Raw genomic sequence first — 70,029 nt, forward strand, 5'->3', positions numbered from 1 at the left:
CACATTAGTCGGTGGTTTTTAACGTCTCTATGGTTTTGTGTTTAAGTGTCTTATAATTAATAACACGTTACGTAGATACGTATTGTCTATCATGAGAAGTTATGATTCCTATATCTTTGGATAAAACATCAGGACATACATTGCAATAATATACCTTTTTCTGTTGAATTGTAAAACGGTTTCTAAACAGCTCGTTATACATACTGTACGCGATAGAAAAGTCAAACATATACTTTGTATACACAACAAAATAAAAATATCTGTTATTAATAAATATATCAGAAAGTAATACTTTTTCAATTGTGTGTATGTGTATGTGTGTGATGTAATTTTTATAGATTATAAAATGTGATGGACAAATACATAAAATAAAAAATCATATTGTATGCAAATAAAATTTAAAAAACATGAATATTTATCTATATTAAAATAATCGTGTATATCCAAACTTTTCTCTTCATCAGTATGTTAAATAAGTTTAAAATAAAATTTACAATTATAAAAAAAAATACTTTCAATTTTAACATATACGATATAAACATGACGAAATGTTTGTGTTGATCGCTTAAGTAATACATTATTAATATAAATCGACTAATATCAATAAAAGCCACTATTGTTAAATCAAAATAGAAAAATGAAATCACAGATTAGATACATTTACAATATATGTAAATACTTAATTCTCTCGTAAATAATATTAATAATAGTAATTCGAGAAATATAAAATATTATATAATACAATAATTAGAAATACTACAAATGATTATATTATTTTTATCTTAATACGCTATTGTTCAAGAATAGAACATTAGTATACATAAGAAATTTAAATTAAGAGAATTTGGAAAGTACGCTCTATGTTCCCCTTAATGTAAGCTTTATGGGTAATATGTAGCTTCAAATTTTAACACATGGCCTGATGTAAAATATAAAGAAAATATAAAAACGTAACATGTATCTTAAATAAGATTGCCGTTAATTAAAAAAATCAAGAAGTCATATATATATATCAATAATTTAATATATTAAAATCTCGTCTCACACTACTTAAAAAATTCATGACTTAAAACAATTGACAAGTATATACAATCAAAGATAAATATATGTATACACTTTGTTCTCATTTCTTCAATAAAATTAATTAATAATGGAAATATAGAAATAAAAATGCAAGAGTCATTTCTTGTCAGACAGAAGCGCGACTGAATCAAACTCATTTAGTGAAAGAAATGCAACAGATTGCGCGTCAGAGTTAGTCAGCACATGAAGGAGGGCAGTACGCACTCCCTAATTGTTATTCATGTACAGAAATTCAACTAAACGATATATATTAATAGATATATCGTTTACACACATATATAAATATTTACAATCCATTAAGTTCTCCGTATAATTCAACGACGCACATAAGATGAAATCTCATGATGTCGTGTGCATTAAGTGTTACTCTCAGCGGAATGCTGAGACCGTAATGATGAGTAACAACCTTGGCAGACTCTAACCGGCTTTAAGATACCGAGTCTGGATATCTTGGATTCGAATCGGCTGCATCTGTGTGTAAACGTAATTAGCACGGCTGAATAAGTGCGTAAAATGCTCAGAAGTACCAAACGCTATAAAAATTACGATTCCTGAAGATTTACCTCGAGCAAAATACCTCTCCGCAATTGCGACAATGATGTTTTCTCTCGTAAAGATTGAATCTGACGTTGCAACCGGCGCACCAGTCCGCACCCTCGTCTCTCACCCAATGATCGGCGACCATACGTCCGGGTTGCTGGCACACGCTCCACGAGAACACTCTGCCGCGGGTGTCACCCACATATACTGTTCTATGATCCCTACGAGTCAAGGCATAGCTCAGTATACTTAACAATTCATACGATGTAATTGAATATACACGCAGTGTACGTTAATACTTGTTGAAGAAAGAAACAGCAGTCAATCACGTGAAGCGTAATTTCTGCTAACGTCATCTCATAAATTCCTTGTGTTAGACGAAATACCTTGATACTGCTAAAGCTGTAATAGACGCTGGTTCTGCATTGTCCTTACGATCGTAGGCAGTATGCATCGTCAGTTTACTGCGGAAAACTAATTGCCTCTGCCACTTAAAGCCGTCCCGTAATATATTCTGCGGATTGATTTTTCGCGGCTTCGTGTCGGCCTCCGTGACCATGACGAAACTGTCGGTCAAACTGGTATCGCTCTTACTGGCCCTCAGTGCTCCCTCGGAGTCGCCCGGATTGCTGGCAGACTCGCTGTGAGACAGAGCCAAATTATACTTTACATAATCACGATCTTCATCGTTTATGTTCATTTGGATTAAGTTTCAGAAGATTACCTGGTTTGCGTGCCTTCGCTGTCAGCGCGTCCGCCCCCCTCGCTTTTCCTAAACATCGGATTCCCGCGACTTTTCCTGCGCAATACAACGGTAGATGCGTGATTACTCTGAGGCGACGGCTTATTGTTCGAACCGTTGCTCGACTCATTATCGGAGCACTCTTCCTTCTCCTCGTGGAGTCTGGAAGCTTCTTTGGCATTCTCCGCCTCAGAGAGACTGCTCTCGGAACCGCTCTTCATGAGTATACCTTAAAACGAAGATAAAATTTCCTATTATAGTCGGATTTATAGATAGATAAATAAAAGACAAATGTCTAACATTGATAAAGAGAAGTCACGCTACATTTACCTGATCCTTCAGCGGATATGCTCATTTGCTTGACTAATTCGTGGACTCTCTTCTTTGTCGTTTCGGTTTGATTCTCTTCGTTATTTTGCCCTTCGTTCTTCTCTTTAGCGACCACCATCTCCTCAGGCTTCTCTTCCTCCGCAGGCACTTGCACGTAATCCATCGACCACATCTATAAACAGTCTCGTCGCAGTCCGAATGTCGCAGATATTTTCTTCTCAAGGTTTTAACAAGGTTTTAACAAATATGAAAGAGAGAGAAGTAAAAAGGAATAGGAAAATCGTATCTTACACGAGCGACACCATCAGTAGAGCCAGTCATGATAACGTTTTGAGAATCCCATTCGTGAGTTTGACTAAAAGCGACGCATAATATCTGCTGCATTCTATCTGCACGACCGACACATGTATTGACACTCGCTAACTCTTCTCCGTTAATGCTCCACACGTGTAACCACGTAGCCGCGCACGTGGCTATGTCTCCCTGCAATGTACGTATCCTTTGTTAAAATATTTCGCTACGTATGTGTATGTTTGTATAACAATTTCGTATATTATACCTATTTATATTATATTTATTATTCTTTTTACTTCAGTTTAATTTCATTCGTATATTTAATATACAGGGTGTCTGGGATCTTTTGGAGACGAAAAATTGTAAAAATTAATCAGATCAAACTGAGGAGAAAAGTCAAGTACCATTGTACAAAAATCGCAGTAGTAATTAAGTTATTAATGGTTGAAAATGACCACATCTAGAAGCTTTTAATTGACAATTTGAAAAATTGCGTATTTATTTGCAAAATGATAAAGGACTTTTTTGTTCAGAACGATCTAATCTACAATTATATGACAGCTATTGTACCTAACGATAGATTCAAGATTCAAGATTCAAAGTTCAATATACTCATATCTATCGCTAGACACAATAGCCATCATATAATTGTAGATTAAGTCATTCTGAACAAAAAAATCTATTTTGCAACAAAGTATTCAAATTTTCAAGTTACCAATTAAAAAAGCTTCTAGATGTGGTCATTTTCAAGCATTAATAAGTTAATAACTATTACGATTTTTGCAAAATGATATATGACTTTTCTTCTCAGTTTGATCTGATTAATCTTCACAATTTTCCATTTCCAAGGAATCCCGGATACCCTGTATACAGGGTGGGGCATCTAAAACAGGCCACCTGAATAACTCCCACAGTTTTTGAGATAGGAAAAAATGCTTGAAATAAAAGTTGTATGGTATCGAAGGGGACATCTTGTGGAAGTAAACATTTTTCCTAGGTGGAGGTGCTTAGAAGATTTGATTGAAGGTCATCTCCATTTTTTTAAATGAGACCATGCATTTTCGGATACCTACGATTAAAGCTTACTTCGAGACGAATACAATGACTATACATGCTCAAGGTCACGGACGTAAAAAAAGTTGAAAATAACGTATTTTGAAAGTATGATTCTATTGATAAGGTGATTGTGACGACACGCAATTATTATTCATTTTTTTTATTTATTTACATACTTATTATGTACCACTGCTAACACAAATGTTCAAAATGGTGACCTTGAGCATCGATGTATATTCTAAAGCGTCTCGATATGGATAACATGTCAAATTTCATTTGGATCAATCGTGAATCAAGCTCTTTTTATACGATCTTGCATGTCTTCTCTGGTTGTTGGTATCTCGCAGTACACTTTTTGTTTTAACTTTCCCCACAAATAGAAGTCCAGAGGTGTCAAGTCTGGGGAACATGTGGGCCATTTGTGATTTCCACACCGACCAATCCAACGATCTCCAAACTTTCTGTTAAGAATTTCTGTAGTAGTCCGTGCAGAATGAGCAGGATATCCATCTTGCTAGTACTACATGGATTGTCGTATGTACAGTGGAATATCTTCTAACAATTGCGACAAAACTTCTGTTAAAATCTGTTCATATTTGCAGCTATTTAACATCCCATCAATAAAATAGGAACCAATTATTTTATTATTTACAAGTCCGCACCAGACGTTTACAGACCAAAGTCTTTGTATGTTCACTTCTCTCAGCCACCGTGAATTTTCTATTGACCAATAATGCATGTTGTGAAGATTAACTTGCCCATGGTTTGTAAATGTAGCTTCGTCCGTAAATAAAATTTTGGTCAAGAACATATCATCGTTTTGCAGTTTTCGTAGGCTCCATTCGCAGAATTCTAAATGATTTTGAAAATCATTCCCATGTAATTGTTGATGAAATGAAATATGGTACGGATGAAATTTGTTCAAATGGAGTATTCGCAAAACACTTCGTCGACTGATGCCACTCTCATATTCAAGCTGTCTTGTACTGACATGTGGATTTCCTCCTACAACTGCTAAAATATTTATCGCGTTTCTATCATCATCATATCAATTTCGTTCTTGGATCGTAGGCGTTTTTTGTTATGCTTCCGGTTTTTTGAAAAATTTTTATTATGTTTGAGAAAACAGAGTGAGGATCTGGCGCGATCGGGAAATCTTTTAGCTTACAAACGCATTGCTTCTCTCATAATTTGATGACATTCACCATAGATGAAAATCATATCAACTTTCTCCACTTTCGTATAACGTATTTTCGAAGTATAAGCCGCACTTTCGGAAGTACATACGCGACGGAGTATAAGTCGGTAACTAATCATAAACTAAACTAGCACTTATGGATACAGATAAATTGAAGCGTACAAGGTGATTGAATGTTACCAAAAGTCTTTTTGTTCGCTTCCGTGACGGTTGGATGTGGTTCCTGTAACTACGTATATTTTTGATCTTGGCGACTGCGTACGCGTTGTCCCTGTTTCTCTTTAATTTGCAAAATCGTTGTGATTGGCGTAGGAGAAGGAGTGTAATAACTCTGCTCAGAGCCATATATTGAATGAATGAATGAATGAATGTGATTGAATGTTTGTTTACATTTTACGTAACATGTGGATTTCCTGCTACTGCGAGATACCAACAACCAACAACCAGAGAAGATATGCAAGAGCGTATAAGAAGCCTTTGCGGTTGATCCAAATGAAATTCGACACGCCATGTTATCCGTATCGAGACGCTTTAGAGCATGCATCGATGCTTAAGGTCACCATTTTGAGCATTTGTATTAGCAGTGGTACGTAATAAGTATGTAAATAAATAAAAAAAATGAATAATAATTGCATGTCGTCACAATCATCCTCAATAGAATCATATAAATAGAATCATACTTTCAAAATATGTTATTTTCAACTTTTTTTATGTTCGTGACTTTGAGCATGTATAGTCATTGTATTCGTCTTGAAGTAAACTTCAATCGTAGGTATCCGAAAATGCATGGTCTCATTTAAAAAAATGGAGATGACCTTCAAATCTCCTAAGCACCTCCACCTAGGAAAAAATGTTTACCTCCACAAGATGTCCCCTTCGATACCATACAACTTTTATTTCAAGCATTTTTTCTTATCTCGAAAACTGTGAAAATTATTCAGGTGGCCTGTTTTAGATGCCCCACTCTGTATTTATAATATATATCTTTATGCTATCTATATATGCCTGATATCGTGTAATTTTGCTTATGCATTTGAAATAAATACCGTCAATTCATTTATGGCCACTGCTGCCACCGGCCCTGCATGTCCCCTAAGCTGTCTTACGAACAAGCACCGGGACAAGTCCCATATAATCGCTGTACCGTCGCGTGATCCAGATACGATGACGTTGTACGCGGGACTGGATGACAGGCATGTGACTGCGTCGGTATGTCCATATAAACATTGTTTTATGGAGAGTTGTCGTTTGGCATACTCCCAAACAGTCACGACCTACGAGATAAGTGCATTAAAAATATAATACATAATAGTTATAATATATAATAAAGATATAATATTGTTATGCGCCACGATATATGGTGTCGCCCATCTTTTGATTGCCGGTCAGCTGGGACGATTTGATCAGCTTTAGAAAATCAATACCGGTCCTTCGAATTGAAGAGCGATCTCTCGCTGGACAACGAATCAATAATAAAAGACGGAGAGTCGCACACGAGCCATCGTAGTAGGCTGACGTGTGGCGATTGTGTTTTCAAGTATTGTCCATACTATAGAGAGAAACTGGTAAATAAGCTTGTACATATTAGTAGTAAAGTGAAGTTCTTTTATAAAGTTTGATGTAAAATTTCTTCGTAAACTCGGATATGCACGAATCGGTACCTAGTAACATTTTAGGGGCTCGTCCAGGATTTGAATTCGGGATTTCTCGCATATAGTCAATACTATCTTGCTTCGTGATGTGTGATTTCAAAAAATTTAGGATCCTCTGTTAACTTCATCACCCTGGCATTCGATTCTATTTCATCGAGAAGAGGATTCCTATAAAGACTGCTTCTCTCACGGTTTTTGAACCATGGTTTCCCGTGAAGCTGTAATACCAGGACGAATGTCAAAGCAAGGACTCGGGATGTCCTCATGAAGGACGTTTGGGTCCACGGGAGTCACTCCCCCCTTTGTCCGAAGACCTAATGTCAGGGAAGAAGAGAACGTCGTGGGATGTCTGTTTCGACTAGGGATTACTCTGGAAACGTCTTGGAAGCTGATCACCTCCTGGAGGACGTAAATAGAGTTGATACTCTGGAATCGAAAATAAAGTCATCAAGAGTCTTCAATTGGAATCATAGATTTATGAAGTCTGGTAACCTGTAGCAGTAGATCAGGGTAGGACAAAAGCCATAAAGACTCCTGAAATTGAAGAAGAAACGTTTTTCCTAAATAAATTGTCAGGATGACAATTCTTGAAGAGGAGGGGTAATGTTATGCGCTACAGTATGTGGTGTTGCCCGTCTTTTGATTGGCAGTCAACTGGGATGATCTGGCCAGCTGTGCTTTAGAAAATCAATACCAGTCCTCCGAATTGAAGAGCGATCTCCCTGCACAATGAATCAATAATAAAAGACGGAGAGTCACACACACGAGCCATCGTCGTAAGCTGATATATGGTGAACGTGTTTTCAGTATTGTCCATACGAGAAAAATTTGTAAATAACCTTGTACATATTAGTAGTAAAGTTTTTTTATAAAGCCAGGTGTAAGATTTCTTTGCGAACCTGGATACGTACGGATTGATATTCAGTGTGTAACAATATATAATAATTAGGATATAAGATATAAAGTTATAGATATATCACACTGTGATAACAACGGAAGAATTGAAAACAGAAAGAGAGATACTTACAGAGCTGGTGCCAGCAGTAACTATCAACTTGGAAGACGGACAAACGCATGCTACTATCTCGCCGCTGCTCTGCATCATCGCCTCGCCGACGAAGATAGCCTTGTCACTGTCGTAGTTGCCTATTCTGAGAGAATGATCGGCAAATCCCCATGCCACGTATTTATTATAAGACGGCGGGATAAGCGTCTTGTTTTGCTCCACTGCCAGCACAGCCTTGTCCACGTGCAATATCTGTCCGACCGGACCCTTCAGTTCTGTTTAAGATACGCAAATCGGATGTTTAGAAATACACAAATCTCCATTCAAGTTGATCGTAAAAGAAGATTATGTACCTTTGATGGGCTGTAACGAAGGTTTCAAATTATCGAGATTATGGAAGAACAACTTGTCGGATGTGGTGATGCTGAGACCAGGGGTGATCGGCCCGGGGTCTATAACACTGGTCCTCTGCGACATCTTCTTCGCTGGGTGCGGCTTTTTGAACAGTTGCTTGGGTATTTGGCCAAAGTTATTGATGAAACCGATAGTCGCGTTCTTCTTCAACGGATCATCGATACTGCAATCGAGACGTCACAGAGAAATTTAATTTTAAGCGGTTGAGGCAATGAGTGAAATTATTTCAAGTTGTATACATGAACTGACTTGTAAATGTCGACGTTGCCTTCGTAAAACAGATGATGGAATACATTGACAGCTTCGACAGCTGCTGGTCCGTTTTGCTTACAACCGAATATCAGGTCAATCCATTGATGGAGATGCTGCGACACGTAATCGCATTCCAGCGCGAGTCTGTGCACGCGAATAAATTCACGAGGATCCTGCTTCGCCCAAGGTGGAAGAACAATATCACCGAGTTGAACACCGCTCTGCTTAGAACCTGTGCAAAACAACATGTTACATCGATCACAAGGCACATGAGGGAAAGAAAGATCAATTTAAAATATACTATACTGAAAGCTACGACATTCACCTAAATCAAAGTGATTCGAATTGACAAGAAATTCTGGTAAATAAAAGAACTCCGGGATAAGTTCTTTCACGTCTGCCATGTTGTGCTTTGAGGCTGACAGCCACGCTTCCTTTACGCTATTGAACATCCTGTCGGCCAAATCAAAGTGGCCGCCCTGCAAAAAATTTCAATCTTATTGCGCGTCTAAAGACGAAGAAAAAAAAACAACTTGTATCGTAATTTACATATTTGTTATCTAAATTATATTTTATTATATTCTATTACTTATTTGAATTTTATTTAAATCATCATTATTTGTTTCACAACATGTACGAACCTGCAGTCGGAGAAAATGTTGCGTAAACGGTTCCATCCTCACTAGATACGAGCATACTATCATCGCGGAGGAATAGTGAGTACCGTAATGATAAGGTGGAGTCTCTCCGTGCGGATCATCCCATTCTTTGTATCTATGAATCGACATTAATCGAGATTACAATTGCTGAAACGTATCTATCTCCTCGCGAATAACCATCGTGGGCACAGAACTCGCGTACCTCTTCTTAAATTGCAGCAATCGCTCAGGGCTCTGAGCGCCCATAGGCTTGCTGAAATCCCGGAACGTCGACGGGTCCATGAAGTCGAGCTCCTCGGTGTCATAATCAGCCAAGATCCATGGGAAGATTGGGTATTGCATGAGATCGTTGTAACTGCGACCCGCCAGAGTGTTCAGATGCATCAGGTATTGGAAATTCGATATTTCTCCTCTCTATAGAAACGTCCATGATTAATCGAGAGTGCAAACTACACGACGGATTATCGCGCAAGCTTGTCAATAGTGGCTTTGCAGTCGTGACAATTTAATACGCTCCTTATCTCACTGTTGTTGGGCCGGTTGTTCCAACGCCTTGGTAAGTTAACTGATAGTTAAATCATAACATGTTTGTCTGTCTAAATTATAGGAAAAATAAAGATAAAAATATGATTTAATCTCATGATTTAATATCAGTTAACTTACCAAGAAGTTGGAACAACCCCAAGTCTTGACCAGAGTTGGGAAATAACTCGTTATTTGTAACGAAGTTACAGTTACAGTTGTTTTTTTTTTTGGTAACTATAACTTAACTTCGTTCCGCTTTTTCCATCTATAACTGTAACTTAACTTACAAGGAACATCCGCGAAGTGTGTGTTTCCGATTTCGACGAAACTTGGCATATTTATAGAGTAACCAAAAATAAGAGATCCATATTTTTTTTATCGATAATGGCTCAGGTTTAAGGGGTGAAACTGCCTCTCAAAGTTTCATCCCTTTTATGCTATCTCGATAATTATTGCAGATAGGAAAATACTTTTTAAACAAAAATTGTGCGGCATAAAAAACTATACAATTTTTGTTTAAAAAGTTTTTTCCTATCTGCGATAATTATCGAGATAGCATAAAGGGAATAAAACTTTGAGAGGCAGTTTCATCCCTTAAACCTGAGCCATTACTGATAAAAAAATGAGTCTCTTATTTTTGGCTACTCTACAAATATGCCAAGTTTCGTCGAAATCGGAGACACAAACTTCACGGATGTTTCTTGTTAATTACATTTATTTGATACCTAGTAACTAATTTAATAGTTACTTTATATATTTCAAACTTAAGTTTCTGGCTGACCAGCATGATAACGCGACGTGCGATACTTGATATCCAATAAGCATTATAAGTTATTCTGGTTGCATTTGGAAAACGCGCTATTGTCATCTATCTTTATCGTTTATTAAATGTAAAGCAAGGATAAAATGACGCAATAGCGCTGATAGTCTCCTTTCCGAACGCAACCTGCATTTCTTTCAAAAAAATTGTACGTCTATTAGACATTTCTGTCGCGCGTCGCCAGTCCTTATTTGTTAACAGAACCTACGTTTAGCGTGAAGTGCGCTGCGTGATTTCAATTATATACAAAAATCAAGCAATAGATAATCTCAATCTTCGAAGAAGGATTGTAAAATGTCATGGTCAGCATATGCAGAAATATTAAAGTTACAGCAGAAACTTGGAAACAAGAACGACTGGGCATTTCTCTGCCCACTTGTTATTAATGGTCTTAAAGAATAAATATGAATTGCTTATTTAAATTAATGAATCTAATTTGTAAAAATTATATACAATATGAGGAATATATAATAATCAACAGACCACTTTTATATAAGATTGAAGGAATTTACATAATTGCGAAATTTAAAATAATAGCACTATTATTGTAAAAAAGTAACTGAAAAGTAACGACTCGTTACTTTCTAAATAACTATAACATGTTATTTTTGAAGGGTCAGTAACTTGTAACTGTTAATAGTTATTTTTTCAGTGAAAAAAACTGCAACTAGACTGCAACTGTAACTAGATACTTTTACAAAGTAACTTTCCCAATCCTGGCCTTGATCAAGCCACCTTGAAGACAAGTGTATATAGCATAGAACTTTGACAAAATCGTCATACTAACCACCCATCTCTGAGTGACCGAGGTTTCTCCGATGAGATTTGAGAGCAGACCAGTGGCTTGTTCGACATTGGCTGTACGTTTTTGACCAGCCACGGATTGCTGGGCACTGTCGGCTATCGCGGTGGCGACGTTCATGAATCTCTGATAGACCTTGTTCCTTACTTTCCGCGGGAATGCGAGTAGGTAGTTCCTACCGTCACCACTGAACACTTCCAACGCCATAGGTTGCAGCAAGTATCGTCTCTTGTGTACTTCCCTGCGAATTCACAACGCCAGTCTACCGTGTCGTATCGAAACTAAGGTCGTAACGAATATTCGCTTTCGCATATGCGAAAGCGAGACTTTCGCATCATTTTAGACTCTCGCTTTCGCTTTTGCTATCGCAACTAATTATGCGAAAGTTTTAGCGAAAGATTTTGTCCAGCCTGAGGGATTCGCAGCTTTGCTGGGGACACACTAAATGGCGGAGGAGTGCAGTTTATGTTTCATTCATTGATTTGCCGGTTTAGAGACACTTTAGACTTTAGAGCTTAAACGTGTTTATTGAAAACAAATAAATGCAAGTAAACTTCTGTGTGATATAGATTATAATAATTAAATAACTAAGTGCAATAAGTGATAATAATAACAATGACATCAAAATCCAGTTTTATTTGATATTTTTATGATGAAATGAGAATGGAATTTAAGATGAATTTAAGATAGTATAAAGACGACTTAAAGACGTCTTATGTCCCGATTTTGGACATTGTGTTGTCTGGGAAGTTACTAATTTATTCATTTGCAGTCATCATTCAGTAGAAAGAAACAAGATTTTTCGCTTTCGCATTTGCATTCGCTTTCACTTTCGCCAAAAATTTTTTTTCTTTCGCTTTCGCATTCGCTTTCGTTATAAGCACTTTCGTTACAACTCTAGTCAAAACGGTTTTGTATCTCGATAAATTTACCTGATATCCTCGTAATTGAACTTGGAGCACTGTCTCATCGCCCTGGATCTCCTCGGAGATCCCGGCGACGGCAAGATTGGCTCATAAGCTTCCGGCAAACTCTCAATGTCTCTGATCTCTCTGGTCTTCAACAATGTGAATCCATCGATCACGTAGAAGTGCTCCTTCCCGAACAGGAGAATACCCTCGGTCGTGTCCAAACCCTGTATTCGCGCGCATCTGAACATGTGACTTATCTAAAATGCGAATAATATGTCGATGAGATCGTCCTGACGGTTGTACCATCAACACGGATGGATGTTGTAATCGCGAACCTTCTCGTGTTCCTCGAGTAGACGTAATAAAGTTTGATTGTCTGGAACAGTCTGATTATTCTCCTCCTCCTGTTCGTTATCTTCGGGCGCCTCATCTGGTTCACTGGCGTGGCGTTCCAACGTGCATGGAACAATCGGCGGCTCGCTCTCGGTTGAAGCCTCGTTGACGTTTAATGGTGTGTCGTCTATAACAGGGTCTCGTTCACGCTCGAACATTCCCGACGAGTTGCCGAGCTGTTTCAGGTAGTACTCCTTGCTGTCCATGCTTGTCGCTACTTTGTACTTTAGCTGTTTCTGTACGAGTGAAAAAGCAACATGTTAATGTGACTGCCAGTGATATTTGGATTCAGAATCTCTGTAAAATTTCAATGCTCTGTACAATTTCAATTTCTGGGTGTGAGCGACTCACGTTATCAGGGTGCTCTAATTCAGGCCGATACGGATAATGTATGTAAAAGAGCTCATTCTTCATCATTTTCTTTCGCATTCTGCACGGTCCCTCCGTCATGTCTAACATCCATTTGTCAAGCTTGGTAGATGTCGGGGATCCCCAAAGGCCGCGTTCTCTCGTCAATTCCGTCTCGGTTTGCAACCATTCCTGAGAAATAAATGTTTCTTAGAGTATAACTTTAACAAAAGATTCACGTGTGAATATCAGATTCTTTTACTTATCAGAGAAATTATTATTATTTTAATTATCAGAGAAATTTAAAAAGGTCAGATTGTCAGAGAAAATTAAAGTAAAGCTTCTTACTTGATACACGTAACGTTGTGTGTGTAGATTGGTCTGCTGGTGCTGCAAACGTCTCACTGCGGCGAGTTCCCTGACCAGCGCGACATGCTGCTCCGTCCACTGAGCAACAGTGTTCTGATGCAATCTGAGTCTCACTCGCACAGACTCCTCTTTCCGTACCTTCGTCCTACTCGCTAATCTCGTCAATCCTCCGGTCACTTTTTGGATTTTCTGCAATTTTACATGTATAATTAGTTTCCAGAAGTCTTCTCAACAGTTAAATATTTTCACATACGGAGGCTTTAACGTACCGACTGGATCTGATTATGAAGCTCCCACGGAACTCTGTACGAAGCTCTTCTTTCTAAAACCACATAATTCAGCCAAAGCTTCGACGCGGCTTCGTGCACCTGCTCCCTCACGAGCGATAATTCCGGAGCCCGTTCGTTACCCACCGGTGTCGACAAAGTCACCTTGAAGACTTCCTCTATAGCCGGTTTCTTACATACGTACAGCTCCTCCCAGACTCTCGTCGCCGCTACGGCCATTAAGTTGTGTCCTTGATGAGATGTTAATCTGTCGTCGCTAGATTCCACTTGCGGATTAACATGCCATGTCGTTTTCATGTTAGTGTCCAACATGATTTTTATGTCGGCCGTCAGTTGTAGCAGGCAATATGTCAGGCAGCCAATGAATTCCAATTCATGATTGCCAGCACCGAACACTAATAATCTGCAAAAAAAAAAATCGTCACAACGAATGTCTAATTGATCCGTTTTCCTTCGCTTCTGATAAGATGTAGAAGTATCGGTACAATACCTATGAGTAGTAAGCTTATGTAACGCCTCTAATACGGCCATTTGATCGGCGATAGAGTCTGTCGCGCGTGACAGTAAGAATAAGATCGTCCTATTCAGGCAGTGATGAAGGCCTTCCATGCTGACAGCACCGGGTCGCCTTTTCGCTTGACCGATCAGTTTCACGATGAAATCAAACACTTCGTGCGGGTCTTTCGTCAGAGCACCTGAAATTTCCGAAATCGACAATACTTGTAACAATATAATTATAACAATACAATATAGTCACACACTTTTCCCACGACACATTTTATATAGTTTCAAGATTGTATAAAATTAATAAATAAATAAGAATAAGAATAAGAAAGACTAGAAACGAATAAAAAATAGAGAAAAAATTAATCAGAAAATATAATAAAAAATAAGTAAAAATACATGAGTCTTTTTATCCAAATACAGACGAAATAAATTCGAAGAATTTTCCCTGGGACAAAACTCGTTTGTGAATTCCATCGTAATTATGCCAACGAAATGTTACTGCAGCGAATAGATCAATGGACGCGTGCAAACATTACCTTGCCACAGTTTGTCGACTATTCTGGCTGCCACGTAGCAAACGTTGTTGGTGATATTATTAACTGATCCACCGGGAACGACCGGCAACGCGGCTTGCTCTCCTATGAGCACATCTGCGGCCAACAGATGTTCCATCAATATAGATAATACCTCCGTCTGATAACGCATCTGCTGGCCTGTCGACGCATGTTCCGGCCACGCTTCCAGTACTAGATCAATCGCCGGCGGCGACTTCGCTGTTACCGGTAACGAGAGGGAGTCGACGACGATGACCCGTAGAAAATCCATCACAAACTTCTTCGCCGGGTGGTTCGTCAGTCCGACATCCTTCGACGGCGATCTCACTAACACCGGCTCTTGCTGCAATAAATGTTTGGTATCAATGTTAATTTTACAATGAAGTCTTGTCAGCACGAAAAGCACGATGAAGGTCAACGATAATACAATTACCTCGTCAGCCGGGGTACTGGCGCCGCTGCTGTCTTGACTAGAACTCGCAGGTTTCGGAAACAAGGTCCCAGCTAAGGCACCCAGAACTTCCGCGGACATAAAGACTTGCATGAAATCGGTGAAATTGTGGTAGAGGAAGAACAGGAATTGTATTATTGTCACAGGATAATCGTTCAGCCAAGCTGGTAGCATTTCGGGGCTGTGGAAAGAGAAAAATCGCAAATGATTACGTTCAGATAAATTAATGAGAACTTTTTCCTCGCACGATGGCACGTCAACTCACTTGTTTGAGTGACTGTTCAACATAGTCCGCACCATTGCCAGTAACGTGACCACCGCCTCGGGACACAGATTAATTCTACTAGCGAACGACGACAACGTGTGATTTGCCGGGACTCCGAACATGAAATTCCACACATTGTCTAAATCGAGCTGGCGTAATAATAATAGGTTAATACCATTTTTTTGCGTTACACACAACATGCTTATTACTTCTCAACTCTCTGTATACGAGACACTTAAAAATAAGCAACTTTGTTGTTGTGCTCACTTTCGAATCAGTAGGCAGCAATTTTACGGGTTGTCCCATCATGAGAGCGATGAAGAGAAAATAAAGTTCCGGGACGAGATCGATATGTTGCGGAAGCAACCAGCCTAGGTGCTGAAAACCCGGCACGTGGAGCCCGGATGGCTTAATCTCACCAGTGGACATTTGCTGATGACAACCTACACGTGTTATAATTATCACAGATCAATATTACAATTACGTAAGATTCATCAGGTATTTATAGAGACAGAAAATGGAACTATTGAAAGGCATTGTTGTTACGTACCGAGTGCTAGTGCCATTTTGTTGTGGTCGGTATGTCGTAGCCAACCCCCGTTGCTCGTTCCTTCCTTGAATTTCTGCAAGATCGATTGCACCGAGCACACCGCAACGAGTATACGTAATCCCCAGACAACCGTGGTGCTGTGAAGACCAGACTGGAGGAACAACAGCACCCAATCTAGGCCCAAAACCGTGGCTACCTCCTCACACATTCTGTGAATTGTACACTCGTAATGACACAAAACGAATGAATTCGACGCGCGTTCATAAGAGTAACGCGAAAGATATTCATACGATTCCTTACTTTGCGTTAACTTTGGATCCGTTAAACAACAACGAGTGTAAAAGCTGTAAACAACGATTACGTAGAAGTATGTTCTCGCCTTCCCCATCCTTAATTCCCTCTCCTTCTCGAAGGATTAGATGTTTTTCGGGACATAACGGTAAGGTAGCTACGATGAATTGTCCGAACCTTAACAAAAGAATAAGATAAAAATTGTAAAATACTAAGATTATCCCGATATGTATAGTGTCACACAAATAAGTATGAAGAAACTGCTTACCATAGTAAATCAGCTTGTCGTGGTTGGCTCAGTAATATGCTGAGGAGCGCCAAAAGGATCTGCCTCGTGCTACCTAGTTTCACTTCGCCTAAAATGTGCAGTAATTTATGTACCAACTGTAAGTCTCTCATCAATCGCAAATTAGTCCGTTTCTCGCTAGATTCCGCTATCAGTTCGTACAAGTGTTCGAGGAGAGACCTCAGTAATTCTCCGGGTGCTTCGTGCCAAACCTGACAACGATTGATCATGATATTAAGCAAAAGTTATTCGCCCTATGCCCGTTTTTACTAACATCAATTGTCCTTATCTAAAGAAAATTTAAAGAAGTTAAGATTTCATCAACGTTGGTAGAAACGGACATCAATCCCCGTTGCAATTATATATCTATGTGCTTGCAAACTTACTTGCAAGTCACACAAGAGGTCCTGGAACGCTGTAACGTTAGGAATCGCGCTGGTTTCTCTGCCGCTATCGACCGTCCCCACGAGACTGAATGTCAAATGCAATATATGACTGTTCAGCAGAGGACACTTTCTTCTCAATAGCATGGCTAGTGTCTGATATCCTCTCCTGCGATCCATCTCTTGTTGAGCTGCTTGGTTGGATCTCACTACGCAAACTAGCGCCTTCACAGCTGCATACAGAGATTCTACATCTTGGGCCATAGCTATCAAACCTGCATAGGGACAAATTTGAAATGGTTTTTAGTCGCATTTAGTTATCGCGACATTAAGATAATTTGTCTCCCTTTGGCTCTCAGTCTTACCTAATAACACTGAACATCCTCCTACGTTGTCGATCATAGTAGCTACGGGTTTAGGACTAAATACACGAACACCGAGATAACCAACAACTACACCTCCTAACGCTCTCGCCGGACCACTAAGGTGTCCCGCGGAATTATGAAGAACTCTGATAGGAGTGGCATTTTCATGGGATGACATGCCAAGCTATTATGAAAGAATAAAATTTTGATAGAAAATCATCTTCCAGCTTGATTTTGACTCTAAGAGATGATTATAAGGTCGAGATGTCCATACCTGTTTGGCGATTGATTTGTTATCAGCTCGACTGTAGACCTTCCTAATTTTAGCTAAAGTCAATTGCGACATGGCCTTAGCATTCAGACCAAACACAACCTTTTCCTCGCCCACGAGAGCCATTAAAGGCTCAGGACCTACGATCAAATCATATATTAATGAACGTTATTTACGAAACACATCTTGTAGAAGTAGCAGTGCTATTAGTACATACCGCTCAATTGAGGAGCTTGCAAGCTTCCCATATAATGTGGTCCTAATTTGAACAAAGTAGCGATGTTTTGAGAATTGAACACTTCCTCCACCAAATGGCACGGACCTTGTTTCCATGTCAATCTAGAATATCGGCGCCAGCAAGGTGGTGTACCGATGTAACCGTACACCGGGGAGGCCACAGTCAAGTTGGCCGCTCCACCTCCGGCGACTTGCGAGATGTAATGAAGCTGAAAGCAGATGCAAGAAATATAATTATTGTTTCAATGTTATATCATTTAAGCTAAATATCCACTTTCAATAATCGCTTAAATTAGCACTGAAATTAATGGTTACTTTCAATTACCGTTTAAGTTAAAACTTTCGTTGCTCAATTATTCTTCAGCTTACCCTGAGTTTGATGATAGTTACCTTCTGGCTGTGGATATGTTGCCCATCCAAGTACAAAGAGAAACTAGAGTTCTTAAGAACCGCACGATTAAGCACAATCGCTATATGATGCCATTGTCCTTCATGCAGCAAGTCCGGACACCAAACCCTAGCACCGCATTCGCCCGTACCTTCGGGCTCCCATTCGCCTGAATCTGAATGAAACGTTAATGTACGTTGTATCAGTTTTTAAATAATATTCGCAAACTTTGATAACATACAATATCAGAGCACCACTCACTTTGGGAGATAAGTGTTTCCTGAGTGGAAACGATAATAGCTTTATCTCTAGCGCTAAGAACAGCGGTCAGACATATTAAATCTTTCGCAGGTTGTGCAGATTGTGGGGTACGCACTAGTGTGAGTAATCTCACGCAATGAGGATCAGTTCTAGGATCGCTAAATTTGTCAACGCATATCCACGTGCTGTATGTTAAGCCGGTCTGTGGTGGGAATAATCTATCGCCTGAAATAATTCATCATTCATCCATAACAAGAATCGCTAATAATCATCCATAATACGATTCGCAAGAGAATGGATCTTGTAATTTAAAAAATGTATATATATATATATCGCAACAAGTTCCATTTTTGTCTTCGTTATTCCAATCTTTAAGTTTAGAGAAGATAATGGATGTATAAAATTTATATAAATTTATTTATATATGTGTGTGTTTTATGTAATTCTTATCTGTATATATAATTTTTTTAACTGTGTATGTGTATGTAGTTTAAAGAGAGAATGCCACGTACATGAGATAAAAATTTGAACAATGTCAGATCAAGAGATCACACTGTTTTGCCCTTCAACAACATATTACCCTTCAAAACAAAAAAAAATTTTTTTATTCGAAACATTTTCATTGTATTTCTTTCAAGATATTTTAAGTGGACATTAAAATAAATCATCTTGTATGTTTAATTTTTGTTTAATTATCATCATAATAATGGTTAAATAAGTCAAACACGATTATCATTATTCATGTCGGCTTACCTGATCCAATCCCACCCAAAACACTGTTGTCTGCGGCGACTACCGTAGGTGGAGTGGTGCTCTGCGGGGCAACGCTCGGTAGATACAAGCACGCGAATCCCTCCGCACTCATATCCAGTTCCACGAAAGGTGGTAAAGTGCAGGAACCGTGAGCTCTAAAGTCTTTCGGTGTCGTCATCGACACCAACGTCTTAATGCGCGTTAGAGGGACAGGTCCTCCCCTGGGTTTGTTCGGCTCGATATCGTCCAGTGAAATGCAACACAACGGATCGCCTAAACGTAGGAACTCCCTAGAAAAATGAAAGTGTGAGCGACCACTTTTAATATTCCTGTCGCGTTCTTTCTCAATTCTTTGTTTATTCAATTCACCTCAAGTCTCTTGGTTCGAGCGACTGAGCCGCGAGTCTCTCTATGATGTACTGTAGAGGCTGATGGAGCGGATGAGTTTCGTCTTGCAGAGCGGTTCTGCCTACAGACAACAGATCGCCAGCCATACCGGCTTCGCACATCACTTGCTGGTTCCTCTCCGAGCGTACTAAGCTCTTGATGATCTCCGCTACGTACAGTTGCAACGCTAGTGCCATTTGCGGATTAGACGGCTCGGATATAGACGGGAGCAGGTGAAGCATTCCCACGACTATGCCGGGATGAATCACGATCGGCTCGGGCGCGGGTGGACTCAGGTTCAAGGAGTTTATGATGCATCTCTTGCCGCTACCAGGAGAGTCGAACGACTTTTGTTGCTGAAATTGATTACAGCTACAGTCAGCGTTCTCGTTATTAGTGTGGAAATGATGTCGAGAGAATTCAAAACATACCTCCACGTTGTTCTGCTTGTGACTCGGGGATCTTATTCCTACATTAACTAGATTTGGTTTGTCGAAAGAATCTAGTGCCACGTCGTAGAGCAAGCGCAGTAATAAGCACGCGTAGCCTAACGTCTTTGGCATATCGTCCGGAAAGACCGGTTCTAGCACGCTTCCAGTAAACAACGATACCAACATGTTGTGGTAATTCATAGTCGGTATCATATCCATCTCGATCAGTTTCGTTTGCGTGGAGAAACACCCGAGGAGGCGCAAGGTATCACATAAGCTGGATTGGCAGATCTGAAGTGTGTACAGACAAATGTTGTCTTTGCGTGGTGTGAATTGCGTGAATCGACGGCGACATAATAATGATTTACTATATCGTAATGTCTGTCGTACCTCATGATGGAAGAATTTTGCGTTTGCCGGCTCGAATCGCATAGCCGTGCTTATGGTGTGAAACACTACGTATAACAGTATTAGCAATTGGCTCTCATCTTGCATAGTCCTCTGCACGATATCATTGCAAGGCTCGGCGTTCTCCGACCTCTGCGCGCCTAATTGACCCTCCAAAGACACCAATACGGACATCACGTATACGAAACCCCCTACTTTCCGAAAGACTGTTCTGGTCCTGTGCGATTCTCGTAGACAAGCTAATAGAGACTGGAAGAGAAAAGTAAAATGTTAATTTCATATCGTGTCGATAACTCTGTGAACTTGGAGACCTATCCTGTAACTATTAAGAGAATACCAAAGTGAGTGTGAATAACAAACTCCGGGTAATTCTGCAATATAGGAGATGCACCTTCAATGACCTTGACCTTGACATATGTTGTCAAAGTCATCACTCTGAGTAATGGTGCAAAAGGTTTTAGGCTCGTTGTTTGTTAAAAAGTTATCAACAAAAGAAGTTCAACAAAATGAACGTAATTTGTGTTCACCGTTTGTAATAAACAATGACCGCCAATTTAAACTTTTTAAATGGTACTCAGAATCATCAAAACGAATTATCAATATGTTCGTTTTTACTTACATAAGTTTTAGCACTTAAATCTTTCACCTTTCTGGATTGATAAGTTTATCGTATACTAAAATTGTAGATTCCAAAATGATTAGCAAAGCAAAACCCCTATGTAAGGTTTAGCAAGTAAATCTTTCGCCTTTCTAAATTGATAAGTCTACCGTACACTAAAATTATAGATTCCGAAATGATTAGCAAAGGTTTCTACATAAGGTTTGGCAATTAAATCTTTTGCCTTACTAAATTAATGAGTCTACGATGTACTGAAATAATAGATCCTGAAAAAAATTGCAGAGACCCCTAAGCAAGGTTTGCATTTAAGTAATTTATTTGTGCCAAATCTTGCGTAGGGGTCTGCTAATCTTCTTAGAATCTGTTATCTTAGTATATTATAGACTCATTAATTTAGTAAGGCGAAAGATCGTATTTATGAAACTTGTTTTGTATTTTCAGTAATTATGCAGTTAAGCCTCTCCTCTGCTCACATATATGTAAAGTTCACCGTACCTAAATATACACAATGTCGAAAAATAACGCTCGATTAATAAAACTTCTTTTGTTGATAACTTTTTAACAAACAACGAACGCCATCTAGAACCTTTTGCACGTTACTCAGAATGATGACCTTGACAACATATGTCAGGGTTAAAGTCACTGAAGACGCATCCCCTATACTACATAATTACCCAAAGTCCGAAATCGATAACGACATTGTCGTTAAAAGTTAAAGCGGCATAGGTCTGAGAAGAATTTGGCGGAAGACTTACTTTTAGTATGTGTGTCTTTAAGATCAAGGCATTAGGAGGAGCAGAATGCATAACTCCCAACAACGTCGCCATGTCGTCGTCACCGCCCGCACTGAGTATTAATTCTCTCACAATACCGAGCGCTTGGTACCGGCAATCCACATAGGGCACTAGATTATGGGCGCAACGTGCGCCTCCGCACTCCCTAAAGACGTTCGCGTTTTGAACATTACTCGCTAACAGTGTTGTTAAAGCCTCCATTACTAAGGCACCCAAACGTTCATCTTCCGGACATATTATGTACTCTGAAAGCGCATGAGATTCTCAGAATTTGTACTTGCGATACGAACGTATGAGAACACAGAAATGGTAATCCCTTGATAAAACTTTACCTAATCCTTGATCGACTGCGGCTTGCTTGTCCTTGAGTAATGTTGCGTATCGATGAAGACACGTCACGAAGACCTCTAGCATACCAACTTCTCTGTAAACGTCTTTAAATATAGTGTTGTGTCTGAAACGGGAACGCAATTGAGCTTAGAACATAATGTACTCGTACACAAACACAAGTCAGATTTTGATCAGATGAAAAATTTCTCAGATTATCCTCAGAGTGTTACCTGAGTATATTGAGAAGAGTTTCCATACACATGATACTGCAAGAAACTGAATTGTTGGTTTTCAGTAAAATAGACAGCGATATAAGTTCCTTGCACGGTACAAAATTCAGCTGGAAAACAATGAACTCCAACAGCTGAAAAAACTTCTCCTGTATCTCCGGATTTTTCAGATGGATTTTCTCCGCGAACTGAGACAAGGTATTTTGCCCCTCGAGAATAAAGTAATTCGCGTTGTCGCTGTGGTACACGCTGGATATAGCGTCTAGTATAGTGCAACACAACAGCGGCGAATTGGATTTCACGAACACTGACTGCAATACTTGGAATGCTTGAATGTTTCGAACGCTTCCTCCTGGTGGATAGTGCAAAATGATACGTAAAGTATATGTTTCTGATATATCTATATTATACTTCCACGCCGTCCGTGACACACTTTTGCTCTTGCACAATTACCTCTGTTACTGGGCTGTGGTAAGGAGAATCCAAGCATTTGAAACAGAGACCCCATGCTAGCCTGACTTGGTTTTAGTTCCGTGTGACCACACATTGTCAAAGACGCTAACATTAGTACCAAATTTCGAATTGCATCTTGCGCTTCCGCTCTATTGTCTTGCTCTAATCGCGAAGGCGCGTGTCTGTGTGACAGAAATGATGTGTGTTTGATGTGCGTCTCGTTACAAACAACAGCCATTCGTGTCAAACATCCGCTTACTTTAACAGAAACTCAGATAAGAAGATATAGCCTTGACAAGCGCGAAAGTCGTCTAGCAATGTCTGAGAAACCTCACTGGAATCCTTTAGAAAACAGAACACTGTCACGAACATTTCTACAACTTCTAATGGTGCCAGCTCAGGTACACGTTGCATATTATCAATACAGAGTGCTATGCATCCTTTATCTAGAAGATCAATCAAACGTATCGGATAAATGATCATTTGGACCGGAGAGAGTTCGATTTAACGAAAGTGTGATTGAATGTTGAACTCACTATGTATGTAGGCTACTACGTTCTGCGTAAGACCATGACGAGACAAGGTCATTAACACTTCCGCGGCACTCTTACGCCACATAACATTATATTGCGGACACCAACTGGTTATTGCTGAGAACAGTAAGGTGAGATCGTCCTTACGAGCAAGTTCCTCCGCGGGATACGGATGACTACATAATCTCACCAACAGCTGCGAAGGAGAAAGTGAGTCGGTCATGAAGACCCAAATGAGTTTGTGCGTCGATCGAACGGGGAACCATTTCTCTTAAACAAGATCGTTACCTGAACAAATATTTTTTGTAATAGTATCCTACGTTCTCTAGGAGTAAATTCACTATTTGCGTCTGTAATATCAGCGTCCTCTTCGTTCATCTCGGGCAGATCGAAGAAGAGGTACAAACATTTCACCAAAGTCGATGGAACCGAGGCAGCGGTCATGGCCTAGGAAAGATACAGATGATGTGATGTATAAGATTGGAGTAAAGACATCGATTAGAGAGATCCGATGATCCGTACTTGTATCAAAGAAGTATCTCCCGCTGCTAACAGGTTCAATGCAGACAACAGCATCCAGCCATTACTCGACTCCTCGCTGTTCTCAATCTCTAAAAACTTTACAATGGCACAACTCGCCGTCTCGGTGCTCTGATTGCTCGCCCTCCTCCTAATTTCTGATACCATCAATCTTGAAACTTGTTGCGTGAACGCTAAAATGTCCCAAAACTTTTCATTCATATCTCCCGATGGACTAGATCCAAATACCTGGAAGCACAAAGAATGTGACTATGAGGAAGACAAATGTCTTGAGAAAAATTTTTGTGAATCACACAGTTTGTTTTTTTTAGATACTAACAAGCATCTAAATATCTTCCATTTGACCTTAAGATATCTTCATTTATATTTTGGATCTAATTCAGATTCGTTGGTACATGTACAGTTTACCTTGCAAAACAATGGCAACATGTTGTACAATTTGTCATCACGTTCAGCATCAGAGAGTGGGTGAGATGGATGTGTATACTCGGAAAACAACTTCTTCAGGTGCATAAGCCCCAGAGCAGTGTGCTGAGGATTGGCGCCCCCAGCGCAATCATCCAGACCGCCGGTACCGCTCGAGCCCATACCTCCGACGCTGGTACCCCCTCGTAATTTGCGCATTATGTTCATACTTAAGATTTGCTGAAAAAGTTTGGAGTTCATCCTTAACCACGGTGTGTCTCTTATCCCTCTAGTGTTTTCAGAAAACAGTGTTCTCTTAGATTAACTACAAAACGAAAAGGAAAAAAAACATTTTAATTGACATCAACCGAGAAAACTGCAACATAAAATGCGTGAAAAATCAACTGTTTACCAACACTATGAACAACACACATATCACTTGAGTAACACTGAACTACCACCGCTGTTGCCGCCGTTGCTACTACTATCACTAGAAATAGGTGTAAAGAGTGGCGAGAACATTACGATAAGAATAATCCATTGGAATTCCGCTGGTAAAAAGAGAAAAGAACAGAAATGAAGAAGAAACAGAAAATGTGAGAAATTAACTCTCTTTGACAGCTGATTAATACAAAAGCTGATCAATAATGCGAATAAGCAATTTTAACGCATCGACGAGGAGAAGCCGTGATCGTCGCCGACGACGTCGTAGCGCGGAACGATGGTCGTGTGGGCGAGGAACGACGCAAAAGGACGGACCGTGCATATTGCAAGTTGCCGATGAGGAGAGTGAAACATTGAAGAGGCGGGTGCGTGTTACTCGGAGCGCGTTGCTTCGGTCGTGCGATCGGCATGCAGCACGCACGCATGCATGCACGCAGGATACGCGGTAAGCGATGCGGTCGGAGGAACGGCTGATGGTGCGATAATAACGTGCTCCAACGTGATGGGGAAGTACGAGGTTCGGTCACACTTGTCTGGTGCTAACATTGCGAGTGTTAACATGTCAGACAGCATGGAGCGCGACGAAAATGGTTACGACTTCGCGCGGAACGATCGCTCCGACATCGGAGAGCTCCGTTGCTGTCGCCGCTGCCGCTGCTGCTGCTGCTGCGTCGTCGTCGTTAACGTCTGGTCAAGAGCTCTCGGCCGATCTTGACCGGCGGTCAACATGTACGGATCAATGACATCCCGCCATACGTCCATACAGCGAGCATCCGGCTCGATATTTACGTCCGTCCGTCCGCTCTCAAAACGTCAGGCTGACGACGAGGTATCACACACAGCACAGCGCGGATCGACATACACGCGTACACATTCATACGCGCATCACACACACTCGACACATGCACACACGCACACGCGCGCGCGTACCACCCATCACGAAACCGCCCACGAATGTCGATTGCAACGGGGTGCAACGAGTGACAGGTGCGCGTCGCGTCGCCGCTCGCGGCTACGTGCTCGGAAATTACCTGGGACGCGTCTCTGGGCCGGGAAATTCTACATTTTCTTTTGGCAAATCGCTCTCGCGGCGAGAGACTTTAATATTTCAGTGGTAGCGGCCATCTTCGCGTTTGACAGTTCACTTTCGGCGCACGTCCAACGCGATACGTCGATAAGCATCCACGTGACCGTCAAGCTCGCGCTTGCGCGATCGCGCAAGTGCGAGTTTTAAAGGGACGAGCTGTCATTAAAGGGCGGATTCTTCTTCGCTTTCCCTTTCGCTCCGCCGAGCGAGACGCCGCACAGTGGTTCGAAACACAAAATTTGCAAAAAAATATTTATTTGATAAATATTGTAAATTTATTAATATTTTATCATTTATTACTATAAAAGTAAGGAACTTAAATGCATTAACTTGAAAAATTATAATTTCTTTTTTAAATAATACCGCATATTTAATTGAACTACACGTATAAGATATATTACTATTACTATTATCATAATAACTAGATTATTTTTATCTTTTTAGAGCGCTATCTCGTACGAGCGAGATTTTCGCGCTCCTCGCGAAAGAAACGGTGAGATTTCGCGCGAGATGTCGCGGGCGTAAGTGAGACGGCGCGAGGCCTAGAGAAACAACGCGATATTAGCGCGCGTCGGCATCGAAAAATTGTTATTTGAAAAATTGCAAGTAACTGCAGCCAAATTAAAGTTACCTATTTTCTTTGAATATTATATTAAATATTTATAATTTTTTTCGTTCTTAAGCATCCCTTCATTTCGTACAGAAAATTTAATTCGAAAATTGTTCAAGTTTTAAGTACTCTTATTATATATAATGTTGTAATGTATTTAATAATTGATATGTTTCAAACATGTAACTTTATACATTGAGGTATACTTATAAACATTTATAAACCACGTTACTACATTTCAATAATGAAAAAAAATATCAAATTTTAAAAGGTTCGAATTTCAGTAGTAAAATTGAGCACTTAACTTAGTCATAAAATGTTAAATACTTTTATGTCCGATAAAACTTTTTAAATAAGTCCTTGGAAAATGGCGTGTAATTCAGTTGATAGCTTATTAGTGGAAGAACATAACATAAAAATTTCGAAGTTTTAGAACAAACTCGAAAATTTGATTATTTTTCGCGTTTTTCGCCGTTCGAACCATTATGCGCCGTTTCTGTCGGGAAATTCGTTGCTGAGAAGTTTGATTTCGCAGACAAGGATCGATTGAATCGGCTGAAGGATGAAACGGGCAGTCAGCTCAGGCAGAATTTTATTTACATTATATCCTGTAACTTTGTTTCGAAATTGACATGAATTAAAAAAGAAATGTTTATATAATTATAAATAAAAGTCGCACAAAGGACGAAAGGTTGCAGGGTCAAGGTCGCGGCGCTATTTTTCGATATTTACAACGTACGCTGGAAAAATTCCGATATCTTCCTTTGGCCGTTCTTCCTCGAGGGTGATCTCAATGAGCGCAATTCCGGCAAGCAGTCCGCCATGATTTTCAGGGACTCATTGTCCCGTAATTCCGCGGTATCCCTCAGCAGCGATAACTCGGACTTGATCTTTTTCGACGTGTCCTGAGGAGGCTGGATAATTGGTTCTTTCGGATTCGAGGAATTCATGTTGACTTTGAAGGAATCCAATATTTTATCTTTGCCTGCCAACCGTTTCTCGTTCGTCGCGTCGAGAACGTTATCCACCGAATGATTCTCGCACGAGTCTCCGTTTCTCAAATTATTCGCTCGTTCCACGTTGTCTTTGGTCTTCTCGTTATACAGACTTTTTGTCTCCGTCTCAGGTTTCACGGTGTCGTCGTTGTCGCTGTCGCAACTCGCCAACCAATTCAATATTTTTTCCTCCTCCGCCTTTTCTTCTTCCTTAACTCTGGAATAAAGATATCGCTTGTTCTCGGCCGCTTTATTTGACATGGCCGAGTCTTTGTTGCTTTTAAGCAACGTATCCTTCGGATAACCGGTAGAGATTTTCGCCGTGGAATTTTCAATCTTCGTCGGGAAATACTTGCTCAAGGATTTCATCTTGCTACGGTTATATAAGAAACGATAAAAATCCGAACGAGCGCTCAAAGTGGATTCTCGATGATATTCCGACAGCATTGAGTAGATCCGCGCTGCGAACAGATGAAATTGATGCGTGAAGCATACGAAGTTAAACTTCTCCCAATTACAACAGCGTTAGTAACGTTCTTACCTGTGTCAATGTCATGTTGCATCAGATGCGCGTACATCGTCGCCACCTCGTCTCTTAGATTCGTGTCCCCAAAGGTAAAGTACACCATAGAACGACCAGCAACCGCCGCGGCCATCAATTGTATCAGCACCTTCAATTTCGGATTTCCGTGAAACGCTCCGCATCCCCAATTGCCCGTCGCAATGGCGGACAGATTATCCTTATTCACGTCAGAACCGACGAATCCGACGTAAGCCTGCGATGTAGAGCATACATTTCCTCGCTATCCATATCTTTTTTCTGATTATGTAATATTTATATCGCAGCTGAGCAAACAAACCTTGTTAAGTTCACGAGTCACGTTGTTAATGTTGAACTGCAGCGAGGATTGTTTAAAATAAAGGGCGTCAATGGCGACGATTGACGTCATACGCCTGCCACTGCTGTCTTTCGGGGTCTCGTCGACGAAATCCCCTTTCCACTTGAAAGTGCTGCTATAACCTTCGTACTTGCTGTATCGCTCTATACCACTGACGACGAGCGCTTCCGTGTCGTCCAACTCTTCCGTAACCAGCATGGTGACCATAAGTTCCGGGCATATGACAAAACGTATTTCTTCTTGTACGCAGCCTAAGCCCAGCACACCGCCGCCGACATACCTATTTCGATAAGAAAAAAAAACAAAATTAATGAATTTTTAAATCAACTTTCAAATCTATTATTATCAGTCACTAAAAGTTCAATATATTGTAAGTTTACGATATATTCTTTTAACAAAATTTTCTTTTTTTATATTATTTCTTATTTTGGTTCCTAATGTATTGTATCAAAGACAAATAAATAAAATATACGTATAATACGAAAACTCACTTATTTGCAAAGTCAACTTGGAGAAGCCCAGCTCCCTCGTTCTCGATTGTGCCTTTGCTCGTTATATGCAACACAGGTAGCTTCTTATCTAACGACTGCCATTTCGGACAATCTTCCAGAGGAATGTAACGTCGCTCGATTGTTATTATACCTTCAGGTGCTGTTCTATGTAAAAATCGTAACGTAATTCGAGTCCTATGTCAAATTTTATTATCATGCTCGTATAAACAAACTATATGAAAAAATTTTGCATAAAATATAATTATAATTGGATATGTGCCCACCCTTAGATGTTACTCTCCTGAAGTAATGAAATAGACATTTGATCTTCTCCATCACTGCTGTACATCGATTATGCCTCTCTTCACTGTAAGCAGCAAACAATCTGCAATATACAATCAATATGGTATATAAGGTACACACATCTAATTCGTAGAGATTTATGAAAAGAATTCAATTAATCAAATTGGTTCATCTTCTTTAGGGTGTCCCATTTTAAATGAGCCAGACAAAAATCTCGAAAAATATGAAAGATATCAAGAAACGTTTCAGATAAAAGTTATATGGTTTCAAAGGAGACATAAAACAACTGTATTATTTTGTTTATAGATAATGCCATTTTTTAGATATTCGCTAATTATTACTTTTCTTAAATGGAAATCCCAATATTTTATTATACTATTTTTCTTCTACCAATTAATTTGAACAACTTTCGTTTGAAACATTTTTTTATTTAATATTTATTGAGATATTTAAGAAAAACTTAATAACTTTTTCAACATTTAATTTACGATATATCGCTAACTATTTGTTGAAAGAAATAATAGTACTAGACCTTTTTTATTCTATTTAGTCTCAAGAATAGATTGTTACAATAGTGCCCTAACTTTTGTTAACTTATCGACTTTTGGAAATTTCAAAATCATCACATTATAGCAGTCAAATTATAATTATATTATAATATTATAATTATAAATAAATAGTCAAATTATAATATTAATTAACAAATCATAACAATCATAACAAAAGTCAAGATGCTCTTATAACAATATATTCTTGAGACCAAATAAAGTAAAAAAGTATCTAGTATCATTTTTACTTCCGACAAATAGTTAGCAAAATATCGTAAGTTAAATATTGAAAAAGTTATTAAGTTCTCCTTAAATATCTCCTAAGTTTTCCTAAAATATTAGGCAAATAAAAATATGTTTCAGACAAAAGTTATTAAGATTAATTGGTAGAAAAAAAATGATATAATAAAAACTTGGGGTTTATATTTAAGAAAAATGATCAGTGAATATTTCGAAAGTGGCACCATCTGTAAACAAAATAGTAGAGTTGTTTTATATCCCCTTTGAAACCATACAATTTTTGTCTGAAACGTTTTTTAATATCTCATATTTTTCGAGATTTTTGCCTGGCTCATTTAAAATTCACTCTCACTCACTGTATATATATTTATATTATAGTTTGTAATCTAAGACATCTCAATAATTTGAAGAAAAGAAAGATATTCTACCGAATAATTCGATGATGTCCTATGGAACTGTTCAAATTGCTACCTGTTGAAGTTAATATGAGGATACGATGCATATTCCGATTGCGGATTACTGGAATTGCGTCGAGGAAATGTACAGAAAAATGCGTTCGCCAGTAGTGAAGCCACTTGTAATTGACTCAAGCTAATGCATCCATTAGTATGGCGTTTTAACAGTGGGACTGCACCAGTCAACAACATAGGGAGCTGCAGAGCAAGCTGCACTATCTTTGGCATCAGAGTTTCGAAGAAGATAGTCGTTTCCTCTTCGTCCAGAATCTAAGTGCAGAATTAAATAAACAGCATATATGTTATTGTATCGTATATTGTTTTATATACCTCTGAGAAAAAGTAATGGAGTGCCATGAAATTCCAACGTTGCGCATATATCTGATTATATGAGAGGATAGCTTCTTCTAGTTGTTGACTAGAAAGTATGCTCCTGAGTAAAGCTTCCTGAATCATTTCCCATCTATTTCGACAACAACGACTTCCATTTTTCTAAAAGAAGATTTCTGATTAATATCAAAACAATCAGCTAGAATGAAATAAAAGATGATGTAAAATATTATAATCTGAATTGTTAATAAAACTTAATTCTTTTAAGTATAATTAGTTTTCTTCATCGCAAAACAATATGTACCTGTTCTATAGGGTATAAGCTATGTGCTGAATGTGGCATTCGTACATAACCCTGACTCCATTTGTCTGTCTGATATGAAGGATATGGTTTTGGTGGTCCACGTGCAGGTAATGGTAACTAATCGAAGAAGAGATTATGAATCAGATGTTCATGCTTATGTAAAATACTTAAGAAAATTGACATAAATATTAATTTCTAAACTTTACCATAAATAATACTGTGTGGCGAGGAGAAACAACAATTGGTGGGTGTTCTTGGTGTTCATATATATCAAGACCCTTACGTATCTCACTCATGCTCATACCTTTCCATTCTGGTATATCATCTGAGGGCTCTGGTTCGTTAATGCCAGTAGACATAGAACTTGCTTCAAGAAATTTGATATTTGAATATTAAAAGTATAAAATAAAGAAGATAGATTTAATATATATGTACGAGCGAATTCTTACAGTCCGAATTGACAGCATTGTTAACGCTCGTTGATAATTCTACGTCTGAGAATAAATCAGCCGAGAGTTCCTCATCAAACGTTATTTCCGACTCTGACATTTTTCCTTCCATGTATCTGAAAAATGCGTCCAAATATACATTGGGTAAAATAAAAAAGGCTGACAATATTTGTTACTTACCCATAAAAGCAATAAATTACGATGTCGAAACAATGTGTAGCATTGTAGTGAACGTCACCAGAACAATTAAGCATAAACTTCACAAAAAATTATTATAACGAGTCACCAACAATTTCTAACTCTATTTATCAGAACAGTAACCTATACGTCATTCATATTTTGCTTTACCAGTTCAGTTCAGTTCGGTATATGGCTTTAGGTAGAAAGGCGTACCCATACGTCATTCTCCAGCTGCGTTAAGGGGAGGGATTGCAACGTTACCATGGGTGCTTCCATTTGCATTGCTTGTTTGACATAAGCTCAGTGCCCAGTCAATTGGTTTGTTCCTTTTAGCTGCACTACTGAACTGGTGCAATAAGTTAAAGTGAGAAAAAATATAGTTGTCTTATTCTAACTTATTGCACTAGTTCCGCAGTGCAGCTGAAAAGAACAGACCAAGTGTTGGAAGCATTTAGTCCTACCGAACTTCCTGCGCACGCGTCAACTACGTCGCAATACGTCACAAATTTGATAGGCTGTGTCCCAATATTCACTGCCAGCACTGAAAATTGTAATATACGTGTCACAAACCATGTATTTCAGTACAGCCCTCGTCTACAATAGAAGTCGTAGAGTCGTAAGTCGTAGAAATTGACCAATCGCAGTCGAGTATTTTTTTCTTACCGGACCATGATTGGTCAATTTCTACGACTTACGACTCTACGACTTCTATTGTAGACGAGGCAGTAGTGAATTTTGGAACACAGCTATATGGTCTGTTCTTTTTAGCTGCACTGCGGAACTAATGCAATAAGTTAGAATGGGACAACTATATTTTTTCTCACTTTAATCAGAGAGAAACCTGAGAGCGGCCACCGGGCACAGACTTTTATAGTATAACTAGACTGCTAACTCCGACTCAATACATGACTCCGAAAAGTATACGGTCGCGGACATAAAGGTTGTCACTTTTTTTTTAATGACTTTCGGGATGCATCCCGACTCGAGAAAGATGAGAGCTGCTACTCCTCTTGAAACGATAACTACGTTTAAGCTAAGACTCCATGCATGCGGTGAGCTCCGGCAAACGGTTGCGGTGACCAATCAGGAGACAGACGCATGCCGGAGCTTGCCGCAACCGGACTTGCGCCTCCCTCCTGATTGGTCATCGCAGCATTTGCCGGAGCTCACCGCATGCATGGAGTCTTAGCTTTAGGCCTGGTTACACAACTTAAGCTAAGACTCCATGCATGCGGTGAGCTCCGGCAAACGGCTGCGGTGACCAATCAGGAGGGAGGCGCAAGTCCGGTTGCAGCAAGCTCCGGCATGCGTCTGTCTCCTGATTGGTCACCGCAGCCGTTTGCCGGAGCTCACCGCATGCATGGAGTCTTAGCTTTACTGTAAACGAAGTTTAAAGCCAGCGGCACACGGTGCTTGTTTTCGTGCTGGATTGTTTGCTGGATGAAAATACTGCATTCTGATTGGTGCATTTCCATCCATCTTCGGAAATGTACCAATCAGAACGCAGTATTTTCATCCAGCAAGCAATCCAGCACGAAAACAAGCACCGTGTGCCGCTGGCTTTAAACTAAAAATTGCGCTCCACAACTGCTTTAAACCATGGTTAACGTTGATTTCTCACAGTTAGGCCCGGTTCCACAACTTACTGTAAACGAAGTTTAACTCGTTAACCCTAGTTTAGACGAAAAATTGCGTTCCACAACTGCCTTAAACCATGGTTAACGTTGATTTCTCACAGTTAAAGTTAAACCCAAAACTTTGGGCGTTTAATGAATTTAAACGAAGTTTAACACTGCAGTACCATCAATTTAAGAAAAAAATTTATGACTATCCCGGTTTTGGAGTCAGTTGACAAATATTTTGAACATTTGAACACCAAAGAGATATGGCTTTAGAATACATATTATCTTCATCTAAAGATGAAGATTTTGAAAACCTAATTTATCGACGGACAAGAAATATAAGAATAAGACGACCATCATATTTGGAAGAATTTGATAATGTCGATTTTCATGCACGATTTAGATTATCAAAAGAATCTGTTATTGCAGTTCTAGCAGAAATCGAGCATGAAATTTCTCATAAAACAGAACAGTAAGTATATAAATTTAATTTAAAATATTCGGTTTTTTGCTTCGATAGATTATATTCTAAAACAGAGTATAAAACTATATATAAAAGTCAATTATTATATGATAAATGCAATCAAATCAATAATATAAACCAATTGATTATTATTAACACTGGACTTCCACCTTTTAATAAATTAATACTTATATACAAATACAGCAAATATTAATGTTGGTTAATGTTTACTTCATACGAAACAGATATATTGTTCTCTACTAGGGCTGAGTTCCGAAATTCACTGCCAGTACTGAAAATCTATAGTATACATGACACAATCTATGTATTTTCAGTACTGGCAGTGAATTTCAGAACGCAGCCTAGATGTCATAGCATCCAATTTATTTCAATTTTCCCTCTTTTCACTATTAGCAATAACCAATCATACTCTACGTTTGAAAAAAAAGAGAAGTCTTTGACAGTTTCTTCATACAGACTATAGGTTTAAGTAAACTACAGTTAAAAACATGATGTGGAACGCGATATAAGTTTAACCATGCCGTTAAATGTAACGTCAGTTCAGATAATCACGGTTTAAACTTGATTTTGTTGAACTGGGCCTTACACGGTAAGGTTAATCCGGGCTGCGTTCCGTTTCACGCATTTATATATAGTTCATATAAAGCCAGCGGCATACGGTGCTTGTTTTTGTGCTGGATTGCTTGCTGGATGAAAATACTGCGTTCTGATTGGTGCATTTCCATCCATCTTCGGAAATGCACCAATCAGAACGCAGTATTTTCATCCAGCAAGTAATTCAGCATGAAAACAAGCACCGTGTGCCACTGGTTTTACGTATACTGTAGGAAATGCGCGCATAATGCGTGAAACGGAACGCAGTCCCGGATTAGTACAACCGTAGTTAGTGAATTCTTTGATTCGAATGGTATATTCTTTTAGATCTAAAAATATACTCTAATCAGATTCGAGACTGCACTAACTACGGTAGTTACTACAGGTTGCGTGAAAAGTTCGCGGAGCGCCATCTATAAATAAACGGTAGAATTATAAATTGTAGGTCGGTTATATAGAATTATTCTTCACATGAACCTAGGTTAGATTTCATTTCCATCTGTTAATTCTTTCTGTGTTTACAAGCTAATTGAAGTTGACATGTCAGTATATTTGTTTGCAATGGAAAATTTGAAACAGCATGCAGTGATTGAGTTCTTTGTTAAAAAAGGTTTAAAGGTAATAGAAATTCATTCCGAGATGGTAAATGTGTTAGGGGAATCTACTCTTTCAAAAACAATGGTTTGTAAATGGGCACTTTTAACGTGGTCGTACAAGCATTGAAGATGATCCACGCAGTGGACGTCCAAAAAGCACATCAACACCAGAAATCATTGAGCAAATACATGTTATTGTTTCTGAAGATCCAAGTGTGACTACGCGTGAAATTGCTCATACTATAGGCATTTCAAATGAACGGCTACGGTATATTTTGCATAAAGAATTACAAATGGAAAAGGTATTTGGAAAAGTGGTGCCGCATACGTTAACAATTCAACAAAAACTCGCTCGAAAGCAAATTTCTCAGCATCATTTGGGTCGTTTTAAGAAGAATAAAACCGATTTTGTGCGTCGTTTTATAACTATGGATGAGACTTGAATCTATCACCATGATCCTAAATTGAAACAGGAACGTTTACAGTGGACTGAAGCTGGATGTTCAGCTGTAAAGCAAACAAAGCATGAAAGATCGGCAAAAAAGGTTTGGCATCAGTTTTTTGGGATGCTAAAGGGATTTTGTTAATTGACTATCTAGAAAAAAGTAAAACAATTAACTCTTAATATGAATGTTATTATGAAATGAATATTATTGTAACCTTGTGGATCAATTGGACGCAAAAATTCGTGAGAAACAACCTGGTTTGCAGCACAAACAAATCATTTTTCACCAAGATAATGCACCTACTCACAAAAGTGTTTTGTCAATGTTTAAATTCAATGAATTGAAGTACAAATTGCTTGATCATCCACTGTATTCGCCAGATTTGGCACCAAGCGACTTCCGAAATCTGAAACAATTCCTCCGTGGAAAGCATTTTTTGTCGAATGAAGAAGCTATAGCAGCCGTAGAGGCATATTTCGTAGACTTTCCAGAAACATACTTCCGCGATGGAGTCTTCTTCTTCTTCAATATATGGCTCTGTACACACCACAGATGCTCCGACGCCACTCACTTGTTATATAAAATCATAAGGAAGTGTTTACAACATCTGGTTAGTAATCTTCAGAAATCTGGATATTTCAACGAAACTTGGAATAAGTTTGGTATTAAAAGCTGATTTTTCCAGATCTTGGTTATATGCAATATCTCCCTTATAATATAATTTCAGTAAGAGACTGTCAGATTCTGTAGCAAAAATAGGACATCTGTACAGAATATGATCTATATCCCTGTTATGCCATCCACATTGACAGATGTCTATTATGTTGAGTTTCCTCCTTAGATGCTTCGTTGTGCATATGTGGTAGGAGCCGAGCCATAAGAGTAATTACGTTTCTATCGATGATTCCCAAATCTTTGAACCAAGGTTTCGATGCAAGTTCAGATGTGTTAGCTCTATATTTTATACCTTTGTGAGTAAATTCCTTCTCAATAAAATCATTTGCTTCTTGCTTGATTGTGTTTTTAAAGTCATCAATAAAGTCCCCTATCCATGGCGGTGATAGTTGTTCAAGTGGGTATTCAGAGCTGCGGGCCTCTAGACCCGCCAACCTATCTGCCATTTCATTGCCTGGTATGTTCTTATATCCAGGAATCCATGCTAGGACAATATTACATCCTTCTCTTGAGGTTTGCCACAAGGAAAATTTGATTCTCTGTATAATGCGGTGTGACTTACCATCCAGATCAGGAGAATTTAGTGCGTTAACTGTGCTGAAAGAGTCTGAGAAAATACCAACTTTGTTCGGTCTTTCAGCTGCAGCAATAGTCACTGCCCGGAGTATGGCCATAGATTCTACATAAAAGATATTGTTGGATTCAAAGGTGTGGATGGATTCTCTGTATTCGGGATTTGGAGCATATATCCCGTAACCAGCACTGCGGTCATTTAGAACCGATCCATCTGTATAGATTTCCATGGATAAATTCATGTCATATAATACTATTCGCCCTTCTAACCAACCCTTCCGCCGATATTTTTTTGTTATTACAGTCAAACCAAAGATTACCTCTCTTTCTGTTAAACCCTTTTATACTGTCAAATAAGTTAACACAAATGTTAGGTATATAAAATCTAAGTTTAAATGGATACTCAAAAGAAGATGGGAGATAGTTATTCTTTAGCATTCGAATGAGTTTACTAGAAGATTGTATAGTGGTTAGAAAGGAAGATCTACACGAAGCTTCATTTGGATGATTAACAGTATTCACACAAGAATTCTGCCAATCTTCAACATACTTAGTCAAAGGGCTTTTGTCAACTGTGTAACGGTAACGCCCGCGGGGTTCGGTGCGATCGGTCGCCCCACCGTCGCGCCCGGCTCGCCGCTTCCGCGATGCTTCGCTCGCCGCCGCGTCGGTGCGTTACTCGGGTGAAGGGCTGGTTTTCGTAGAAAAGGTAGTTCAAGGTAGCTTCGCGGAAGAAATGGTGTGTTCAGCGTTTGAGATATTAACCAAGGTGGTGCGCGAGACACCCTGTTTATTTAAAAAGAACAAAACAAGATAGGCTATATATATATATAAGTGTATGTGGGCGGCTCGCTGTCCCGGTGTGGCGTCGGCGATGTTCGTTCCTCGGTGCCCGTGACTCCCCGCTTAGCCCGCAAGGACGGTCCCCTGTCCGCGGGGTCAGAGGGGATGTCCCGCGGCCTCGTGGCAGTCCGACGTCCTCGGCCATGAGTCCTGTTGAGGGCGATTTACGCCAATTGTCCTCTGGATAAGTTGGAGGTGGTTTATTCCGGGCAGCTCACCACGGTCACAAAGTCGGACTAGCACTGATGATTTCGCGAACAGATACTTCGGAAATATTCTTCGTCGGTGGCCAACGGCTGCCGACGCAGACGGACGAACACTTGTAAATCGGTGAACAGATACTTAGAAATATCCTGTGCCGGTGGCTAACTACTGCCGACACAGACGGACGAGCACATATAAATCCGCGAACAGATACTTAGAAATATTCTGTGTCGGTGGCTAACTGCTGCCGACACAGACGAACGAGCACTTATATTCACGAACAGAACTTCGAAATTATTCTATGTCGGTGGCTAACTGCTGCCGACACAGACGAACGAGCACTTATATTCACGAACAGAACTTCGAAATTATTCTATGTCGGTGGCTAACTGCTGCCGACACAGACGAACGAGCACTGATATCCGCGCACAGAAACTTAGAAAATATTCGATGTCGGTGGCCACGGCGGCCGACACAGACGGATGTACACTTAGAAATCGCGGAACGGCGGCTAACTGCTGCCGTTCGTTCGAAAACTGATACTTAGAACTATTCCGTGCCGGTGGCTAACTGCTGCCGACACAGACGGACGTATACGGTAATTTCGCGAACGGAGACTTAGAAATATTCTGTGTCGGTGGCTAACTGCTGCCGACACAGACGGACGAGCACGTATAAATCCGCGAACAGATACTTAGAAATATTCTGTGCCGGTGGCTAACTGCTGCCGACACAGACGGACGAATACGGTAAATTCGCGAACAGAGACTTAGAAATATTCTGTGCTGGTGGCTAACTGCTGCCGACACAGACGGACGAGCATGTATAAATCCCGAACAGATACCTGGAAATATTCTGTGCCGGTGGCTAACTGCTGCCGACACAGACGGACGAGCACTTATAAATCCGCGAACGGATACTTAGAAATATTCTGTGCCGGTGGCTAACTGCTACCGACACAGACGGACGAATACGGTAATCTCGCGAACAGATACTTAGAATTATTCTGTGTCGGTGGCTAACTGCTGCCGACACAGACGGACGAATACGGTAAATTCGCAAACGGATATTTAGAGATATTCTGTGCCGGTGGCTAACTGCTGCCGACACAGACGGACAAGTACGGTAAAGTCGCGATGCCTGGTCGGCCGACGAGGCTCGGCTGCCGGGTCTTGTAAAAGTTTCCGGTGGTTCGGTACGGTGTGGAAGCTTTACTCACTGGCGGATGCCTTGCCTTCTCGTCGACTTCTCTTCACGATTCTCGCTGGAGCTCTCCTTGGTAGCTGATCTGGTGGACTCACTGTCTCTCACGGTCTGCCTCGATCTCTCGTCGAAAGCGGGTTTTATACCCTAAATTCCTCTCGACGATCGGTGGCCGATAATCGGGGGATTAGTTCCCCCCGATTTCCCGGAAAGTCGCGCATGCGATTTTCGCGAATTACCCCTTTCTGGGGGGACCGATCTTCCCCGACCGCTTCGCAGAATTCGGCTTTTTCCGGCGGTCTGGCGGATTGCCGCGGCATAGGTGTTGCCGGGCGCTTGGCGATGATTTCTCGCGATCGTGTGACGATCGGTGGTCGCCGTCACACGATAGTAACGGGGGTAAAACTCCTCGTTACAACTGTGAGGCTTCTGATATATGTTTTGAGTTCAAGAAACTTCCACCAATACACAAGCGGCCATTCTGCAACTTGATCCAAAAGTATATTGGTAGGTGTGGATCTCATTATTCCTAAAATTATTCTAATGCAACTATACTGAATTCTTTCGAGTTGTAGTGTTATTTTCTCTGAGGCCTCAGTCATAATTATCCCACCCCAATCCAATAGGAATCTAATTAAACCTTTATAAATCGTAAGGAGCGTATTTGGGTGAGATTCCCATCCTATTCCTGCGAAATATTTAAGTAAGTTAATACGTTTTTGACAGGCAATTTTAAGTTTAATAGCATGCGGTTTCCAAGATAAATTAGTATCGAACGTGTAACCTAGAAATGATATACTGGGAATGAGTGGAATAATAGAAATATCTAGTTGGAGCCTTAGCCCATTGTGATTAATATAGGATTGCAACGTCTAAAATGTTGCATTTGTCAAATAGGCACCATTCAGTTTTATCGGTGGAAATTTCCAGGTCAAATCTAGAAAGGCTTTTTATAAGAGTTTTGATATTTAAGTTGAGAATTTGGATTATCTTGTTGATGCTCTTGTGTTTGGTAAAGATAACTAAATCATCGGCATAAGCCATGATTTCAATCGAGTCATCTAAATCTGAATGAATATTGGCAATATATAAATCAAATAATAAGGGACTCAAAACTGAGCCTTGTGGAACACCCAAAGAACTGATGCGCGTACCCAGGAAGTGTCCTCCATAGTATCCAGAAACACATCTATTAGTTAGTAGGTGAGCTATAAATTTAAGTATTTTGTTAGGAATACCAAAATCCCTAAGAATATGGAGTAACTTATAGGGATTGACATTGTCAAAAGCACCTTTAAGATCAATAAAAGCGGCACCCACTAACATCCTGTCTTTGAAGGCTTTACAAATATAAGTTTTTAACGCAAGAGCACTATTAGTACATGATCTACCTCGTCTAAATCCATTCTGATATGATGGTAGTATTTTATGAACTTCAACCCACCATTCAAGACGGTTTTTTATTAGATATTCGAATATTTTTAGCAAGTGTGACGTGGCAGCCGGAAAGGCGCCCGTCCCAGGCCGAACCTTCGGCCCTTATGCGAGGGTGCGGGGGGGCGGACAGTACATCGCGCGAGAATTACGGGGGGGGAGCGCCACCTTGCACTCCCCCGCATTAATTAGTGTTAGCGATAGGAGCGTGCGGGTGGAACGGTCCCGCTTCCCCGAGCTCTGTGCCCCTGGACCTCCTGCGCCGCCCATCAAGACCGGAGGGACCCGTGGAGGAAGGAAGAGGACGACACCCCTCGGCCAGATCGCCACCCCAGGTGAATGCACTTCTTTACGAATACTATTATCGATTCCGTATCGTAGTGAAAGATTCTCGCTGCCGATTCCGTTGTCCACAGGCCCGCAGGGATATCGCGCCAAACGGTCGGCGTTCCCGTGCTCGAAGCGTGAACGCCGGCTAGACAAAGCCGGTCTAGACAAAGAGACAGCGGGAGTGCGAGAGAGAGAGAGAGAGAACGAGCAAGAGTGAGACCAAGCACCCGTCCCGCGGATCGAAAACAAAGATCCGCGGAAGGATTCCCGTATCGGGAGATACGACGAAGAACGGGGAAAGACGGGTAGCACGACAAACACCAACGAAATAAAAGAGGACACTCCCGTTTCTTTTGCTTCTTCTTTTTACTTCTTCTTTTACTTCTTTTACCGTTTTACTCAGAGAGTCGATTACCGAAAACGAGAGCAAGAGAATTATCGTGGGCGAGACGGGTGACAAGCTTGAGCGAAGTGAGAAAGGATACCGTGTGCCGGGGTGGAGTGCTGGAACCAGGGGAACGACGGAGTTGGTGGATTTCCCTGTGCCGGAGGATTACCGCTGATGGCAGAATTTCGGAAGGGGCACCCCAAGGAAGGAGACGGAGAGTTCACGCCGCCGGGAGGTCCCCGCATTTGTAAGACCGTCCACTTGCCTTATAGTATCGGTGTTACCCACGTATTGAGTCTCGTATTAGTTAGCGGCGTGGAGCAAGTTTCGAATTCGCGAGAGCGTCTCGCGGAGTGTACCGTATCGAGGGGTCGGATCGTGCCGATCCCCGAAAGAATAAAGACTGAGATAAGCGAAGCGCGTCTCGATTCTTGTGTCTTCCCGACTAAATCCCGGATTCCCGATCGAACCCTCCCGTCTACCGACTATAAAATACTGCGGAGCTACCGGTCCCGTCGAATCCGCGTGTCTCGGCCTTGGGTGGTGTACCGTTTCGTGTTGGTGAACGGTGCAGCCCGCTGCACCTGGCGCCCAACTCTTTGGTGCGAGCGCGGACGACCGAGGCGCGTGGACCGACGGCCGTTTGCCGACGGCGAGCGAAAATCCCGTTGCACAAGGTATTAGCAAGTGATATTGGACATAAGTTATTAGATCCTGGCTTTGGTATGAAAATCATATAAAATTGCTTCCAAGATTGGGGATAAATACCCCTTCGAAAGAAATTGTTAAACAGAATATAAATAAAGTCAAAACACCAAGACGATAGGTGTGAGAGGATACGGAAAGATAAAAGGTCGGGCCCCGGAGCTTTATTTTTCTTTTTTTTTAAGATTATTTTGAATAACCAGGTTGAATTCTTCAATGCTGAAATCTTCATGAAGGATTAGACAGTCTCTATGATGATTAATAAAAGGCGATGAGCATGATATATTATTGACTTTACTATTATCTCTTGAGAAAGAGGGTGTTACAATATTAGGTAAACTATCTGAAACAGCTTTGTTAAAGGTATCCATAGCTATAATCAAACTATCCTCAGATGATTCGACATTTATGTTCGAAAGGTGTTTCTTTTTCTTAAAAACCGATACCGTATTCCAAACATTTTTAACATCCGAATCCTTATTTAGTGAAGAACAAAATTCCCCTACCTTACAAATATCATTGTATTTCCAAATTCTCACTAGAAGGGTGTTTTTTTAAACTCGTGATAAGCAGCAATCTTGGGTTTAATAATCTCGGTACAATTTTCATCCCACCATGGAGAAGGAGGTCTTCGAGAGAAGCCAACTGATTTCTTAACTCGAGCTCCAGCAGATTGCAAAGAGTCATCAACAAGCTGTGTAAAGTCTTCATATGCAGTAGCTGGTTCCGGGTATCTTTCCAAGTGAAGGAGGGTTTTCCGTTTAGGTGAAGAGTTCATATGGTTGTTGAACTTATTCCAGTCGACTTTTGAGAGAGAGTAGTGAGGTCTGCAAAAATATTTACTAGGTGAAATATTGGAAAAGTTAATAATAATGGGATAATGATTACTGCCATAGGAATTAGGCAAATTCTCCCATCCTAAGTTATTCATAAATAATGGAGATACAAGTGTGAGGTCAACAGCACTAAACTTGGCAAGGTCAGCAGAATGCCAGGTTGGATAACCATTATTACAAATTCCAAAGATGGAGTTCGAAATGGCTTCTGAAAGATTTGTTCCATTGAGATTAGGATGCAAAGTAGCCCTACACCATATCGGGTGTTTACAATTTAAATCACCAATAATAATAACATTATCAAAGTTATCAAAGCAATGAAAAATATCCTCCCAAGCACTTGTATCAGAACCTGCAGTGGATAAGTTATTGTTAGGAGGGTTATAGTGAAACTAATAGAAATAGAATAGAAATAGAGGAGAGTAAAAAGTATAAAAGTAAAACGAATCACACAGCAATCAATATTATAATTGTTACAAATGTGATTGAGTGCATCAATATTAATTAAAGTAAAGTTAATACCATTGCGACATGCGATGGCTAATCCTCCACCAGTGGAGTTTCTATTATGAGTGATCAGTCTATAGTTACCTATGTTGACTGAATCTAAGTCCTTTAACCATGTTTTCGTCAGACATAAAGTCTGGAAGGTGTTCTATATTATTTAATGAAGAAAACAAGTCGTTTAACCTAGCTTTCAAGGAGCGACAATTCCACTGAAGAATACTAAGAGGTTTAAAGTTTGAATTGGAAAATTTTGCCATAATGATATATCTTAAAAATCTAAGGATTTCGTTTAGTATGAATATAGCTAGGTGAACAGCTAAATTATAAATTTAGAGCTCAGGACTGTTATATTTAATAATTCTCCTGGACGATTTTGTCCTGGAAGTCTTCTTAGGGTTCCTTAATCTGGTTTATATCTCCTTCAGCTATTATCGAAGTCATTCCAAGATCTAGTGAGTTCTGCATCAAAGAAGGTTGCCCAGTAAACCAGGGTAAAAAATTTCCAAATGTAGGAAGGTCGTCCTCTCTTCGAGTGCCACCCTCCAACCATTCATCAGGAAGTCGTGAACCTACTTGTTTATAGAAGTTCAAAGCATCACTAGGACCTAGCCCTAGTTTGGCCATTATTACTTTCAGTTGTCTGCATTCTATAAAAATAGGACATTTTGGGTCATTAGCCTTATGATTAAATGATGACATCTTATGTCGAATGCAATTAATGCAAGCATTTTTGTTCTCTTTACAATCTCCAATGTTGTGGTCTTTTGATGCACAGAATCTGCCTTGTTCTCCACCCCTGCATTGAGCAATCAAGTGGCCGAAACGCTGACAGTTGTAGCACCTTTTTACTTTTTGAATGTACGGTGAAAATCTAATCTTTTTCCCCATATATAGTGCAGCATTTGGTTGGCTATTACTCTTAAATGTAAGAATCAGAATATTAGAATTCACTATGATAGTGGAATTCGAATCCTTAGGATCTTATATTCTCCTGGGAATAAATTTAACCTCTAATAACTATGGCCAGTCTCCATTCCAAAAGGGAGGAGGAAGTAAATTATTCATAATTTCCTCTGGCATCTCCGAAGAATCTATATCCTTAGTAATGACTTTCGTAGAAACACGGTATTCCGGTATGTAAGCTACTCAGAAAGTCTTATCAGCAATCACCTTACCAACTTTTGTCATGCGGGTAACAAATCTATTAGCAATCAACGGATCTGGGAACGTAACAGAGAATTTATACGATCCCATATTCTTTAAGTTGAAAGCGAATTTCCATAAGTCAGGCATTGCTTGATTAATCAGTTTTCCTATCTTAATCTCACTGAAACTTTTATTAGATATAGCTCTGTTATTATACACTTTTTCAAAGTGTACTTCGAATGGACCGTTAACATTTTTCTCATATGAATTCTTCATGTATTTGCAGATGTTTTCTGGAATATATTTGCCCAGATTGTTGGCTGAATCAGACGAGATAACCTTACCTGTGATTAATTGTGTCTGAGGTACTTGGTTTTCGTCGACAGTTATTTCCGTGCTATTCATGGAGGATTCGATAGTCATTTGTATCGTGTTCTGTTCTTTGTCCATTGTGCGTAGCTATGTCCAAAATGGCGATACTAAGTCAGCTAGGATTATCAAATTCAAATATTTCGAATAAAATCACTAAATAGATCAGACTTAAAGTCAAAGAAAAATGCCGGGTTATATCCAAATAGAAACACTATAAAATCGCAAGGATTTCGTCGTAAAAACGACGAATTGATCACAATAAAGAAATAACTCAAGAAATACGTCTTAACCAAACGAAAGTCGTACACTCACCCTCCGCGATGGAATAAAATTATCGGAGAGCCATTGGGTCAAGCGTATTGAAGTTAATGGAGACTATATTGAAGAATAAAATCATATTTAGAATTTGGTATTCTTTATTTCAGTTTCGCTCCGCGAACTTTTCATGCAACCTGTAAGGCGAAGTTAGAAGCCGTGTAAACGTAATCGATGACTGGCGTAGGAACGGAATTGATCCGTTTGGAGCCATCTATTGAACCATGAACCATGAGCTGCTGCTCCGCCTGTGGAGCACGCCTGCGCAGTAACTCACAACGAAAGAAATGAAATATATGTGGTATGACATAAGTATGTCAACAATCATTGCGTTCAGCGGAAAAAACCGCTCAGTGAACGATTAGTGACTATTGGTCCTTACTGTTAGACCCTTCCATTCAGACCAATAACATTGACGAATTATTCAACAGTTGCTCAACCGTTGAGTGTCGTGAACGCACCCAATTCTTACATTTTGAAAAATCAGCAGCGGAGGGATAGATACATAGTGCAAGTCACTCAAATGGGAATGCGTCTTTTGCAAGGTATTGAGCAGATATGTATATTAAATTTTAAGTGAAATCGTATTTTTTTAGTCACTAATCGCTCACTGAACGGTTTTCTCTGCTGAACGCAATGATTGTTGACATATTTATATCATACCACGTATATTTCATTTCTCGCCTTTCGTTGTGAGTTACTGCGCAGATGTGCTCCGCAGGCAGAGCAGTAGCTCTCATCTTTCTCGAGTCGGGATGCGTCTCGAAAGTCATTAAAAAAAAGTGACAGCTTTTATGTCCGCGACTGTACACTCGCGAGCATAAAGGTTTGTGACCGTTTTTTGCAACATTCGGAACGCATCCCGACTCGAGAAGAATTCGTCGTGAGTCACTGCTCCGTCTGTGGAGCACGTCTGCGCAGTGACTAATGACGAAAGGCGAGAAATTAAATATACGCGGTGGGACATATTATAATAATACAGACTCAGATGAAATGAATATTCCAGTATTAAATGGAAATGAGGGAACACAGAACAGACAAGAATCATCCGATGTAAGTCTTATACTCCGGAGGACATCCGAAAAAGGTAAAATACGAACTTAATTAAGAGAATTAAGCTACATTACGATAGTTACGATTCTGTTATACATTTATATATAATTTATTGTTCCAGCAATAGCCATCTTCTATAGCAGAAGCAATGATATTAGATACAGAAGTAGCTGTTATAGCGAATTTTGAATTTTTGGGACATACAGACATGGACATGGAAGAGGAAGAAGGAGATGGAGACGATGAAATTTATGATGCAAATACAGATACCAAACCAAATAAAGTAACGTTTACTATCATCTTGCGTTTTAATGATATTGTTCACGCTATTTGTTAACATAATTTCTTATTTTTCAGGCATCTATCCCCCTTCTAGTGGAAGATGTTGATACAGATGCAGAGGCAGAAGTATTAAATGAATTAAATCTCCTCACAGAAATTGAAGAATCGCCACCTGGTTCTATCCATATGGAAATGAATTCTCCAAAGGGGTTAATAAATCCCTTTTTATTCGTAAGATAAATTTCGTAAAGTACGATAATTCGTATTTTAAGATAAAATATAAACCTATCACAATAATAGATATTTTGTAATATTGTCACATATAATCACATAATCTAATGATGCCTGTAGGTTTATTACATAGAAGATTACAATAAGATCCAAGACGCCCAAATAATAAAGAAGGCGGTGACTCCACGCTGGAATTAGGAGAATTAGAAAAATTATATGTTAACAATGATGCAGAAATATCGTACGATGTAAGTTCCAAGAATTTTCCCCTGTAGTTCCCCTGTAGTTCCCCTTCAGTCGAGTCGTTTTTTCAGCTATGTAAGTTACAGTTTGAATGAATACAGTTTGATCTCTATGTAGTAGGGGCCGCAGGTTATGTCAGACTCCTACTGACTAAAACTCCTGCGGGATGTCTACCATTCGGACCGTGGTGGGGGGAGTCAGGGGAACTACTTCCGTATTCCCTCCCCGACACCCCGGGTCCAGGGCTCTCCACGAGCTCCTCGCCTCGAGTACCGCGTCCTGTCCCACGGAGGGAGTCCAGGGCTCGGCCCCCCGGCCGGGTTGGCCTTCTGGTTTGTATTTGGTGGGAGGGGGCATCCACCCTCCCTCCGCGCCTCCCCTTTACACCCGTCCATAGGAGGGGGTGCGGGGGAGTGGAGCCCAGCCCCAACCGGGCATCCACTCCCCCATTACCTACCTCTTACCTGCGCACGGGGGAGGCGGGCGGGCTCACTCATCCGTCATCTCCTCCCACGCGCGTTCGAAATCGGACCCGAGGCGGTCGAGGGGGCGGCCTCCAGTTTTCCGGAACCAGTGGCCGCTCCTCTTCGACCGGCGCCACTTCGGGCCCACTGCCTACTCCCAGGGAGCGCCGCCTTCGCCCCCGCAGCACCCTGCAGCGGGGTTGCAGGCGGCGTTCCCACTCGGCGGCTTCATTCTTGGACATCACATTCTTATAGAAGGAGGCCGCCGCCCCTCATCTCTCCTCACTCCCGCACATGGCGCGAACCATGCGCGGGAGCGAGAGTTCCCCCACGCGGCACCCCACTGCGCGGGCGAGGACACGGCGCTCCCAACTCCATGCTGGGCATGTCGTCAGCCCGTCAGCATCGTCAGTATGATGCGCCGTGTCCTCTTGTCCCGCGCAGTGGTGGCATCGGGTGGTGAGCTCCCTCCTGATATGGGTGCAGGTACCGGCCGAAGCATCCATGCCCGGTCAGCATCTACACCAGATGGGAGGTTAATCCGCATCCCGCCCTGCCAACCACCTCTGGTAGGCAGGGGCGGACAGCCTCGGCCGTTTGATGCCCGGGTCCTCGGGGGTCTGACAGCATGTCTGACCATCTCTCCAGCACTCGGGCTCTGGCCTGGGACCTCAGGGCCTGTAGACCCCTGGCCGTTAGCTTTCCCTCTTCGCGGAGCTCCCGCACTCTCCAATAGAGAATGCTCCGCTCCTCTGCGAGGAGCTCCACGGGAGGAGAGCCGGCTAGAGTGGTCGCCGCCATGTACGATACAGTGCGGTACCCTCTTATTGTCCTTATGACCACCGGCCGCATCGCCTGGCGCATGAGGCACTTACTGCGGCCAGTGATCAATAGTTGTGGCGCCCAGATGGGCGCCCCATATAGGGCTAGCGAGAGCATCGCACTGACATACAGGCGGCGAGCCCTCCATCCTGGACCTCCCCGGGCTCGCATCAGGCTGGCTACTGCCAGTCCCGCCTTATGCACCCGGGTGGTCAGCTGGCTAAAATGTGCCCCAAAGTCCCATTGGCTGTCCAGCGTCAGGCCTAGATATTTCATCGTGGGCCTGACGTGGATGCGGACACTATCTACCAGAACGCTGGTCTCCGGCGGACACCATCTACCAGGACCCTGGTCTCCGGCGCGGGGTACCGCCCCGCGACCGCCGTCGTGGAAGAACACGGCTTCAGTCTTCTGGGGTGCTACCTTGAGACCAAGGTCCCTGATGGTGCCCACCACCGATGCTATTGCTGCGTCCGCTCGAAGGCGGGCTTCCCCCCAGTTTTCTCCCCCGGCTACTACTAACGTGTCATTCGCGTAGCAGACGACGTGGCAGCCTGGGGGAAGAGGAGTGCGCAACACTCGGTCGAACGCGATGTCCCATAGCAGGGGGCCGAGAACCGACCCCTGCGGGACACCGCGTTCCATTACGCGCCGGCCTTGGACCCCGCCCTCCTTCGGGAAGGCGAGGTCCCTGTCCCCGAAGTAGGCCGACAGGATGCGCCGGAGATAGACGGGCACCCCGTGATACTCGAAGGCCCGTCCAATCTCCGGCCAGGGCAAGGTGTTGTATGCGTTGGTGATGTCCAACGATACCGCCATCAACACTCCGCCCTCCTTCTCCACGACCCCATGGGTCAGGACCCGGACATGCTGGATGGCATCCAGCGTGGATCGTCCTGGCCTGAACCCATATTGATGGTCGTGGAGGTTCGGCCCCTCCGAGGACAGATGCTGGATGAGACGGTCGGCAATAATGTGCTCGAACATCTTGCCCGCCTCGTCCAGCAGGCATATCAGCCTATAGGCTGACGCACTCCCGGGTGTCTTTTTCTTTTTGTTTTTACGCAGGGGAAATCCTCATGGATACCCCTGCCCCTTGGGGAGGGCGGGGGTTATGTCGGACTTCTACCGACTAAAATCCCTGCGGGGTGCCTACAGCTCGGACCGTGGGGGAGTCTGGGGAACTACGCCTACATTTCTTCCCCGACATCCCATCCCCAGGGCTCTCATGGAGCCCCACGCCTAAGTACCGCGACCCTCCCAGACTGGGTGTCAAGGGCACGGTGCACCGGCCAGTTGTCCGGCCAGGTTGGCCTTTCGGTGCTAATTAGGAGAGAGAGGACACCCGCCCTCTCTCCTCGCCACCGCTTTCCCTCTTCCCTACTGGGTGGGTAGGGGGGCAGGGGTGCGAGCCCCGGCCCCAACCGGTCCTCGTTCCCCTTCTCCCTGCCATCACCGACACCCGGGGTGGGCAAGAGGGCTTACCACCCCTCCCACCCACCCCCATCGGTACGTCGAAGGCGTGCCCGAGGCGGTCGAAGAGGCGGCCTCCGACTAGCCGGTGGTCTCTCCTCCTCGGCCGGCGCCACCTCAGGCCCGCTTTCCACCCCTGTGGAGCGCCGCCCCCTCCGTCGCTCCCTGCGACGGACTCCTGGACAGCGCTCCCGCTCGGCGGCCCCCTTGCGGGACATGACGTACCGGCAAAAAGAGGCCGCCGCTCCCCAAATCTCCTCGCTCCCGCACATTGCTTTGAGCAAATGCGGGAGCGAGAGGCCCCCTCTTGGCACGCTATTGCCCGAGCGAGGACACGGCGTTGCGGAGCCCAAGCCTGGCACACGGCCAGAGTGTGCTCCGCCGTGTCCTGCGGCTCCGGGCAGTGGTAACAGCCCGTGGTGGGCTCCCTTCCAATCCGGTACAGGTACCGACCGAAGCACCCATGCCCGGTCAGCATCTGCACCATATGGAAGGTGAGCCCGCGTCCCCGCCTGTCTGCCATTTCTGGCAGACAGGGGCGGACGGCCTCAGCCGTTCGGATCCCGAATCCTTTTGGGGTCAGTCAATATGACTGATCACCGTTCCAGGACTCGGGATCTAGCCTGGGATTCCAAGGCCCTCAGATCCCCGGCCGATGGACCTTCGCCCCCTCCTTCACCCTTCAATAGAGGATGTGCCTTGATTCGGCAAGGAGCTCCACAGGGGGGAGCCGGCCAGGGCCGTCGCCGCCCTATACGAAACGTTGCGGTACCCCCGAATCACCCTCACGACCACCGATCGCATCGTCTGTTGCAGGCGACCCTTGTTGCGGCCGGTGGCGATAAGTCGGGGCGCCCATATGGGTGCCCTGTAGAGGGCAATCGAGAGCACCACACCGATATAGAGGCTGCGAGCGTGCCATCCAGGGCCCCTTGGGTCCTCATCAAGCTGGCCAATGCCAGGCCTGCTTTACAGATCCGGGGGGTCAGGCTCCTGAAATGGGCCTCGAAATTCCAGCGGCCGTCCAACGTCAGGCCCAGATATTTAGTCATGGGCCCGACGCGGACGCGGGCTCCATCCACCAGGACCCGTGACTCTGATGGCGCCCCTCGACGGGGACCATGAAAATACATAGCCTCCGTCTTCTGGGGCGCCACTTTCAGTCCCAGGCCCTTGATGGTGCCCACCACGGACTCCAGCACCGCCTCCACTCGGAGGCGAGCTTCCCTCTAACCTCTCCCCTCGGCTACCACTAACGTGTCATCTGCATAGCAGATAACGTGGCAACCAGGGGGAGGGGAGAGCGAAGCATCCGGTCGAACGTGATATTCCACAGCAGGGGGCTGAGAACCGACCCCTGCGGAACACCATGCTCCATGGCGCGCCGACCTTGGACCCCGCCTCTCTTCGAGTAGGCGAGGTCCCTGCCCCCGAAGTAGGCCGATATGATACGCCGGAGATAGACAGGCACCCCCGTCTATCTCCGATATTCGAGCGCCTGTCCAATCTCCAGCCAGGGCAGGGTGTTGTATGCGTTGGTGATGTCCAACGACACCTCCATCAACACCCCGCCCTCCTCCTCCACGATCCCACAGGTCAGGTCATCCCGGACATGCTGGATGACATCCAGCGTGGATCGCCCGGGCCTGAACCCGTATTGATGGTCGTGGAGGTTCGGCCCCTCCGAGGATAGATGCTGGGTGAGGCAGTCGGCAATGATGCTCTCGAGATCTTGCCCGCCTCATCCAGCAGGCATATCGGCCTAAAGGACGGCGCACCGCCAGGCGCTTTGCCCTCCTTCGGGAGGAGGACTAACCTAGCCCTCCTCTACTCTGGGGGGAATGCCCCCTCCCTGAGGCACCTGTTCACGAGGACCCGCATGGCCTCGGACAGGCTTCCCTCGCCGAGGGCGAGAGCCCAGGCGCGGCCAGGAATGCCATCGGGACCAGGGGCTTTCCCCTTGGCCCCGAGTCTTTTCCTGACCCCGGCGAGCTCCTCTGGATCGACCTCCAGGCTCTCGTCCCAGTCCCCATTCCATAACTCGGGAACGGGGATCGGGGGGAGCCCCCTTCCACCCTCGGAAAGAGGGTGTCCAGGAGTGCCTCGAGAGCCTGGTGATCTAGAGTCTCCGTAGGTGGAGGCGCCCACAGACGAAGTTTACCCACCGTCCGCTTGTAGGGGCGCCCCCACGGATCCTCATCCAGGAAGCTCATCAGTTGCTCCCAGGCTCTTCGCTTTGCCTCAGCGATGGCGGCTTTGAGGGCTTTCCTCGCGAAGAGGTATGCCCCACGCCCTCGCGGCATCCCCGCCTCGTCGCCGGGCCCGGGCATACACCCTTCTGGCTTGGACAGAGGCCTCGCGAAGATCCGCGATTGCCTCCGTCCACCAGTAAGCGGCTCGGCGCCGGCGGGGGTGGGACCGGGGCATTGCGACGTCACACGCCGACGCCACGATGCCTACTAATTCCCTAGCCCCCTCCTGGGATCTAGGGTCCCACTCACCTGGCCCTTCCTCCAGGTGCCAGGTGGCTACGAGGACGGCCGCCCGAAACCTGTTCGCATCTAGTCGACTAAAAGTCCATCACTTGGGGAGAGGGAGATCCCTCTCCCCTGGGCGGCGGTCCAGCACCCGCATGGGAGTGAGGAGACGGAGGACCCACACTATGTATCGGTGATCCGACAGTGTTTCGCCCTCCGCCTCCACCGCCCACTCCTGGAACATCCGGGCGGCCGAGCGGGAAGCCCATGTCAAATCTATGACCGACTTCCCCTCGGCCGCGCGCAGGTGCTAGTTGACCGCCTGTTCATCAATAGGAGGTCTAACCCCGCCGCCCAGTCGATCACCGCCCTGCCCCTTCGGGGATCCCCCTGCCGGGGACCGCAACCCCACCCCTCAGAGTGAGCGTTGAAGTCCACAGCAATTATTACGGGTCGAAGGTGGCAATGCCGTACCACATCCTGACCTCGTCGAGGATCCCCTTTATGCAGGCAAGGTTATCGAGGCCGACCTTATTTTTGCGGTGGGGGAGATACACTCCCACCACTGCGATGGGCCCCCAGTCGACTGCCACATACGAGGTCCCTTTCCTCCGGAGTGTGCAGGGGGGACCCCGTTGCGGGCTCTGCCATCATGGCCACCGAGCCATCTGGGCTGCTGAACTAGCATGAATTGTTGGGCGGCACCCAATGTGGCTCGGTGGCCACCCCCAGCCCGGCACCCAGTTCCCTGATCCTCTGTATCCAGAGGTCCTGGGCCCGGGTGCCGCGGCCGAGGTTAGCCTGTAGCGCCCGGAGTATCGTGAAGGCTATGCCTTCACGCTTCCTCCGGGCGTACTACCTCTTCCTCCTTAGGGGAGGATTCGTTGGAGTGAACAAGCTGACACCTGACAGTCTCCCCTCAGAGAGGGTGAGACTTATCGGGTTGAACAGCTCGACTTCCGACTCATCCTGTCCCGAGGAGGTTTCGGCTACAATCTTAAGTGCCTCTGCGGAGATACAGGGGGTCCCTACCTTGGCGACTCCCTCCTCTCGGGAGTATGAGGAGGAGTCGCCCATGTGAGGAGTCGGGGGTGGCGCACCCTCCGGCTCCCCTTTATCTACGGCAGTTGGGGGTGCTTCCACTCTCCTTACCTTCTCCTGGAGAGCATCCCCTTGGTCCCTTGCAGCTTCTGCCTCGTCATTCTCTCCTCTCCTCTTCCTTTTAGACTGCGGCATCGGCTCCGTCTCCATTCTCTCCTCTGATAGGGGAGTCTTTCCCTCCTCCTTTCCCAGGTCCCATGGTATAAGGAAGGCCTCCTCAGTTCCTTCCCATTCCAGGTCCCTCGTTGGGGAGGAGACTGAGCCAGTCCCCTCCCTTCCCAAGTCCCTCGGCGGGGAGTGGACTATCACCCTCACCTCCCTCTTGCAGTCCCCTGTTGGAGAGGAGTTCCGCCGGCCTCCCCTCTGTGCGGATCGGGTCTCGGTGACTCGGCGGATGTTCGGGCCTCCCCCGTCGACATCTCCTGCTTCCCCGTTGCGGGGGGGTCAATTTGACCTCCCCCATCCCCTTCACCTATCCTCCCTTGGCGTCCTTTCCTCCCTTCCTTCTTCTCTTCTTCCCACGAGGGGACCTGCAGGCAGGCCCTCCGATCTTATGATCGGCCGGCCTGCTTGCCTCCGCGCACACTGGACAGCGCGCCGTTGCCGCCTCGCAGCATTTGGCACAGTGGCCGGAGTTACCGCAGCGGTAACAGAGAACGCTGCGATCGACAGCGCTTGTGCACCGCACGCGCACATACCCCCGCTCCAAACAGAAGCACAACTGTGCGCGAGCGGGCAGCGCCCGGCTCGTGTCCACCCCACCGGGACCCGCTCCGCGGCTGCGACCTTAGCGGCCGCCGCCAACGGACACCGCACCATCACGGCCGTAGTCCCCCGCTGGGAGAGACTCAGCTCGCCTACGGAAATCTCCGAAGGCGAACATCCCCCAGCGAGAGACACAGCGGCCGTCACCTCGTCGACCCCGATCGTTATGTCCAGGCCGGTGAATCGCAACGCTGCGACCTTCACCGGCCTTTGGACACGATAGCCAGGGCCCTTCTCCCTTCTCAATTAGCATACTCCCATTCAGGGCTTGGCGGACCCTGAGGTAACCGGCGATTCCCAGGTTCGCCGGCTTAATGCGGCGCCTGACCTCTATCATGAACTCGTGGTATTTTTCACGGGGGCACGCGACGGTGACGGCCGCCGATTTCGGCGGCTTCGGCGCCCCCTGCCGTGTCGCCAGCGCCCTCCTCTTAGGTCCTGCAACCTGGAGAAAAAACCCTTCCTCCTGTTTTCCTCCTTCTGCATCTTTCGCCTCTCCTTTCTACCCACAACCTTCGACCAAGGCTGCTCAGTCTCCAGTTGTGGCTCACCCGAGAGTGACCACAGCATCGCCATCGGTAGGGGACCTGTCAGCCTCCTCAGATCCTTCGCCGGAATCCCCTTTGTCACTCCCTCAGCTACTACTTTTTCAGGGCCTTTTTCCGCTCTCTGTTGGTCCTTGGCCCTCCTCGGTCCAGCTCCCTGCTGTTGTTGTTCCTCTCTCCTCCTCCGTTTTCTCCTCTTCTCCTGTTCCTTCTTCCTCCTCCTTTTTCCCTCACTTGCAGCTCCTTTTTGCTCCACTAGAGGAGGGGGAGAAGTCGGCTGTTGAGGAGTCCTCGGCTTCTCCGCCGGGGCCGTTCTCCGAGGAGTCGGTGTCGGGGCCCACGTTCTCCCGGCCGCCACCACTCTCTCCCTCTCGGTTAGGACGCGGAGTACCTCGGCCGTGAGCCGATTGTACTCCGTCTCCCCCTCCTGGGAGAGAGCCATGGCAGCCATGGAGTCGTCAAGGGCCTTTCTTACCCCTTTCACCGGTGGCCTACTTACCGGAGGGAGGGGGTCCTCCGGCAGACAATGTCCTCTGTCATCATATGACAGAGTCCCGCCGCGGGACCCCCTTCTCCTCCAAAGAGCTAGAAGAAGGGGTTCTCCTCCTCTTCTTCCTCCTTATCCTCGTCCTCTCCTGTCTGGGTGCGGCAGCTTCCTCCGTGGATGTGCTGCCCCCGTAGCCTCCGCACAGGTCTTTACCCTTTTGGGAGGTGGGGAATACGGAGGAGAAGAGGAGGCAAGGGCGGGAACAGCTGGGGCCTCCCTGGCCCTTAACTCCTCTTGGAGTCGCTCGTTCTCCGCCCTTAGCCCCTTCAACTCATCCAGGAGTACCTCCATCTCCCTCTGGGTCTCAGAGACCTCCTCCCCATGGTCGTCCTGTGCGGCTGTCCTCGCGATGAGTGTGGACAGTACAGCCTCAGAGGTGGCCACGGCGCGGTGCAGGAGTGCCACAAAGGTCTTCTTCAACGTGTTGGACGTGTTGGTGCCACTAAGCGCACCACGCCGAGTGCGCCCACCTCCGAGACTAGCTCCGTAGTTCTTGCCTCCCTTAGCAGTGCCCTGCAGGCTGGGTCCTCATACACCTTCTCGGCCGGTCGTCCATCCTGCATCGTCCGGATGATGCTTTTGTCGAGGTTTCTTACCTCCTTTTCTAGCTGCTCGGTCGCTGCTTTCTTCCTCTCCTCCAACTCCTTCTCCTTTCGTTCCCGGATCCCTACTCCTTTCCCCGTGGTCGCCAGTCTTCCCTAATTCTTTTTGGCCGGAACTAGGGCTGGCAACTCGATAACCGAGGAACCCCCGCTGCTGATCCCCTCTCTCGTTCTTTTTTTCCGCCGATGTCCTTGGCGGAAGTCTCCTTCCTCCTACTGACGGTGTCGTTGGCAGCTGCCTGAGCCGGAACAGTCCTCCTTACGCCTGCTATTCGCAGCCTGGAGCCCTGCGAAAGCATAACGTCGGAGCGGATCACTGCACCTCCAGTGACCCGCCCCGATACGTTCCCCTCCTTCCGCTGTCCCTTCCTATCGTTGGAAGGGTTCACCTTCTCCCTTCCCCTAACCAGAGGGCTCCTAGTCCGTGTCTTCCTACTGGTAAGGGGGCCGGACTTCGGTCCTGACTTTTTGGCCTCTGACCATTCGGACTCGGACCCTAGCCCCTCGCTGGATGGCCGCCCTGTCGAACCCGAGGGCTCATCAAGCTCACCCCCCGGTAGGGGCGGCTCTTCCGACACCTTTCCGAGGTTTCTCCCTCGTTAGGTCGCCCTTATCTCCCTAACCGAAAGGCTCACCACACGAGCCCCCTGGTGGGGGCCATGACCCTGGCCGTTCCGAACCAGGGGACGGTGAATAGTTCCCCGTGGATGACCCCTCCGCGGCTATTCCACGGAGGTCCGTGTCCCTAGTCTCTCTGGGGGGAGAGACAGGGCTCCTGCTATTGGATCCCTGTCCACCCCTACCACGTTTGAGTCCGTTCTACAAAGATCACCTGCCCGAGCAGATGGTTGGCCCATGGACGGGTTGCTACACCCGTCTCTGAGTGTCCGTGAGCCCGAAGGCTCAGTGGTGTATTTGTTATAATAGGAATCCTTCATTGCTGGTCCCACGAGTGCGGCAGAAAATGGGCGTCGATCCCGGGTAGAGCCCCCGTATTACCCGGGATAAGACTAGCATGTCCCCGTGGTGTGCCAGGTTCCACGGGTGAGGATCCACTTGTGACAGCACCATTCATCTCATAGGCATGGCATTCCTCAACCGTAGGATTACGTGGTCTTTTATAGAGGTCCCGCCTCACGGTCTAGCCAAATAAGGCAAGGCCCCCGGCCCCAGAGATATGACCTAGGGTTACAGTGTAGTAGGCTAGGGTACGCCGGGGTTAGCCTGGTTCCCCCTACCCGGATGCCGAAACACCCTGGCCCCTGACGTCCCTTCCCTCCCCTGTCCCCCCACCCCAAAACCCACCCTTCCCTGAACCCGAGGTGCTCTTAGCAAGCGATCCTCCCCATCCGGGGATCCAATCCTGCCGCCCAGTCGACCACGGCCCTGCCCCTCTGGCGATACCCCTGCCGGGGACCACAACCTCACCCCTCAGAGTGGACGTTGAAGTTCCAGGCAATTATGACCGGCCAGGGATGGCACTGCCCTACTACATCCCCGATCTCATCAAGGATCACCTTTATCCTGGCAAGGTTCCCGAGGCCCACTCTATTTTTGCGGTGGGGGAGATACACCTCCACTACAGTGATGGGCCCCCAATCGACTGCCACATACGAGGTCCCCGTCCTCCCGATTGTGCAGGGGGAGACCCCGTTGCGGGTTCTGCCATCATAGCCACCGAGCCACCTGGGCTGCCGAACCAACATGAATTGTTGGACGGCACCCAATGTGGCTCAGTGGCCACCCCCAGCCCGGTACTCAGTTCCCTGATCCTTTGTACCCAGAGGTCCTGGGCCCGGGCGCCGCGGCCGAGGTTAGCCTGTAGCACTCGGAGTATCGTGAAGGCTGGGCCTTCACGCTTCCTCCGGGCGTGCTACCTCTCCCTCCTCAGGAGTGGGAATCATCGGAGAGAACATGCTGACGTCAAACACTCTCCCCTCAGAGAGGGGGAGACTTGCCTGGGTGAGCACCACAACTTACGAATCATCCCCTGAGGAGGTTCCGGCTATGATGGCCGCAATCTTAAGCGCCTCCACGGAGACACGGGGGGTCCCTACCTCGGCGACTCCCTCCTTTCGGGAATATGAGGAGAGGTCGGCTACTTGAGGAGTCGGGGGTAGTGCGCCCTCCGGCTCCCCTTTATCTACAGCAGTTAGGAATTCCTCAACCCTTCTTACTTTCTCTTTCAGTTCCGTTTCCTGGGGATCCTCCGCTCGGTCCCCTGCAGCTTCTGCCTCGTCCTTCTCTCCTTTTCTCTTCCTTTTGGACTGCGGCATTTGCTCTGTTTCCAGTTCCTCGGGGAGTGGAGTCTCCCTCCTCCTTCCCCAGGTCCCACGGTGGGAGAAGGGCCTCCTCGGTCCCCTCCCACTCCAGGTCCCTCGTTGGGGAGGAGACCAGTCCGATCCCCTCCCTTCCCCGGTCCCTCGTTGGGGAGGAGACCAATCCGGTCCCCTACCTTCCCAGGTCTTTCGGCGGGGAGTTTACCATTACTGTCACCTCCCTTTGACGATCCCCTATTGGATAGGAGATCCGGTCCTCCTCCTCTCTCTGCAGTTCGGGTGTCGATGACTCGGCGGAGGTTCGGGCCTCCCCCGCCGGCGTCTCCTGCTTCACATTCCAGAGGTGGTCAGTCCGGCCTCCCCCTTCCTCTGCACTTGTCCATCCTTGGCACCCCTTTCTCCCTTTCTTCTCCTCTTCCCAGGAGGAGGCCTGCAGACAGGTCCTCCGATCTTATGATCGGACGGCCTGCCCGCCTCCGCGCACACCGGACAGCCTGCCATTGCCGCCTCGCAGCATTTGGCGCGGTGGCCGGGGTTACCGCAGCGGTAAAAAAGACCGCTGCGATCGACGGCGCTTGTGCACCTCTCGCGCACATGCCTCCGCTCCAATCAGAGGAAGCACAACTGTGCGCGAGCAGGCAGCGCCCGGCTCGGGTCCACCCCACCGGGACCCGCTCCGCGGCGGCGACCTTAGCAGTCGCCGCCAACGGAGACCGCACCACTACGGTCGCAGTCCCCCGCTAGGAGAAACTCAGCTCGCCTACAGAGATTTCCGCAGGCGAGCAACCCCTAGCGAGGGACATAGCAGCTGTCACCTCGTCGGTCCCGGTCGTTATGTCCAGGTCGGTGAGTTGCAACGCTGCGACCTTCACCGGTCTTTGGACACGATAGCCGGGACCTTTTTCCGCCGCCAGCTTGCGGAGAGCCTCCGCAAACCGGTTGGCGGGCGCCCCTGCGTTGATGCCGGGCACCTCAATGATCATTTCCCCGTTTGGGGCTTGGCGGACCCTGAGGGAACCATCGATTCCCAAATCCGCCGACTTCATCCGGCGCCTGGCCTCTACCATGAGCTCATGGTATTTTTCGCGGGGGCACGCGACAGTAACGGCTGCCGCCGAAGTCGGAATCCCTTTTGTCACTCTCTCCGCAGCTCCTGTCCCAGGGCGTCTTCCCGCTCCCTGCTGGTCCATCGCCCTGACCCGCCTCGGTCCAGCTCCCTGTTGCTGCTCCTCTCTCCTCCTGGCTTCTCCTCTTCTCCTGCTCCCTCTTCTTCCTTTTCTCCTCCCCAGCAGTCCCTTTCTGCCCCACTGGTGGGGCAGGACCCGGCTGTTGGGCAGTCCTCTGCTTTTTCACTGGGGCTGTTGGGGCCATACTCCGAGAAGCCGGTGTCGGAGCCCATTTACTCCCGGCCGCCACGACTCTCTCCCTTTCGGTCACAAGGCGGAGCAACTTGGCCGTGAGCCGGTTATACTCCACCTCCCACTCCTGGGAGAGAGCCATGGCAGCTATGGAGTCATCAAGGGCCTTTCTTGCCCCCTCAGCGGTGGCCTACTTGCCGGGGGGAGGGGTCCTCCGACAGGCAATGTCCTCTGTCATCATACGACAGAGTTCCACCGGGGGACACCTCTCTTCTCCTTTCCTCTAAGGAGCTAGATGAAGGGGTTCTCATCTTCTTCCTCCTCATCTTTGTCCTCTCCTGTCTCGGCGCGGCAGCTGCGGCCTCCTCCGCAGACGTGCTGTCCCTCGTGACCTCCGTCCTTGTCCTTGTCCTTTTGAGAGGTGGAGGATGCGGAGGAGAAGGGGAGGCAAGGGCGGAAACAGCTGGGGCCACCCTGGCCCTTAACTCCTTGTGGAGTTGCTCGTTCTCCGCCCTCAGCCTCCTCATATCCTCCCGGAGTTCCCCCATCTCCCTCTTAGTCTCCGAAACCTCCTCCCCTTGATCATCTTGCATGGCCATCCTCGTGATCAAAGTGGTCAGTACGGCCTCGGAGGTGTCCACGGCGCGGTTCAAAAGTGCCACGAAGGTCCCCCTGAGCGTCCGGGACCTCCGTGCCACCAATCGAACCGCGCCTAATGCTCGGCCCGCCTCCGAGGCCAGTTCCGGTGCTCTAGCCTCCCTTAGCATGTTCTTGGAGGCGGGATCCTTATAGACCTCCTCAACCGTTTGTCCTCCATGGAACAAAGCGCTCCCTTACTGAGGAGGTCCCATGCCTCCCTCTCCAATCTCTCACTTTCCTCCTCCTTCTTTCTTTCTTTTTCCTTTTCCATCCTCTCCCTTATATCTACTCCCTTCCCCGTGGTTGCCGGTCTTCTTCGGGGGTATCAGGATAGGTACCTCTTTTACCGAGGAGCCACTGCTAGTGGCCTCCCTGGTCCTCTTTCTCCCCGCCGCAGATGTTAACGGGTCTCCCTCCTTCACAGCCGGTGTTGCTGACTGCTTGGATGCCGAAGCCTGGGTAGCCCTGCTGAAGCCTGGAACCGGGATCCTAGACTTCTATGATAAAATAACGTCGAAGCGGTTCACCGGGCCTCCGGTGATCCGCCCCGACACCTTCACTGCCATTTTCGACCCTCCCTTCCCCTTTCCTGGGTCTATCCCCTGTGCCCCTTTAGTTTTTATAGGGGGGGCCTCCCTCTTTACCATTTTGGTATTGAGGGGGCCGGTTTTGTTGGCCTTTGGTACCGGGATTTTACTCCTGGACCCCAGAGACTTCATTGTTCCACGTTGGGTGGCCGCCCTTGTTCTATCCGACGAGCTCACCTCTCTATCCCCGCGGTCAGGGAAGAGAAACTGGCTACTTGCCAGCGAAGATGATGGGCAATCCTCAGAAAAAGATGACCCCCCGGAAGTTACTCTTCCGGGGTCCATCGCCCCACCATCCCCGGGGGGTGGGGAGGAGGCACCCGCCTGTTGATTTTCTCTCATCCCTCCTGTCAGTCCTACCTCTCCCTCTGAAAAATCACTCGCCAAAACGAGTGGTGAGTCCTCAGACAAAGTTCCCCTCCCCTGGGCGGTCCAGCATCCGCAGAAGGTCGAGGAGACCGAGAGACCACACGATGAATCTGTGGTCAGAAAGCGTTTCGCTCTCGGTCTCCACCGACCACTCCCGGAACATCCGGGCGGCCGAAGAGGAAGCCCACGTCAAGTCAATGACGGACTCCCCATTTGGCCGCACGCAGGTGCTGGCTGACCCCCCTGTTCATCAACAGGAGGTCCAGACCGCCGCCAAGTCGATCAAGGTTGTAGCTGGACCTCAATGAGAAATTCTTGACATAGTTGTCAAGCATCCAGATTCAACTCACGATGCCGTAATATTTGATCGTAATATTTGATCTGCGCTGTTGTTTCGAGCTAGGACACCTGGACGGCATTTTACTTGGTAATAGTGGATATGTGTGCCGCAGCTATCTACTAACGCCTGTTTTAAGACCTGAGATAGACGCAGAAATTCGATCCAATACTGCACATACCAAAACATGAGTTATAGTTGACCAACTATTCGGAGGTTGGAAACATCGATTTCCATGCTTGTACTACGGCTTAAGAACAAAGTTGACCACATCAGTGACAGTTGTATGTGCCATTGCCGTTTTGCATAATGTGTGTATACAAAATAATTTGGGTGAAGTGGTCTGAGAGGAACTTAATAAGAATATATTTGAAGACATTATAAATCGAGAACAAGATGGTATAGGACTTGCACACAGAAATGCTTTTATTTTAAGATATTTTTTTTTAAATATGAAACAGTGCTGTGAACCAATTATATTTTTTATATTAAGTTTATATCTACGACGAATAGCATGTCCTAATAATGTTAATCAAGATAAATTCATACAAATTTACACTTATATATATGTTTAGATTAAAAATTAATAATTATTTGAAGAATGTTTTATTTATTTACCAAAAACTAAACTAAAATGTTTCTTATTTAAAGTGGCGTTTCAAAATTTAAAAACACAAGATTTCATCTTTTGTTATAAGTATATTTTGTAATAAACATAAACAATTTATATAAATATTTTATTGTATACAATTATTATTTATTATATACAATACATTATACTTGTAACAATAACTATATATTTAAAAACATAACTTACATCTGTAGGATAACTTTAAAAAGGTCGTTTTATCATATATAAATTATATCGTTATCAATATTTTATATTATACTATGTTTTCCTCCCTCAACAGTTTTAGCATAACAATCTTCTCTTCAACAATCGCCATTTTTTAGCATGAAGCTCCCGCTGCTGCTCAATTGCTTCTCGCAGTTTTATTAATCTTCATTATTTTTCATTACAGTTCTGAAAATCAATTACTTTGCCATTAATATTTTATTATCATTAATTTGATGAAATGCAGATTACTTTCCTCCACTTTCGTTTCGTTGTGATTTCAATAATATTGCCAGTAAGACAAATATCCTATTACTATATAAACGTTATACATTAGGCTGTTGCTGAAATATTTATGTATTTAATTTCATACACAAATCAGTTGAAATGATATGTTCATTTAATATTGTAATATACAAAGTTTAATATGTAATGTTACTGGGATATATTTGCTTTACCAGCAAGTTATTGAAATGACAACTAAATATTATTCCTATTAACGAATATTAATAATTAATATAAACTTAATTTATAAGATTTTTCATTACCATTAGATTTTTATTCTTTAAAGTGGCCCCTTTTTCCAATGGTGTGCTATGAGATTAGATGGGATGCTTTGATCATACAAAAATACATCATTAGTATCTTCCTCGTCCTTCTCATTTTCATCTTCGATGATTACTTTTGTGGATGGCCTTTGTGTGGACTAAGAACATATCTGTACATTATCTGAAAAATGAAGTCAAAATTGAATGTTGTAATATAAAAGAAAAATAAGATCTACGTATAGTGCTTACATTTTTTCTCAAATACTGTAGTGCTGTCAAATGGGCAATTAATTTCTACATCTAAGTTAGCATGTGTTGCATCCATGAATTTCATTACTGGGTCATTCGATTGTACTAGTGCAGAACCTCCACTTGTCATAAACCGGTGGTGCCGGATTACCGTGTTTAATTTTCATTTCCTGAAATGATAAATTAATAAAATAATAAGATAATAAGATAATATTTCCGAAGATGGATGGAAATATACCAATCAGAACGCAGTATTTTCATCCAGCAAGCAATCCAGCACGAAAACAAGCACCGCATGCCGTTGGCTTTAGATAAGGAAGGACTATGAATACGGGTATATGCTGTGTTCCAAAATTCACTGCCAGTACTGAAAATACATAGTTTGTATCACATATATTATAGATTTTCAGTGCTGGCAGTGAATATTGGGACATGGCCTATGGCTGCGTTCCGATATTCACTACCAGTACTGAAAATACATATTTTGTGTCACGTATATTATAGATTGCAGTCCTTGGCAGTAAACATCGGAACACAGCTTAAGCCAGCGGCACACGATGCTTGTTTTCATGCTGGATTGCTTGCTGGATGAAAATACTGCGTTCTGATTGGTACATTTCCGAAGATGGATGGAAATGCACCAATCAGAACGCAGTATTTTCATCCAGCAAGCAATTCAGCACGAAAACAAGCACCGTGTGCCGCTGGCTTTATATTAACTTGAAGTGGACAGAGATATTGAAATCTCAGGCCCAAAGTTGAAAGAAGAAGACCTCGGGGTGAACTGAAGGCACGGTGATCTGGGGTGCGTTCCATTTCACGCATATGCGCGCATTTATCTATAGTTTATGTAACATATACTATAAAAGATGCGCGCATATGCGTGAAACGGAACGCACCCTGGATTGATCATTATATCAGGAAAAAAAACAGTTCGGTAAAAGAAACGAAGAATAGGAACGCCTAAGTCACATGCATGATTTTATTTTGCGGTAAACAGAACAATTATTTGTAGAAACAAGAATATAAAATGTAAATATTGTTTACTAAATATGAGTCATCACATGTTTAAAACAGAGAGAAGAATGAGAGCGGCCACCGGCCGTATTTCGGGGGTACGGCTAGGCGCATTTTAGATACGCCATCTGACCAAAATGCGCCTAAACTACGTCCGCTAGGCGCACTTTCGCGGTGATAAAAGTAAAATGCGCCTAGGTTCGTGTCCGTACTACTTCCATTCAATGGATAGTAGGTTAGAAAAAGACAGACGACAGACAATCGTTCCGTCTTTGTCTCACTACTGAGCGGCGCGCGGCAGTAAACACGAGGCGAGGTAACGGCGATCTTATCGCTAAGTGAACAACTCTCCGCTTTTCTTTCATCTTTCACGCTCCAGAGACATCAAAAGACGCGGTAGCGTCTCGTGTCAAGGGAACGTGCGAAGCGAGGAATTATTTTTCACGCACGCGAGGTAGCACATGGGAGACTAGACGAGCGTCGACATATTATCTGTTTCTTTCCCGTTCGTCTAGCTTATTAACTGCGTGAGCCGCGAGATTTTTCTCGCTACTCCTATACCTCGCTCTTTCTCTCTCTCGCTCGTTCTTTCTCTCTCTCGCGCACTTGCTCGCTCTTCCTCTCTTCTCGTGTTCTTACGGCTTGATTAAATATATTAATTACATGACAATATATATATAAATAAATGACACATATATAGTGTATATGTATATAAAGAATATTTAGTATTAATGCCCAAATAAAGAAGAGAGAATTATAATGAGAGACGAAAAGTTAAGGTAATAGAAATCCACTCTTAGCCAATATATACATCTTTTAAAAATGTATTATCTTTTAAAAATATATTCATTGTTAATCTCTTCTCTGCTTTGCATTTATTTTCAAGCTTTTCGCATTATGTTTCAAATCAGCATGTTAATATTTGACTTGTGAAAGGAATCGTTAAATTAACAATTGAAACTTAGAGAATGTAATGAAAGGCCATATATCATTGATAATTGATACGAGCAACCATCTAACTGACATCGTTCCTAGACAGCACGCGATCACAAGAACGTCCGAAAGACATCTAGAGGATGTTTTACGTCCTAAGAACGTCCGAAAGAAATCTGAAGACTTCCAAACGTCTTCCAAACTTTGTAAAGTCTCTAGCATATTCCTTGGAGATCTTGTGTTATGTGGCTTTCGATGTCGATCGACGAATCATTCCTCGCAGGGATCTTACTGTTTCATATATTAACGTCCTTTTTTTTAAAGAAAGGCAGATTCGTATATGTATTCTCTTAAAGTGAATCAGTAAAAATGTTTTTTATTGTATCAGTAAAAGGAATATTTCACCGTTTTCTGCTGTTTCAATTTTGAAATGGTAAAAAAGTTTGATACCTTGTAATTGCAACTGTTCGGCTTATTATCATTCTAATATTACATATTATTTTAACAACGTTGCATTCTAAATCTCAGTACCACAAAATTCTCACAATCCGCGCGATACTCTTTAAAATATAATCAGTGCATTTTTTATTGAAACATTATAGTTGTAATAGAAGCTTTTGCTCTAAATATAGCACTGCAAAAAATTTCGCTAAAAGAATCAGTGAATAACAGCGATTGTTCATGTTATTGATGCAGTTTGCAAATACTGACTGTGTCACTGCACACAAATCTCTTTCTTTTGTTCCATTTATATTTTATTATTTCTCATCAGTAGAAGCAAGATTTCACTGAAATTTTATTTCAGATAAAATTTATTTTAGATTTTTTGACAATGGATTGAACGTTGAGGTTTTATATCTTGGCCATCACAATTACTCGATCTAACATCTATGGATTTCTTTGTGTGGGGGGCTAAGCTAAGAAATCGAATCGTGGCTGCTGTGCATCAAATATCATAAGATTAGTGTTTGGCTGCAATACAAGCTGTCAGTAATAGATGCAATATTTGCATTGCTGCAAAAGGTCAACATTTTGAACAATCTATTTACTAAGTAAAGCAATAAATAAGTGTAAACAAATTACAAAAAGAATAAGTGTAAATATTAAATAAACACTTTTTTTGTTTTTTTGTGATTTTCTTCACAAGGAAGTTAAAACGAGCAAATCTGTAAAGGACTTTTTTCTTACTTTATCGATCCTCTACACGCTTTTGAAGTTTTGACATTTAATTTCGGGACACCCTGTACAGTACTTATAATTTTTCAGTAAAAAATTAAGTTGGTTTTTAAAAATAATGTAATAAAACGTTAATAAATACAAAGATTATTGAAATATTTATATAACATTCACCTATAATTCTTCTTCTTATTTTATTAAAGTTATTTCATAATTTCCCAATTGCAATTTTTTTGTCTGAAAATGCTCTAAATATTGAAAAATGTGATTGTTGCTTTGTAGTATGAAAAACTGACAGTTATGATTTCATTATTAAATATTAAATGCTTTATTATTAATTATTAAATATAAAAATAATTGATATAATGATATCAAAAGAAAAAAAAATCCTAAATTGGAAATGTGTAATATGATATTTAGAACAAATATTATTTTCAAATTATATTCAGACGAAACCATGACTTGATGCCAAATATCTTAGTGCAACCATCATAAAATTCTTCATTTCATGATGCTTACTGTATAATACACAATTATTCTATTGGAATACATATACAAATCTCTTGCTACGGAAGTCAGAAATAAACGCGTATTCGCTTGTTTTTCATTTTTTGTTACAGGAAATACTAAGTTGGAGACATGGTCTCCGAATACCCTTCGAGCTGCGGGATTGTGCGAAGATCATTTTGTTGTGACGTCCTTTAAAAATCCACAAAAAATAAAATTGCGTAGAGATGCCGTACCAATTCCGTACGACAAAGATGCCTCTTCTGCACATAAAGATAATATAGAAATAAGAGAGGTACAAAGGGACGTTGCAGAATTATCTTTACCCAATCACCAAAATATTATATTAGAAAAAGAACTTCAACAGTCTGCAGTACGAACATATGGATCTGGAACTGTACTTTTCGACATTACTGCAGAAGAGGAAGATGTCATGGAATGGATGCATTTGGAACCAGAACCACACACACGTGAGAATGTGAAACGTAAGAAAAAATGCATGCAAAGTAAAGAAAATCCAGATAACAATCCAGATTTAATTATCAAGGCTTTAAGAATAGAAAATCTTAATTTACGAAAAAAAAGTAAATGTTTAAATTATCAGTTGCGATATATGACACAAGCGCGTGAAAAATGTAAAAGTCAAAAGTCGGAAAAACAAATATTAAAGAATTTGATAAATAAACAAAAACTTAATCCTGTTGCAAAAAGTATGATACATTTGCAACTGCATATTCCGCTCACACAATATACAGAGTGTAACGAGGCGCAGATGCACCTCGTTACTACCGGCCCGACCGACCACCTGTCGGGCCGAAGAACGGCGCTTTGCGCCACCTTAAGCTATCGAAACGATCGCGCCACCGCTATCTCGCGCCGCCGCTATCGCGCGCCGCGGCGATCACGTGCTGCCGCTAGCGCGCGCGGCCGCGATCACGCGCCGTCGCTGTGCCTCGCGCCGATAGGCGCACCGCTCGATCGCCGCCGTATCAATTGTAGCGCGATCAATTATAAAACGGCGGCGATCGAGCTTCTAGACACCAGACCGATCCGTACCGCCGATTCAATCTAGACGCTTGTATGCCGAAAGAGAGAATATCCGGACCGTTGCGCTCTGCTTTCCGTATTCTGACTACCCGACCGGCGACTAAGCAAACGGGATTGTGCGTCCGCAGTCTCGATCGAGCGTACTCGATACTTGGCCGTCTCCCGTCTTCCTGGGCTCGTGCGTGCGCGTGCTCAGTCGAGCGTACTCGACAGTCTCTCGCCTTTACCCGCCGCTTTGAGTCAGGGGTTCGTCCGTCGGCGAACTCCGCTGAGCGTACTCAGCCTTTAGGCGATCCGTCTAGCGACCAAGAACCCGGGACGGTGTGTCCGCCATCTCCACTAAGTGTCCGCAGCACTTGGTCGCTTTCCTCCGCGAACGTAGGGAAAAGGGAAGGTGCATACGCCTTCTCTGTCGAGAGTCCTCGGCCCCGACGGACGAAATCATTTCGCGTATTCCGCGACTTGCGTGCGTGCGTTCGTCCGAGAGTCGAAATCTCCGGTCCGGTGACCATCTATACGCGAGCGATTGCGAGACGAGTATTGGGCGATAATTGTCCGAGACGCCCAGCGTCGCGAAGTGAGACCGATCACCGCGCCGTTACCGTTGTTACCGTCTACACGCGTCGCGCAATAGGCCCCGCCTTCCGTGCGGCCTATCCGTCCGTACGCGCGCTTGTACCGCACCGCACCGTACCGTACCGACGCGCCTAATAGACGCGGCCCGCGACAACGCCTTCGGGACCGAACTCTTGTATCTCAGTAAGCATAGAATAAAGCTAAGTTATTTCTATTGCCATTTTCAAGTATCTCGCTGCTTTACTCCTCCTCGAACCCGGACTCCGACGAGCATTATCCGCGCGAAACGCGTAGCGACGACCGAACCGCGGAGTTCGGCCGTTACAAGAGGAAGAAAAATGCTTTCTAAGCAATTATATTATTATTCAGCGTCAGCATTTTGTCGCTTAAAGAAAGCAGGTTGCAATTTTCCCGGACAGCGAACAGTTAGAAGATGGTTAGAAGAGTATGATATAAAACCGGGATTTTGCGATTTTTTATTTAAAAAATTAAAAGAAAAAATATCGCAAATACCTCAGGAAGAATGAGTGTGTGCCTTAAAATGGGATGAAATGTATATAAAAAGTTATGAGAAATATTCTTTAAAATTAGATGAAATAGAAGGTCTTGTCGATCTAGGACCTCTAGGTAGAAGAAACGAAAGAGCTAAGTGCGTATTTGTGCTTTGCCTTGATAGTTTGAATGCACATCATCCGTGGCGACAACCTTTAGCGTATTTCCTTGTTGAAATGCTTTAAAATCAAAGGAAATAGTTGAATTAGTGAAGATATGTTTAGACAAATTAAATGAAATAGGTGCTGATGTGCAACTCGTGACATGTGATCAAGGTGTACACAATCAAGCTGCGTTTAGTCAACTCGGTGTTGAAGTACAAACACCATTTTTTATATATAAAAATAAAAACTATTATGCTTCCTTCGACTTCCCGCACTTAGTTAAAAGATTAGCTAGTTTCCTTAGAACACATGATAAGATATATTGCAACGGGGAAATAATTGCATCATATTCAGATTTTATTAAGACGTGGTATATCGATAATGCTACAAAAGGAGGCTCAAATTTATTATCCCATATAACAGAGGCACACATTCGTCCAAATAGTTTTGAAGCAATGAACGTGAAAAGAGCGTTTCAATTATTTAGTAATAAATTAGCAGCTGCAATTAAAATAGCCGGTGACGAAAAAGAATTAGATTCTAATACATGGAAAGCTACGGCGGATTTTGCTGAATATATGAATAACGTAATAGATGCTTGCAATTCTTATAGCCTTAAAGTTAAATTTGGTGGAAAACGGCCATTATCCCAAAAAAATCCTGATATTGAAATACTTTTGACTAATTTTGTGCAGTGGTGTTCAGGATGGTCAAAATTTACGAATAAAGTATTTCAAGTTCCATGCTTCAAAGGTTTCGTGATTACAACACAAGCTATTCTTACTTTGTATAAGATACTTTCATGTAAATATGATAAGTTTGAACTTGCAACAGGTTTATGTAATCAAGATTCAGTGGAACATTTGTTTTCAAAACTTCGACAACGCGGAAGATTTAATCCTAATCCAACCGCAAGAATAGTACGACTGTCTGTTATTCTTTCTGCGGGTTACATTCTGGCAAGCGATAAGGGCAACGTTCAATGTTCTGAAAGTGAGGCTCTTATTAATCAGCCGAATCATCTCATGAAAACGATTGAACATTGCATAAGTGTTAATAATACTGACGCTGTTGTTGTTGATGATGATGTTGATTCAGAAACAGAATTGTTCGATAAACATGCAGAAATTGTAGAGGAATACGATGATGTAGACATTGACAATATGAATATAATAAGTAATTATGATGAAAATGCTATTACATTCTTTGCAGGATATGTAGCACGACGATGTATTGAAAAAAATGATTGTAACTATTGTCGTCAAATAATGTTAAAAACACCAATGGAAGACGTAACAGCTAATGAAAAATATATCGAATATCGGGAATA

At 43.9% G+C, this 70,029-nt stretch overlaps 5 protein-coding genes and 1 long non-coding RNA gene across 17 annotated transcripts; 1 reads left to right on the forward strand and 5 right to left on the reverse strand.

Moving 5' to 3' along the window:
- Positions 1-784: 784 nt before the first annotated feature.
- Positions 785-25,977, reverse strand: bchs (WD repeat and FYVE domain containing 3 bchs). 7 transcript variants are annotated; one of them, XM_011140958.3, is made up of 47 exons: positions 25,362-25,975; positions 24,377-24,698; positions 23,951-24,196; positions 23,717-23,875; positions 23,432-23,624; positions 23,155-23,341; positions 22,896-23,077; positions 22,443-22,794; positions 22,215-22,336; positions 21,844-22,127; positions 20,452-20,718; positions 20,062-20,352; positions 19,613-19,986; positions 19,244-19,533; positions 18,491-18,715; positions 18,232-18,404; positions 17,822-18,050; positions 17,608-17,744; positions 17,334-17,517; positions 16,972-17,243; positions 16,568-16,797; positions 16,309-16,476; positions 16,009-16,217; positions 15,726-15,901; positions 15,459-15,607; positions 15,176-15,374; positions 14,725-15,085; positions 14,172-14,376; positions 13,664-14,084; positions 13,374-13,583; positions 13,029-13,217; positions 12,620-12,913; positions 12,306-12,541; positions 11,359-11,614; positions 9,429-9,640; positions 9,209-9,341; positions 8,893-9,046; positions 8,565-8,799; positions 8,255-8,478; positions 7,923-8,176; positions 6,290-6,517; positions 2,987-3,178; positions 2,696-2,867; positions 2,348-2,594; positions 2,010-2,264; positions 1,647-1,844; positions 785-1,554 (listed from the first exon to the last, which is right to left on the reverse strand). In XM_011140958.3, exons 2-47 carry the CDS (start codon positions 24,632-24,634, stop codon positions 1,440-1,442), a joined length of 10,347 nt encoding a protein of 3,448 aa, XP_011139260.1. In that variant the 5' UTR covers positions 24,635-24,698; positions 25,362-25,975; the 3' UTR covers positions 785-1,439. The 7 variants fall into 7 exon arrangements, 5 of the variants coding, with proteins under 5 accessions (XP_011139260.1, XP_019696935.1, XP_019696933.1 ...); XM_019841376.2 differs by having other exon boundaries at positions 1,440-1,554; positions 24,377-24,613; positions 25,849-25,975; XM_019841374.2 differs by having other exon boundaries at positions 1,440-1,554; positions 25,849-25,975.
- Positions 25,978-26,878: 901 nt separating this feature from the next.
- On the reverse strand, positions 26,879-32,059 carry LOC105183090 (poly(ADP-ribose) glycohydrolase). Of its 4 annotated transcripts, XM_025306843.1 has the most exons (12): positions 31,877-32,059; positions 31,709-31,785; positions 31,529-31,644; positions 31,286-31,446; positions 31,080-31,196; positions 30,776-30,937; positions 30,462-30,715; positions 29,184-29,284; positions 28,900-29,059; positions 28,370-28,688; positions 28,051-28,285; positions 26,879-27,970 (listed from the first exon to the last, which is right to left on the reverse strand). In XM_025306843.1, the coding sequence occupies exons 2-12, from the start codon at positions 31,780-31,782 to the stop codon at positions 27,243-27,245; spliced, it is 2,427 nt and encodes an 808-aa protein (XP_025162628.1). In that variant the 5' UTR covers positions 31,783-31,785; positions 31,877-32,059; the 3' UTR covers positions 26,879-27,242. The 4 variants fall into 4 exon arrangements, with proteins under 4 accessions (XP_025162628.1, XP_011139259.1, XP_019696939.1 ...); XM_011140957.3 differs by having other exon boundaries at positions 31,709-32,059; XM_019841380.2 differs by lacking the exons at positions 31,709-31,785; positions 31,877-32,059 and having other exon boundaries at positions 26,881-27,970; positions 31,286-31,442.
- Positions 32,060-36,238: 4,179 nt separating this feature from the next.
- Positions 36,239-36,991, reverse strand: LOC112590434 (uncharacterized). Its single transcript, XM_025306845.1, has 2 exons — positions 36,688-36,991; positions 36,239-36,609 (listed from the first exon to the last, which is right to left on the reverse strand). The coding sequence occupies exons 1-2, from the start codon at positions 36,938-36,940 to the stop codon at positions 36,242-36,244; spliced, it is 621 nt and encodes a 206-aa protein (XP_025162630.1). The 5' UTR covers positions 36,941-36,991; the 3' UTR covers positions 36,239-36,241.
- A 5,090-nt stretch (positions 36,992-42,081) lies between these two features.
- Positions 42,082-44,441, reverse strand: LOC105183089 (uncharacterized). Its single transcript, XM_025306849.1, has 4 exons — positions 44,319-44,441; positions 43,722-44,066; positions 43,164-43,296; positions 42,082-42,993 (listed from the first exon to the last, which is right to left on the reverse strand). The coding sequence occupies exons 1-4, from the start codon at positions 44,439-44,441 to the stop codon at positions 42,344-42,346; spliced, it is 1,251 nt and encodes a 416-aa protein (XP_025162634.1). The 3' UTR covers positions 42,082-42,343.
- A 1,517-nt stretch (positions 44,442-45,958) lies between these two features.
- LOC112590435 (uncharacterized) lies at positions 45,959-46,815 on the forward strand. Of its 2 annotated transcripts, none has more exons than XM_025306847.1 (4): positions 45,959-46,068; positions 46,156-46,317; positions 46,392-46,547; positions 46,668-46,815. In XM_025306847.1, exons 2-4 carry the CDS (start codon positions 46,183-46,185, stop codon positions 46,743-46,745), a joined length of 369 nt encoding a protein of 122 aa, XP_025162632.1. In that variant the 5' UTR covers positions 45,959-46,068; positions 46,156-46,182; the 3' UTR covers positions 46,746-46,815. The 2 variants fall into 2 exon arrangements, with proteins under 2 accessions (XP_025162632.1, XP_025162631.1); XM_025306846.1 differs by having other exon boundaries at positions 46,162-46,317.
- A 15,136-nt stretch (positions 46,816-61,951) lies between these two features.
- LOC105183088 (uncharacterized) lies at positions 61,952-63,470 on the reverse strand. Of its 2 annotated transcripts, none has more exons than XR_849753.3 (4): positions 63,026-63,196; positions 62,788-62,957; positions 62,539-62,719; positions 61,952-62,179 (listed from the first exon to the last, which is right to left on the reverse strand). It is a non-coding gene; the product is annotated as an uncharacterized LOC105183088 (long non-coding RNA). The 2 variants fall into 2 exon arrangements; XR_849752.3 differs by lacking the exon at positions 63,026-63,196 and adding an exon at positions 63,429-63,470 and having other exon boundaries at positions 61,953-62,179.
- Between the last annotated feature and the right edge of the window lie 6,559 nt (positions 63,471-70,029).

The sequence above is a fragment of the Harpegnathos saltator genome, unplaced genomic scaffold (assembly GCF_003227715.2).
Source record: "Harpegnathos saltator strain DR-91 unplaced genomic scaffold, Hsal_v8.6 scaffold806, whole genome shotgun sequence".
In the NCBI taxonomy this organism is placed as follows: domain Eukaryota; kingdom Metazoa; phylum Arthropoda; class Insecta; order Hymenoptera; family Formicidae; genus Harpegnathos; species Harpegnathos saltator.

Bases quoted from the DNA above. Each gene is read 5' to 3' on its own strand.
- bchs (XM_011140958.3), bottom strand. From the start codon at position 24,634: ATGAACTCCAAACTTTTTCAGCAAATCTTAAGTATGAACATAATGCGC. The intron at 23,625-23,716 runs GTAACGATCTTG...TCTCCTTCGCAG, and splicing joins TACAAAAAATATTTGTTCAG to CTGTTGGTGAGATTATGTAG. The intron at 8,177-8,254 runs GTACATAATCTT...TATCTTAAACAG, and splicing joins TTCGTTACAGCCCATCAAAG to AACTGAAGGGTCCGGTCGGA.
- LOC105183090 (XM_025306843.1), bottom strand. From the start codon at position 31,782: ATGCTTAATTGTTCTGGTGACGTTCACTACAATGCTACACATTGTTTC. The intron at 31,645-31,708 runs GTAAGTAACAAA...CGCATTTTTCAG, and splicing joins GTAATTTATTGCTTTTATGG to ATACATGGAAGGAAAAATGT. The intron at 27,971-28,050 runs GTAAGAACGTTA...ATCTGTTCGCAG, and splicing joins GCAACATGACATTGACACAG to CGCGGATCTACTCAATGCTG.
- LOC112590434 (XM_025306845.1), bottom strand. From the start codon at position 36,940: ATGAATTTATCCATGGAAATCTATACAGATGGATCGGTTCTAAATGAC. The intron at 36,610-36,687 runs GTAAGTCACACC...ATATTGTCCTAG, and splicing joins AAATTCTCCTGATCTGGATG to CATGGATTCCTGGATATAAG.
- LOC105183089 (XM_025306849.1), bottom strand. From the start codon at position 44,441: ATGCCTGACTTATGGAAATTCGCTTTCAACTTAAAGAATATGGGATCG. The intron at 44,067-44,318 runs GTGATTGCTGAT...CTTACATTTAAG, and splicing joins GCATGACAAAAGTTGGTAAG to AGTAATAGCCAACCAAATGC. The intron at 42,994-43,163 runs GTATTAACTTTA...TATCCACTGCAG, and splicing joins AGCCATCGCATGTCGCAATG to GTTCTGATACAAGTGCTTGG.
- LOC112590435 (XM_025306847.1), top strand. From the start codon at position 46,183: ATGATATTAGATACAGAAGTAGCTGTTATAGCGAATTTTGAATTTTTG. The intron at 46,318-46,391 runs GTAACGTTTACT...CTTATTTTTCAG, and splicing joins CAGATACCAAACCAAATAAA to GCATCTATCCCCCTTCTAGT. The intron at 46,548-46,667 runs GTAAGATAAATT...TGATGCCTGTAG, and splicing joins TAATAAATCCCTTTTTATTC to GTTTATTACATAGAAGATTA.